Raw genomic sequence first — 61,308 nt, 5'->3', positions numbered from 1 at the left:
CTAAAAGACTTTGGTTGCCTGAATAGACAAAAATAAAGAGAGAGAGAATATCAATTTTCATGTGTTCCAAAAACAAACTAGATTTTTATGGGTCTGTAACAACATAGTAAATGATGGCAAAATTTTCATTTTGGCTGAACTAATGCTCTAAGAAGTTTTTACAAAAGAGAATGAAATATGAATCTAATGAGTTATTATTATTATTATTTTTTTTAAATGTAATTTATTTATTTTATTTTTATTTATTTATTTATTTATTTTTTTGTGAAGGTTCATTGTGAAGATAAATCCTGACACTCTTGAAGTGCTCTGCAAAATTCCAGATCAGCAAAAGAAGTGGGAAGACCCTCATGTGTCTAAAGAGTCTGTGAATTTCAGCAGGAAAAACTATTAATCCACTACAGGCAAATGCATTTTACTCAGGAGAGTTTTTGTGAATTTGTATGTTTTTAAGATTGTTCTTATGATTTAATTTGTTCCTGATTTTTTTTTTTTTTTTTTTTTACATATTTTTTAATTGCTGTAATATACAAATATTTATGTAAACATTCTTGAAAAATGCTTCTTGTGTGTAACAAAAGTTTGAGTTTTATTTGAACCTTCACTGTCATTGCTGTTCACTGTTATCATATGTTGTGTTTTGGATAAATGTTAAGAATTTTTCTAGCTATAACAGTTAAAATGGTATGTGCTGTAATATATATATATATATATATATATATATATATAGTATATATAGTATAAATAGTTTGTAATAGTGTTTTGTTTGAGTCTTAAATGAATCTGTGAAAATTGTAATGTTATTGCAACATTTGAACAATTAAAAACATTACAAGTTACACAGTTGTCATTGCTCATTTGCATTTTTTTCTTGTACTGCAATAACTGGAGAAAAGACCATAAAATTACTGTATATTTTACAAGTAAAATACAGCAAAAATACAGTAAAAACTGTACAAGTGCAGTATAATTCTGTAAATACATTTACAGCAAGTTGAATGGTACTGTAAATATAAATACAGCATTGCTGCTGTAAGTAAATTTACAGTAAGTTACTGTAAACTGCTGCCAGTAAGTTACTGTAATTTATACAGGAATTTTTTTAGTGTACATAAATCTTTTTGTTGGGAAGGAATGACCAATCAGAGCGCAGATTACTGCGTGCGTCAATACCTTTAAGTTCCGGTTGAGCTGATCGCACGGGTACCACATAGGTCTCTTCAGAATACGGACTGAATTTAACTTCGCTTGGTTGATGATATGTGTTCAAGTTGTGCGTTAATGACAAAATGTAAGTTAATTTATGATTGTCCTTTACCGAATATGTCATATGATTAATAATAATAAGATACTGTGAGTTCGTTTGTGAAGATAAGTGACGACGCTAAACTCAGCATCTTGCCTAAGCCGTTTATTTCACTTATATTTACTACACTTGGATTCAGTGCAATAATGGTATTACTAATTGATGTTTCAGTGTGTGTATAGATGTGGATTTGAAAGTCGTATATCTCTGTTCTTCTGTTATTATTCTTAGTTATACGTTGAGTTATCGGATTGTATGATGACGCAGCAAATAATTCCATTTATCCCTCTAACGGTAGAAAATGGTACTACTGCAGAGAATTTCATGTTCATAATGGACAGATAATAGTATAAATGCTATTTGCTATATTGAGTGAAGTTGTTGACAATTTCTAATCATTTACTGTTAATTGTTTCAGACCACACCTGCTTAATCCTGTATAGTTACCTCACATATCATTATTGTGAAGATTATGCCAAGCAATGCCCTGTGGTCTGGCTGTGCATCATGCTGATTATTTGCAGAACTTTAATTAAAGACTGTTGATTCGGATTCATGCATCCTGTGTTCTGACCGACACACCAGGGCGAACACAACTACCCTAAACCAGTCCAATACAGTCCTATGCGAACTCAGAAACACTTTTAGTGCTTGTTAAATAAGTGACAAGAATGCTACCATAATAAAGCACCATTAAAACCTGAAAGAAAATGGCTTCATTTAAAGAAAGGCAATCATATCCATCAAAATGTTTTGATATTCTACAATACAAATACATCAGCAAAATATAATAATTAAAAAAAGAAAGAAACACAGTCACCCTTGACGATCACAACAGAACTGAAAGACATAAGGCACATGCAAACCAAACAATTATAAAAATAATTAATTAGCACCTCATAAAATGCCACAGATATTTGTTTGATGAATATAAAGAAATGTCTACCAAATATACAAAGACTTGAATTTTTTATTGGCATTGGTGTCTCAATTGCAAACGCTGAGGAAAACATAATGACCAAAACAACAACAACAAAAAAATATATCATGGGTTTGTATAGTATAGTATAGTATAGTATAGTAGTATAGTAAAAAAAAAAAAAAAAAAAAAAGCACAATGACAAGGTAAATATCTTTGATAATCATAATGATTATTATAATGCATAAAAATTGGGAAATTGGTACTTTTTTTTATTTATAACCCTGAGGGATGGAACTAGAGTTAAATTTAACAAGAAAGAGAGAGAGAGAGAGTGATTTAAACCACTGTTGCTTCAATCCACTTTTGCACATAAAGAAATAAACAAAATATTCAAGAGTTGATGATTTGTGGTTTTTGTAATAAAAAATAATATCTGGTTATATATCTAAAACTGTGTAGTAAATATACACACATATAAACCGAAGTAACATTTCAGTAAAAACAATTTTCAAGGCTTAATATATGATTTAATATAAGATTATTGTGCATAGTAATAAAGTAATAAAGTGCAGTCTTAAGGTCTTCTGCATTTTTTAACCATTCTGCCAGTGTTAACTGTAATTACAAACATTTTGGCAGAAGTGTATAATTTTATTAATTACATTTTTTTAATGGATCTATTTTACATGAGGTACACAAACTAGTTACATGTAGTAACAGAAATGTCCTTGTCGATACCCATTAAAACTAATATATATATTGTTTTTAAAATCACATGGCCATTTATCTATAAAATAATGCAGTCTTTGGTAATTGCTTTTAAGGCTTCAAAATGAAAATTTGTACTATTTTTCACAACATGGAGGCATCTTTAGGTTTGGCCTCTTTTTTTGAAACATCTATCTCAAATTTGGAGCACAGCTGACAGATTATATGTAATTTTAGACAGATGCATTACATTGTGACTGTGCCCCAAATGCAATCAACAGGAACTGTCTCTGTAAAGGTGTGAACCAAATGGTCCATACTTTTAGAATAACAAAGTAACAGTATTTCTCAGGAACTTCTTGAAGACTGCAGAATCCACATTTGTGAGGTCCCCATGAGGAAACAGGCTTATAAATCATGCAGATTTATAAGGGGGGTGTTAAGTCTAAACATGCATATATACACACATCATTTTCATAAATTAAAACCACATTCAGTCCAATCTTAATTACAGGCACCTGAACCAGGAGCTGAACTCTGCAAGACAATGCAGAACTCTGAACGCAGAACGCTGAACTCTGCAAGACCATTTACAGCCAACACAGTTGTAACACGTTTTAGTGCTTTTTAACAGTTTTTGAGGTTGAGCCAATAATCTAGCACTAGTTCACAAAATGTGGCTTTTGAACCAACATGTCTGACGAACAATTAGCTTGACAACAGCGGTCAAAGTTCCACAGAATAAGGAGTTCTACCATGTGATATGAATGTCCAAGACAAGAATAGGTACTGTTTTTGGTTTTAGGGGTGTAACGATACATGTATTCGTACCAAACCATCACGGTACAGGCATCTCAGTTCAGTGCACAAGGCCTCAAACAAACATGGAAAAATATATGAATGGCTATAACTATCCAACCCTTAGTCTCAAAGAAGTCATGTGGTATTTTGTCTAAGGTGCCAAGACTACCTTTGAGAAATCTCATGTACCTTGAAAACCACAGCTGCCATCAGCCAGTGTTCTGAGCAGCTGTCAGAGAAGGAGGCAGATTGCAGCCTTTAAGAAATTAAAAAAAGAAAAGAAAACTGCCATCAGGGGGTGCCTCTTGCATGCTCTCACATGCATTTTTTCAGCACATGCCCACAACATTCATACCACATGGTAAAACTCGTCATTCTAAACAACTCAGCCTCTAAGATCGCTGCTGTCAGGTCACTTTCAGTCAAGCTTGTATCTTCTGACTCCCAGCTGGTAAAGTTGTTTTCTTTTTCTTTTTAATGCAGTATTTGTGGAAGTGCAGTGAGGACTAAAAGAACAAGATCAGAGCATTAAAGCTTCTTGTTGTGGAAAAGACATGAAACGGATGTTTTACTGTTCTGTTTCTGTCTAAATTAAGTATTATAGGCAAAGTATAAAAGGCAATAAAATATCTCTAACTCTAACTACACATCAAGCACTCACTGTTCTGTTGCCAATACTATGTTGCTTACAATATTTCTCATATACTGTGAAAGGCCAAATGTTACCTTTTAATCTATTTAAATAATAATAATAATAATAATAAGTTTTATATCATTTAAATTGGTATGCTATATAAAAGATGTGACAAATTTTGGGATCACTTTGTGTGTGAACAGAGTTTCAGGACATCCCATGTACCTCAGATAAATGTCTTTTGGATCAGGCGAGTTATCATCATCCTAATCCTGTAAGAAAACACATTCACAAAAGGGTAAAATTAATGAGGAGGTCTGATGTTTTAGTTAAAATAAACTCAATGATCAAAAACCATTATTTTATGCATTTGTGACACAGTTCTTAACACAGTTTACAGATGCACTTAGGACACGAAAGAGACATTTCTATTGACTGTGAAAAACACCAGTGTGAAGATGCTCTGGGTTTCTGATCATATGTCAAGAAGTCATAAACCTGCTGCAGGAGTCATGAGAACTGCAGATGTGAACAGAGCAATAAACTGCAGCATCTGTAATGTAAAACACCTAAGACAGAGCTACAGCAAGACAGAAGGACAGTTGATCATCATCCTTACAGTGCCAAACCACATGTGACCATATGAACCCTCATGTGTTCGAGAAATTGTCTTCAGCTGCTGGACACACAAGAAACATTTGATATCGACTCACTTCCCTTAAAGGAGAAGTCCACTTCCAGAACAAAAATTGAAAGATAATGTAACTCACCCCCTTGTCATCCAAGATGCTCATGTCTTTTTCATCCAAGATTATGTCTTTTGAGGAAACATTTCAGCATTTTTCTCCATATAATGGACTGATATGGTGCCCTGATTTTGAACTTCCAAAATGCAGTTTAAATGCGGCTTCAAACGATCCCAAATGCGGTCCCAATCGAGGTCTTATCTAGTGAAGCGATTGGTTATTTTCATTAAAAAAAATAATAATAATAAATACATGTTAAATACTTTTTAATCTCAAACGCTTGTCTTGTCTTACTCTACCTGAACTCTGTGTATTCTTCCTCAAGACACTTAGGGTATGTCGAAAAACTCCAATCGTATTTTCTCCCTCAACTTCAAAAATCATTTCAAAATTATCCTGCATCACTGCAGAAGTACCAACACAGTCTTTGCAAGTGAACATGGAAAGAAGATCAAACACCCTTATCAAAAAAGGTAAAACAGCGATATAGGACGATTTTTGAAGTTAAGGGAGAACATGAGATGGGAATTTTTCGATATACCCTAACTGTCATGAACCAAAAAAAAAAAAAAAAAAAAAAAAAAAAAAAGTTCAGGCAGAGCGAGACAAGACAAACATCTGACATTAAGTAGTATATAAATTGTATCTTTTTTTTTTTTTTTAAATAATCATTTCTGGGATTGTTTACAACCACATTTGGGATCGTTTGTAGCCGCATTTAAACTGCATTTTGGAAGTTCAAACTCAGGGCCACTATATGGAGAAAAATCTTGAAATGTTTTCCTCAAAAAACAATTTCTTTATGACTGAAGAAAGAAAGACATGGTCATCTTGGATGACAAGGGGGTGAGTACATTATCTGTCAATTTTTGTTGTGGAAGTGGACTTCTCCTTTAAAATGTTCAACATTTAATCTTAAACCTGCAAATATCATCCTATAATGCTTTGCGTAAGTGAACGTGCAAAAAAAATGTCAACTGCCCTTAACAACAACAACAAAAACAAAATGTAGGTTATGTAGGTTAACTTTAAAGTTGGAGGAGATAATGAAATGGGAGTTTTTTGACATACCCTAACTGTATTAATCCGGATTACACACAGTACGCATGTGCGTGGCAGAGCTAGACAAGACGTGCATTTGAAGTTTTAAAAAAAAAAAAAAAAAATTTCCAATCGCTTTGCTAGATAAGACCCTTATTCCTTTGCTGGGATTTTGGGTTTAGAGCCCTTTGAAGCTGCATTTAAACTGCATTTTGAACGTTCAAACTCGTGGACGCCATAGAAGTCCACTATATGGAGATAATTCCTGAAATGTTTTCCCCAAAAATCAGTTTCTTTATGACTGCAGAAAGAAAGGCATGAACATTTTGGATGACAATGGGGTGAGTACATTATCTGTATTTTTTTGTTCTGGAAGTGAACTACTCTTTTAACACAATGTCTTAAACTGCATCAAATGGACATCTTCATTATTATAAACTTGAACTATTGTTATTTAAATATCACATCTAGAATTCTTTAAACTGATCTATTTGTGTTTTCTAACAATTGCTCTGTGACAAAAGTTGCACTTTGTGTTGTCATATTAACTGTTATTTAGTTCATTTGGGAGTAGGTATATAAATTACAGGAATCAGGGAGCCGCTGTTAGGCTAATATGGGTGGCATAGAAAATAATTTTGAATACACAATCGATTTTTACTTTCACTTTCGAGATTTGCATATCGCAGTTGCTCTGTAGAGCGGCAGTACTTATCACATGTTTTACAAGATTAGATGCTTGTCAGTGGTGCAATTTTATATACTGTAACGAAACAGGCTACCACTAGCAAGCAGCTAACCATGTCCCTTTAGTGGCTCACATTTTGTGGACATCGCTCAACTCTATTTGGGAGTTCTGTGTGTTTTTGATTGTTTTGACACTGCCTCACTGGTAAATATCTGCTTCGGTTTGTTACAAATTCATCATATCATCATACTGAAATCATAAAATCATATTTTGTTTAATCAGCTGTATGTAATACTTACATTCTGTTATAATACTGTACGTCTCCTGCATTTACAGTAAACCACACCAGCAGCAACAGCAGCAACCAGCAGAAGAGCAACAACTATTCCTGCTACAGCAGCTGCAGACAAACCTGAATCTGGAACAGTTAAAGACAGACAGTCATTATTACTAGAGAGTGAATGATAATAAATCCAATATTTACCAATATCTTTAAATGATATTTAGTGCTCTGGCTGTGTTCATGGTGTGTGTGGTGTGTGTGTGTGTGTGTGTGCACCTGGTATTTATCACGTTATGGGGACCAAATGTCCCCACAAGGATAGTAATACCAGTAAATTTTGACCTTGTGGGCACATTTGTGAGGTCCCCATGAGGAAACAGGCTTATAAATCATGCAGAATTAGTTTTTTTGAGAAAGTAAAGGTGTGCACAGTCTCCTGTGAGGGCTAGGTTTAGGTATAGGGCGATAGAAAATACAGTTTGTACAGTATAAAAACCATTACGCCTATGGAATGTCCCCATAAAACATGTAAACACAACAGTGTGTGTTTGTGTGTGTGTGTGTGTGCGCACTTGGATGTTTTAACCACAAAGCACAAATCACGAGTATGGAGCACCATACTTTCTCATGCATCGTGAGAAAGTATCACCTTCACTTTATACTTTAGTCATCAGTTTTACGATACTGATTTAACTGCAACCGCAAAAACACAACACAGCACAGCATCACAGCACATTTAGATCAACAGGATGCAGCATTGCTCAGGGAAACTGGCCAATGTTACAAATTTTGCATGTTAACAACATCAAAGTGTTACTGACTCAAACATGCTTTTTAAACAGTTCACAGCTCAACACACACTGGGTTGTAATGTTTCTTTTTTTTCTTTTCATTAAATACCACGTCATCACATTATTTGGGGATTTTGTTACACCAGCATCTAAAGTGACAGATTCTCCCTCCTTTATTTCATATAGTTCAGCAGCAGGAACATCTGAAACACAAACCAACAGCTGCTGGAGGGTCTTGTATTTTAACCCTTTAACTGTCACCGTCCGCTCTGTGGGACGCATAAGTTTACTTCACCATATTACAAATAAATCCTAATCTAATCATTACAAACTATACATCGTTGGAAAGGTCTAAGAACTCATAAATAGATATTTTACCATATTTTTGTGTTACATATTATGTAGTAAAAGTAATAGATTATTAAATGTCAAGAGTGCAACTAAAAAAAATCTACATCATAACATGAGTTCTGACCTTTGTCACAAAAGACTTTCTTCGTTTCCTTTTTCCCATCACACTTTAGATATCTTAAGAAACTAGATAAAAAAGTTTGTCAGGACAAATTTTAAAGCTGGCTTTAAGCAGGAAGTTCAAAAAGTTTAAAAGCTAGAAGGTTTTCAGTTTGAAGTTGTTTTAAAAAATAGATAGGTAGATAGATGATGTTGTTAGCATGATTAGCCAGTTACTGGCATGTTTCTAGCATGATTAACAAGTTACTAGCCTGTTGTTAGCATGATTAGCCAGTTACTGGCATGTTTCTAGCATGATTAACAAGTTACTAGCCTGTTGTTAGCATGATTTTAACATAATTAGCAAGTTACTAGCATGTTACCATAATTAGCAAGTTACTAACACATTGCTAGCATGATTCCAGCATGATTAGCATGTTATTAGCATGTTCTTAGCATGATTCTAGCATGATTATCAAGTTACTAGCATGTTTCTAGCGTGATTAGCATGCTTCTAGCATGCTGTTAACATTATTACCAAGTTACTAGCATGTTGTTAGCATGATTCTAGCATGATTAGAAACTTACTAACATGTTACTAGCATGTTACTAACGTGTTACTTGCATGTTGTTAGCATGATTAGCATGTTACTAGCATGTTGTTAACATGATTCTAGTATGATTAGCAAGTTATTAGCATGATTAGCAAAGTTAGTTTGAATGAGTGTAAATGGATTATAAATACAGAACATAGAAGGGAAGCTTGATTGAGTCTCAAGGGATTCTGGGAGTTTTGACATTTGGAATTTTAATAGTCTTGATTCATTTGAACATTCCGTCAATGTAAGTCTATGGGATTTTTGGTGGTTTTGATAGTCTAGTTTATGAAAACCGTAAGCCGGATCAGTCTGAAGAGATATATGGCTTTGCCAAACCAACATAATAATAATAATAATAATAATAATAATGTTTAAATAGAATAACAATATGTTGACTTTGCCAAGCCAACATAACTAGATAGTAAAGTTTGTAGGCAAACCTTAAGTTGGTTTTAAAATGCCTAGCCAGAAAATTTTAAAAGTTTTAAAAGTTTCAAGTTTGACTGTTTTCAGTTTGAAATAGTTTCCAGTTTAAAATAGTTTGAAAGATTAAAGTCTGAATGTTTTGAAGGCAATGCAGTCTATTAGAAAAAAACAGAGAGGGTGTTGCTATGTGGTTGGTAGGTTACTCAGGGTGGTTGCTAGGACGGTTGCTAGGGTACCTGGGGTGGTTGCCAGGGTGTTTCTATGTGGTAGCTAGGGTATCCAGGGTGGTTGCTAGGGCGGTTGCTATGCTACCTGGGGTGGTTGCTAAGGTGTTGCTAGGCGGTTGCTAGGGTACTCAGGGTGGTTGCTATGGTGTTGCTATGTGGTTGCTATGCTTCCTGGGGTGGTTCCTAAGATGTTGCTAGGGTACTCGGGGTGGTTGCTAAGGTGTTGCTAGGCGGTTGCTAGGGTACTCAGGGTGATTGCTATGGTGTTACTATGATCTTGTTACTATGATTAACAAGCTACTAGCATGATTCTAGCATGATTAGCAAGTTATTAACATGTATCTAGCATGAATGTGTTTGCCTTTGGCAAGCACCACTAATAATAATAATAATAATAATAAGTTTAAATAGCAATGTTTTAAACTTCTTCATCCTTTCTTAAGCCAAATTAATCAGTTAAAAACTTAATCTCAAAATTCATCCTATGAAAGGCATTTTAAAATTAGACATTGCATTACCACGGAAAATGTACATCAAAATCATATTACAAAATGTTTTCATTCATGAATTGTAAAAATTTAAGTCTGGGTACTGCATTTTTTTTATGTCTGCATTAATAAATGGAAGTGACAGTTAAAAGGTTAAACATATTTTAAACTGCATTCAAACACTCATTAAATGACTCACCAGTGATGGAAACACTGAAGATCTTTTCACTCTCACTGTCACTGCTGAAGATTCTTAGTTTATATTCCCCAGAGTCTGTGGTTCTGGTGTTTGTGATGGTCAGAGATCCAGTCTGATTATCCAGCTTCAGTCTGTCTCTGAATCTCTCAGTTCCTTCATTACACTGAACATCTGTACAGATAAAACTGAGATCTCCACTTATTTGAGCGATGCGAACGCTGCTGACATACCACTTAATATTCTCTTGGTGTTGTCTTTCAACCTCAGTGTGTAGAGTGACTGAATCTCCCTCCGTCACTGACACTGACACTCTCTCTGTATAAACACCAGACACACCTGAAGAAACAAACACAAACACATATATATACACACACATATATATATATATATAAACAAACGGTGGATGAACATCATTGATTTACACATTTGCATACGTAAGTCTCATGAATGATCTTACACAACACAAAATCTACTTCCTCATTCATATTCATAAATATTTTTTAGTCCTAAATCTCCCACGGAAAATAACGACACTGGCAGAAAAGAAATTGTAAGATCTCACCATGGTCGAATAAAAACCAAACCACTGCAAGTACATTAAAGAAAAGCTTCATTATCACAATTTTCGGCCCTCAGAAAACGAATAGAAATCTTAAATCGTAAGTGGCGTTGTTCTTTAATGGCGTGAAAGTAAAGTGAAAAGTAAAACTTTGAGTCTCACATCTATATACAGACCACACCTCTGCCTACTGGGCATGCGCACATGCCCACACAATCTAACATTATCTTTGTCCCAGTGTGCAACAATAAAACAGATTTTGTTTTGTAGTAAGGTCTAAGTTTAGGGTTGGCATAGGTGTACACATTAATAAAACACAGTCTAATAGGTAGAACAATTAATTACATTGTTAACTTCCGGTCGGGGCTGTCTAGCCACAAGCTTTCTAGTCTGTCGCAACTCGATTCATAGAATAACCACATCCCACATCCGAGACCAGAGCAGTTTCGTAAAGTCCTTGGCCATCTTTAAGAATCGGCTAAAACACAACTCTTCCATCTTTATTTGACCCTCTAACTGTAGCATTCTTTATTCTAATTCTATTCTTATTAATAATTAACTAAGACTTGTCATAGCACTTACATATTTCTCTTTCGTTGATTTTGGAGTGCTGCAGAGATGGTTGTTCTTCTGGAAGGTTCTTCTCTCTCCACAGAGAAATGCTGGATCTCTTTCAGAGTGACCATTGGGTTCTTGTGTGTCTCTCTGACTGAGGTCCTTCTCCCCCGATCGCTCAGTTTGGCTGGGCAGCCCGCTCTAGGAAGAGTCCTGGTGGTTCCAAACTTCTTTCATTTATGGATGATGGAGGCCACTGTGCTCAATGGGACCTTCAATGCTGCAGAAATTGTTCTGTACAATTTGGAGGAAAATAATTAATTGAATCCATTTTGGAATAAAGCTTGTTCCATGAATTGAACTAACTAGCTGATGATCTCAATCAGGTGTGAGAGACATGCAAAATGTGCAGACCAGAACCACTGCAGTATTTGATTTAACTGTAAAGCAGACATAAACAATTTTTTCACCTGCATGTTTATCCAGATCAAACCACATCCCTGAAGAAAACCAACCACAGCAGGTTTCAGTTTGACTCAAAAGATGAGCTGTATGATTTCATAAAGATCAGGGTTGCCAACACTCACGCATGTGGTGAGACACGCTTTCAGGCTCTGTCTCACGCTCTCACTCTGCCCATGTAAATCTCACGCTAGTTTCAGCTTTCAAATGTTGTGAGTTTTAATACTAAATTCAAACGATTTATACTGTTTTGGCGCACTGAATGTGGCGTAAATCGTAAAATGTAGTGCTTCGGTTAACACCATTAAAAAAACAGAACTGCGACCACTGATCTATACAATGATTTCTCTATTATAGGTCAGTGGCTGCGACAAGCTTTGATCTTGCCGGCGTCTCTGCCACACGGTCACGTGATTCAAGGAGCTCTACAAACAAACCAAAGTTGACAGTACATTTGAATGTGTTTAAGTAGGATAGACACAGCAGCTTCACTATACAGGTGTTTGCAGCAATTTTTGGTAAACATTACAGCATATTATGCGTTGATTTTTACATCTATGACATTTACAGTATAATTTTTCTATGATGGAGATCAGGGCAACCCTTACAAAAGCTAAATATGGTTTTACTACAAAAAAAAACAAAACAAACATGGTTACCACAAATTAACCATGGTCTTGCTACACTAACCATAGTCTAACCATGGTATTTGTAGTAAAACTATGGTTATACAAATGTTAATTAATGAACTTTTCAATACACTTTTGCTATAATAAAACCATGGTTAATTTTCGTAAAGGTTAATGTGGTTTTCTTGTATTTAACCCTCAGGTACTGCTTACTTATAATGTGACCATACAGCTTAAGTTAAGTAAATGTGCTATATTTAAGTTAAGTATTTTTTATATTTTAAGGAGATCATTTAGTACTAAATACTATTTGTCCAATAATTATGGTCCATTATTGACTTAAAATATATTATTTTATATTTTTATTACTTACATTACAATTAGTTTAGTATTTAAGGTTAAAAGGAGAAAAGGGTTTTAAATGCTAATGCAAAGAGGCAAATTAGAGTCATTTTGTGGTCGAAAAAAATCTAATTTTTCATTTGTAATGCCATGGTTTACCCACTAGGTACCTGTATGGATCTTTACTAAATATACATCTAGAATACTGCAGGTCATACCTGCTTACTTACTGAAATTTAAAAAGTTATTAACTTACATCCTTTTTTTTAAATGATACTTGTATTAGTACACAAAATGAATGCAAGCAAATACTGAATTTAAACCAAGTTTAAAATAGTGCTAAAAAAAAAAAAAAAAAAAGCATTCAGCTGCATTTTTATCCCCTTATATGTACAGTATATACATATAAATAGATATGGAATCGAGATCGCCTGTTGGCAACCCTGAAATATTACGGTTTTTGTGTTATGTAATGTAGTTTTAAGAGGTTTTCAGGTGAGAATGTACTTGTTTATAGTTTAAATATTCAGTTTGTTAATAAAGATAACGTCTATTTGAAAAGACTGGAGGACTGGAGTAATGATGATAAATGTTTTTAAAATTAAAAACATTATTCTAAATTGTAATTTATTTATTTTTTTTCTGTATTTTAGATCAAATAAATAAAGGTTTGTTGAGCAAAAATATTACATTACGAACTGGTACAAATTAGCAAATTACCTGGTACAAATTAATTTACATATTCAAATGTTTATTCATTTTGTATTATGATGGAAACACTCACTGACCGTCATCCTTTTTATTCTCTGATGTTTTACAGCTCGTCTGACTGTTCCAGTCATCATCAGTATCTCTTCACACTGTTCATCATCACAGACGTCGCAGGTAGCTGAGAGTGCAAGTGGCGATTGCGAGTGATATTGTAATTTAGTTTCTTTTTTCTTGTTTTCGCCACCTGGCTACTGTTGTAAAATGTTGAGAGATTCAATAAAAAAATATAAACAAATAAATAAAATAAAGTAAAAATAAAATAGACTGCAAGTGATGTCACTTCCGGAAGTGCAGTTGTCTGAGAATGCAGGTCTGAGAGGCAGGTGCGTGTCTACAGCCAGACCCTTCTCTATGAGTCAGGGGTGTACACGTTGCTAATTAGGAAGCACACAGTTTTTGACCGCACGGCAGAGAAGTGTGTAAGAGGGACTGTGTTTGTATGCTGTGTCTACAAGGTATGGACTTTAATTGTAAAGATTAGTGAACAAGGAACACTCACAGCAAGTTGTTTTGAGACATTTTCCTATTGGAGCACAAATAAAGAAAGACATTTGTTTGCATCTATTTCCGCTTGCACAGACTCTGTTTGTATGCGTTCGAAAACTTGCTTACTCTTATTATCAATGGCAGCGACTTAACCCTTTCACGCGTACGATCACACCAGTGTGATCATTCTCGGCTGGTCCCTGGAGCGTACGATCACACCGGTGTGATTCGAACGTTCAGCGCGTCACGTGATAAACCGCTGAATTCAAATCTGCTTTGGCGCTTTGGCTGGCGCTGAGCCAGATCGGACGCGCTGAGCGCTTGTCATATTATCGCAACTATTCCGTGTTTTCAACCATATAATGCTTATTTTAGCTTCCAGACATTTACATACAGATAAGTCCTAGTAAAACGATGCATTTATAGTTTGCAAAATACACGCCGATGTCTATGGAAGCGGCAATAATGATACTTACAAATGTTATCTGACGACATGTTTTATTGATATCATATACACATTGTGTAGGTAACTATACAGTTTACTCTGCTCTTCTCCAAGCTCACCAGAGACTTGCTTTAATGCTTTTCGGGAGGAGAGGATGAATTTGCGTTTTGTAAATCCCACAGCTTGGATTCAGCGCGAACTAACATGGCGGCGCCCATCACTCGGCATAGATCAACTAACACGCTCATTATAACAGTGTTTAAACCTCCAAATACATTTACTTGCACATATTTCAGAATCGGAATATCAGATATTTCATAATACAGTGAGTACGTTTGTGAATATTAATAATAAAAAGGGGAAAACGATATAAAAGTGATACATGTGTACTACAGCGCTATTGTGGCTGCGTTGTATCACGTGACAAACACGACGCGTCGCCATGGAAACAATAAGGCCATACATTCTAAATAACGGTCGCCTAAAAAAAACTCACTCTGGGGGCTCAGCTAGAATATTTTAAACTCACGTGTGAAAGGGTTAACCCTTTCACTGGTGAGTTTAAAATATTCTATCTGACCCACCAGAGTGAGTTTTTTTTAGGCGACCGTTATTTTATAACGTTCACTTTATTGTTTCCATGGTGACGCGTCATGATTGTCACGTGACACAACGCAGCCACTATAGCGCTGTATGACAGACATATCGCATTTATTTCGTTTTTCCTTTTTTTATTTAAAATATTCCCACACTTGCTTACCATGTATTCACCTATCTGATATTCCGATTCACGAATACGTGTAAGTGAGTGTATTTTGTTATTTAAAAACCTTTATAAATGATCTGGATCGTGATCTATAACGTGAGATGGGCGCCGGCATGTTTGTTCGCGCTGCCGTTCAGAGAGTCTTGTCAGCCGGATTTACAGCACATAAATTCACCAGTTTCTCCCGAAATACACGCAAGTAGGTGGCTGGTGAACTGGGAAAGAAATGGAGTGAATTATATGGTTAGTTACACTGTGTGTATCTGATATGAATCAAACACGTCGGCAAACTATACTTGAATGGATTGTTGTTGCTGCTTCCATAGACATCCGTGTGTATTTTACAAACTCTAAATGTATTGTTTTACTAGTACTTATGTATATTTAAATGTCTGAAACCTAAAATAAATGTTATGTGGTTGAAAACACTGCACAATTGTGATTATATGACAAGCGCAGCGCGCTTCTCTCTCTGGCTCAGCGCCAGCCAACGCGCAAAAACGCAGTTTGAATTTGGCAGTTGCGAACGTTCTTAATCCCATATGTGGGACCGTACTGACTTCCTGCCCTTCATATTGTCTTGGCAGCTCACTCTCTTCCGCGCCTTTTGCGGTCATAAATTTCCGCCATGTTTTACAATCTTTTTTCACTTCTCTATATCTAGCTCTCCAATTTTAAATACTCAGATTTCTCAACCTGAACTCCATCTGAATCATGTTGTTACTGGGGTGATTCAAATCATCATGCATTTTTTCAAAGAGCTCTTGGACTTCCTGCACTTTCACTCTGTCTATCAGCTGATCAACTTCTCTATTTTCAATGGCTGACTCACTATCTTGCTTTGTGTGACTCACTTGGTGATACATCTCTGATTCATTCACTATTTGTTTTATTTCCTTATTTTGATCTACCAATCCTTACTTCCCTATTTTAATTAAATCCTCAGAAGACATTAAATTATCATTTTCAAAAATGACTTCTAATTTCTGTTTTTTTCCATACACGCTTATCTTTGACATTACCTTCAATATCTTCTACTGTAATGGTTTTTAATAATTCTCCATGTGGCTCGGTCGGTTTTACCACACTTATATCAGTTCCTATGTCAATACGGAAGTTGGTTTGATTATAAGTTTTGTACAGTTTTTTTTATCCCTTTCCTCAGTACTTTAATAATGCTTACTTCAGGGGAGCCGACTCATCCTATGCGTACTATTTCTGTTTCTGTAGTAGCAATGACCCTTTCACTTTTAACCATTCCTACTTTCACTTCTGGTTTGTTTCTCTCTCTTTCTGCCATGATCCGAGTTCTCTCCTCTGGACTAAGTTAGTTCCATTTCTCTGGACTAATGTAACCTCAAATTTGATCTGGATCTAGACTTTTCCCTATATTTTTTTCCTCCACTTGTTGTCTGTCTAGGGCTGCTTCTGTTTACCCTCTCTTCTGTTCGCTGTGGTTTCCGCTCTGCTTTACGCTCAGGATGCGCTGAGGGTCTGCTTCCTATTTCGTAATGGCTTTTAGGTTTTTTCTCAGGGCGCGACCTCCTATGCTGACTGTCTTTAGGCTTGTGCTGCTTGCTATTAATAGCTTTCTCTTTGTCTGCCTGAATTATTTCAGTCTTCCTGTCATAACGAAGCAGAGCTCACTCTAATTTTTCAGGGGATGTTGCAGGACCATATAGAAGGAATTCCCTAGCTCCTACTAAAGCATTTCTCTTCACACCCCTAAAGATATGTTTAAGTAATCCTTCTACACCTTTCTTTGCCATTTACTGACAGCGCTCCAACGGTGGTCCACCAACGGTGGTCCTCCGTTACTCAAACTGCTGCTGCTCAGTTTTTTTCCTTATCTGTAGGGACTAACCTTTCTAGAGTATTAGCTAATTTTCTCCCTCCATGCAATCCAAATTCAGCTAGTATATGAGAGTCAGTGGACTCGCCTGATATTTTCATCTGTTCTCCATAGCGAACTAGTTCTCTGACTTTTGCTTTCACTGTGGTATTTTTTTTAGTTTTGCCCTTTTCAGAATTCTCATTTCCTGATCTTTCCTCATTAGGTCCTCGAGGGTCGCTCTGGGTCTTTCTGCTTCAACCTCAACTTGTCTTGGGGTTTGTATCTGTCTATTTGGGGTTACAGGACGCCTCTGTCTTGGTGTCCCTAAGTGCAAGGCCTCTAAATGCTGGCTTAATTCACTTATCTCAGGTTCAGGAGTTCCCTCTCTAAATCACAATTTTCGAGGTGGAGGTGGCGGCCGGACCGGAGTGGAGGCCCTCACAGGCCTCCTCTCAACCACCAATGGCTCACCATCGGCTTCCTTCTGCTCCTCATCATCTGACTTACTAGATGAACTATCACTTTTAGCTGCAGCATCTGAATAATATTCTTCATACACCTTACTTCCTACGCCATTTTGAATTATTCTTTCTAAAGCTGCTTTATTGGTCAGGTCTTTCTGTGCTAAAATGGGTGAGGGTCGCGGTAGCACCCCCTCCGTTAAGCAAACACGTACTTGACCACAAGTTATACCCAGAGCATATTCTTTCTCCCACATTTCTGTTCGCTCTAATAAAGTTTCCTTTTTCCTACTCTTAGCATGTGTAGGCCAGTATATTCCCTTTCCTAACCTAAATGTATCATAACTCCTACCGTGCTTCAGTCTAGGGAAGGGGTTTTCTACCTGATCCTTCCTGCCTCGTGATGTCTTTGTGCGCTTTACTTCTGGCCACTCAGGATCTGATTCTTCTTATACAGTTTCTATTCTAGGTTCAGATCTCCCCTGTCTAGGACTTGCTTCCTGATTTGATCCGCTTTCTCCTGCCTGCTCATCCTCATTTACTTTTTCTGTGATTCTTTCCAACACTGAGGGATCCGGATGACAGACTATCCACGTTTTCGGCCGGTCTGTGCGATTGTTTTTTTCTCAACAATGATGCTACGAGGGCTGCTCCCACTTTAACTGCATTAAATCCAAAATTCCCTCCGGATATTATTGGCATAGCCACTGTATGATATTTATTATCTCTAGCCGACACGCATATTTTATCAGTCAAGGTGTCCTATCGCATGTATTACGGGTTTTCCATTTGGTCCTGCCTTCTTTTGCAGTATTATATCTCCAGTTCTAATGTGAGTCTTTCTACAGTCTATTAATTTCTTCGACTCTTCCTGAAATTTTCGTCCTGCTGTTTTCCTAAGAGCTGCAGCCACTCCGCTTCCATGACTGAGCAATTTATTAGCTGCATTAATTAAAACACAGGCTTCCTCTTCATACTCTGAACGTCCTTCTTAGAATAATCTGATTTTTTTTCCTCTTCAAAAATAAATTCTAAGAGGTGGTTCTTCTGCTGCCGAAAATTCCTCACTAAAGCTATTGGGGTTATCAGTGATTGGAGCATTCGGCATCGGAGCATGTACTTCTTCCTCTCTGCAAGGTACAAAGCTAGGAATTACCGATCCCCAATCGGACCCTGCTTCATTATCTTCGACTTCATCAATAGTGGCCCAATTGTTGGGATACCTCGTATTTCTCCACCTGCTTCGTCGAAAATTCTAACTTCAGGGAATCTATCCCTACCTCCCTTACTGGAGTAAATAAAGGTTGGAACCTCTGCTCCTTCCCTCATTCTGAGATTCACTATGGAAGCAATCATCCTGATTTCTCCCCATGGAATCTGATGAGACCTGCATCTAGATTGCGTGGCACTGACCTATTCCAACTTCCCTGCAGTGTCCGTTGGAATGAGATCTACCGTCGCCATTTGTCCCATCATGATCCTGTCTTTACTATTCTTTCAAAACTGGTTTTGCTTTACAACAACTCACTCTTTCTCTTAGGATCTCTGAGTTTTTGTTGTCTCTTATCTTACACAAACTCAACCCTCTCTTCTAGGGTCTTTAAGTTTTGGTTGTCTTTTTCTTAGAGGTCATTACAAGCCTGCGCGTGCTTATATACATACACATATGCAGTTTCTCTAAACTGCTACTGTGTCTGCAGGCACTTGGGGACTTTTCTACTTCTCGCTTTGTCTATTATCCCTGAATTCTCTTCTTTAAACATTCAAGCCCTACACGTTTGGGCGCCATGCAATATTTTCAGCGAATATTCCACCTAGTGTTGTTTTTGGCAGCCTGTTTTAATTTTAGTTTTAGTCTAGTCTTTGTATGAAGCTATTGTAAGGTCCCACCCACTGGTCCAGAGTCCAGCAGCCTGGGTGAAGGTGTTCTGCGTGTATGCGTTTCCGACGCTTCTGTAAAAGTAACTTGGTTTATTAAAACTTTGATTTATATTTTTAACTCTGACTCCTTCCTCGTTTAAATCTGACTCCAATTTTAAGTGTTTACAAATGGCGATAGTAGTTTTTGGTGCTGATTTTAATATTAGTTGTGTTAGAATTTAGATATCTGATTATTTCGGACTCGCTATACTTTCAATTATTCGTTCATTGGGGACCCGGTGCCGCTTAGAGCCTGACGTCGGCCGAATTACGCCGGTCTCACGATCACAAAAACGCCAGTCTGATTGTTGAGTCAGAGGTATGTAGGTGACTAAATACCCTTTTTGACAGCCGCCTACTGCTTGCCTTCACAAAAAGTGTAGTTTACTTTTAGTCTTCGCCGGTACAACTTGCTAACATCAGTGATAGACAGAAATCAGGGGGTCTCAGATGATGTGCCTACTGCTCCATTCAATCCTGAGCCTGCTGTTTGCTCTATCCTGGTCGTAACTTGCGGTAGCACCAGCCTCCTCGCAATCTACTGGAAATAATGATTTCAGAAGAGTCTAAAATTAATCAAGAAATAACATTTTATTTTGCCAGGCTTCGAAAAATACCAGTTACAAATAGGAAATTCAATCAGTCAATGGAGCAAATACCTCAATCAGAGAAATGGATTAACATTTAGTTACACAACTGATCAGCACAAAACATAAAATAAGAGATAATTTCAAAGAGTCAGCATACCTGGCAAATAGAGAGACACACAGCAATTGTGTGGGAAGTTCTGCTTACAGATGCTTCCCTGACTGTTTCGCCAATCCTCTTTAAATACCCAAATCATAACAAAACACTCATAAATTTAACATAATAAAGACTTCACAGGACTTTTGTTGGGATAGGAGGTGACCTAAAAGCCATATCTAACCTGGGGTAAAAGAGCAACATCTGGCAAAGACCTTATCAGAGGCACAACCCACACCAGTGGAACAGGGTTCTCCTCAGTTTTGAGATCTTTATTTTTGGTCTGTTCTACTGATGTGGGACTGAGATCCTATTTCCAACCACAATGAGGCAATAAAAATGATACCAAACATGAAAAGGTTATGATCATGGATTTTTAAGAAAGAGTAACTGCATTATGCAAGTGTCTCCCAACACTTCTAAGTCACCTTTTAGCGACCTGGGCCATATGCCCAGGGGGCAAGGAGGGGGCTTACGGATGGGTGAAGGGGCAGATGAGCAAATGGTCTTTCTTCCAGATCTTCCTGCCAGATTAGAAAGTTTATTGTTTTGTTGCATGCGAGAACTCCTTGAGTTTTAGCTTCACGAGGAGATCAAGGCACCCTTTCACTGTCATTTTAGTTTTTATTAGTTTTAGTCACGTTTATACTCTTTTTAGTCTAGTCAAGTTTTAGTCAACTAAAAGTCTAAGCATTTTAGTCTTATTTTAGTCATAATTATCCATGACTATTTTCGTCTGGTTTTAGTCGACGGAAACTGATGACATTTTAGTCTAGTTTTAGTCAATGAAAATTGTATTTTAGTCTCTTTTTAGTAATGCAATTCTATTTAACCCAGTCAGTATAGTATAAGTACCTAGTAGTATAGTCAAGATACAAATATGCACACGTGATTGGTGTGTGTGAAACGGTGAACACAAAACTTTCCCTGGAGTCTGCCATTGGACCGGCAAATGGAAGCATTGGCTCTGATCTGTCATATAGCCTATTGGGGCTTAAACGGATCGCAGTCGATCCGTGATACGTACGGACCAGGTCAAACCCCCACCGTTCGCATGTGATTTCGCAGGTTAATTTGCCAACACGTTAAAGTTATTTAAAACCACAAGAAGAAGAAACGAAACAGAACTCTATTCGTTACTTACGCGCTGTTCTCGCATACACCCAAAGCGCGCACAAACACAAAGACGCGTTTCAGACAGAGCGGCATACCGAGTTGATTCACCTCTCCCTGCGTTTAAGATTCATATACGCATGGGGGTTTGCGGTTACGTCGCAATAGTTAGGCCGTTGAACGTCTTAACTTCAGTTTTAACTTTACAATTCACTATATAGAAAGTGAAAGTAAAAAATAACTGACAGAGTTTTCTAACGCTGCAATATGGCGCATATTCTCTCAGACACGAATCTACTTCAACATGTGCTGGTAGGGCTCAACCTGTGCAGAGCACATGCCCTTTTTGTAATTACACTCGGAAGTGCCCTTTTTTGGGGGGAGTTTTTTTTTTTTTTTTTTTTTTTTATAAATAAATCAATGCTATTGGTAACCCTTTACGTCTGTTTGTCTTTTTAACAAATATTTAACCAATTAAAGGCACTAAAAAGCGTATCTCTTAGAACCGCTCAAACTGTCAGTCAAACTTCACAACTCCGCCCCCCTGAGCGCCGCGAACTTACGTTTCAGCACATCAGTCAGAGTCATAGAGCAGAAGCAGAAGAACGTCTTCGTCTTGTAACGGTAAAAAATCTTGTTTGAATAAGTGCAACGTTGTCTTTATGAAATAAACACTAGTATGTCTATAAAGGTTCATATAATGCATCACCACACCGGTGTGATGTTGATGTAATGTGATGTCGTCGTTTTAATGATGGACAAATTGCACGCATTCGCTGGTCAAAAACCCGCGGTGTAACTGTATTTGAGTTTGACACAAAGCAACCGAGTGATCCTTGTCAGCTAGATAAAATATATTATAAGAAAATTATATTTTGATTGTATGGCTATCTGCTGAATGTGCTGATGCATGTAAATTACATGATGTAATTTATTAACATTTCATCATATTATATAGCCTATGGCCATACAGCTTGGTAGGTTAAAGTTTACGATGCTATTATATTATTGTGTTTGCTGGCTAGATTTTATATCTAGTATATCTAGTATATCTAGTAATATCTAGTATTGTATACTCCCCGCTCGTCTTCACATGTATAAACATAGAAAATGATGGTTTTACTACTGTAATAATGTTGTATTAAAAAAAAAAAAAAAAAACTTTACACAATGAGAATGAGAATCATCAGGTCACTGTGCATTCTATATATTTTAGCATGCAGAATGTAATCTGCATGTATGCAAACAAAGAAAAAAAGAAAATGAACATCTTACACAACTAAATAAGAGAGAGTGCACAACCAGTTCACAAACACAGGACAAATAATACACAGACAACCACCCAGGAGGCAAATTGGTAAAGCTAACTTTACTAGAAGGCCAGGTGTGTTGTTGTAATTAGTTGTAAAGATACCCTCTATATGTATATATTATCTGTATAAAAGTTATTAATACTAATTAAATCTAAGAATATTATTGTGTGTTATTTTTTTGGTGGTGGAGGGGTTCGTGGAGGGGTTGGGGGGGGGTGCCCTTTTTCAGTTTCAGCACATGCCCCTCAAAAGGTCTGTGCACGGCCCTGATGTGCTGATAACCTTATATAACTGTCTAATAATCTTAATAATTATAATTTCAGGCCTGGTCCGCGAGTTGGGCTTAAGGAAGTGACGTCGCCTGCGTCTGTGCAGTGCGACCTGATGCAGCCCACTTCAGAAATACTGCAAAATAATAGTAATAACGCGACTAAACTAAACGAAATAACGTTATAACATTTCGTTTTGTCTCGTTTTGGTCAACGAAAATTAAGAGACATTTTAGCATAGTTTTTATTTTGTAAACCACATTTAGTCTCGTTTTTATTCGTCAACAATATTGCATTATACATTTAATTATAGTCATCGTCACACGACCAGCATTTACGTTGCGCCTCGTCTCGTTTTCGTCACGTGATGAAGGTTCGTTGACGACGATGTTTAGTCATAATTTTCGTTGACGAAAGCAACACTAATTCCACCTCGAGCTGTCTAAACCACATGTTAACCATCACAGAAAGCCAAATCCATTGTTAATGAAATAGCTCTCACCAGACGAATTGTGTGAGTCAGCTGTTCAGTATCCTCTGAAGTTGTCCTAACTAACTCAGCCAGGTCCGGTCACTTAGAGCTTGATAAGAATTCTTTCAGGTTTAGATAATAGGTTATAAGAAATAAATCACTCTGAGTCTTGTTATAAGAGAGGTTTAAGCGAATCACCATTTGAAATGGCTTCGGTTTAATAAAACAAAAACTCCTAAACAATAAATTCAAAATGACAGCGAGTAAGTCTTCACATGAGGTGTGGCAAGGAGAAAGATCAAATACTGGCATTTCATAGTCTGCCATAAGCATCACAATGTCTCCTCCTTGCACTTCCTTATGAGTGAAACATTTGACACATACACACTCACACATACATAATATTTTCTGTATGGGGGGCCCTCATATTGCCATGGCAATTTCTAAGTACATGATACGTGTGGCTTCACACTTGTTCAGATGTTGCAAGTGTCATAAGTTCAACGTGGAAAACTCCAACATCAATCTAAGTGTCACAAGTTCAATTACATTATCTCTGAGTCTTGCATATTGCAATCAAGCACAGCCAATCTTACCTTAGTTTAACACTTTTAGTAGCTTAAGCAAAAATATACTTCCCTTTATTGCAGTATCATACTTCTGTGCTTAAATGTAGCATATCTTTCATAGTTAAGAAAAATAAAATAAAAAAAAATCCGAAAAATAAAGAAAAATAAATTCAGAAAAATAAGAAAAATAAATTCAGTCTCCGTACCATTTTTACAAACAGGTCGTCTAGGTAAATTTCAAGTTTTTCTGGTTCATTATAAATATTTCCCCTATGAGGTTGTTTGGAAAATGGCACATTAACATCGCCAGCTGATACAACAATATATATATATATATGATTCTATAGTTTCTATTTTTAAGGTATTTTTGATTTTTTGAAAAACAAACTAACAAACAAAAACTACATAATTGATAGAAAAGACCATTTACAGCCAACACAGGCAGTTAACAAAGGCAATTTATGCGTTTTTAGTGCTTTTTAACAGTTATTGAGGTTGAGCCAATAATCTAGCACTATTCAGCTTGACAACAGCGGTCTTAGAGGCAAAGTTCCACAGAGGAGTTCTACACAAGGAGTTGTAACATGTGGTATAAATGTCCAAGACAAGGCTGGGTACTGTTTTTGGTTTTAAGACAACATTCATACCACATGGTAGAATTCCTCATTCTAAGCAACTCAGCCTCTAAGACCGCTGCTGTCAGGTCACTTTCAGTCAAGCTTGCATCTTCTGACTCTCAGCTGGTAAAGTTGTTTTCTTTTTCACTTAATGCAGTATTTGTGGAAATGCCATCAGTTCTATCAGTGAGGAATAATAGAACAAGATCAGAGCATTAATGCTTCTTGTTGTGGAAAAGATATGAAACAGATGTTTCACTGTTCTGTTTCTGTCTGAATAAAGTATAATAGGCAAAGTATAAAAGGCAATAAAATCTCTCTAACTCCAACTACACATCAAGCACTCATTGTTCTGTTGCAAATACCATGTTGCTTACAATAATTCTCATATACTGTTAAAGGCCAAATGTTACATTTTAATCTATTTAGATAGTAATAATAATAATAATTTTGGGATCGCTTTGTGCGTGAACATAGTTTAAGGACATCCCATCTACCTCAAACGAATGTCTTCTGGATCAGGCTAGATTCACCTCTGTAAGAAAACACATTCACAAAAGGGTAAAATTAATGAGGAGGTCTGATGTTTTAGTTAAACAAAAATAAACACACACTCAACCAAAAACAATTGTTGTATGCATTTGTGACACAGCTCTTAAGACAGTTTACAGATGCACTTAGGACACTAAAGAGACATTTCTATTGACTGTGAAAAACACCAGTTTGAAGATGCTCTGTGTTTCTGATCAACTGTGTGAAGATGACATAAACCTGCTGCAGGAGTCATGAGAACTGCAGATGTGAACAGAGCAATAAACTGCAGCATCTGTAATGTAAGACACCTAAGACAGAGCTACAGCAAGACAGAAGGACAGCTGATCATCCTTACAGTGTCAAACCACATGTGACCATATGAACCCTCATGTGTTCGAAAAATTGTCTTCAGTTGCTGGACACATAAGAAACATTTGATATCGACAACACAAAGTGACAAAAGTTGCACTCTGTGTTGTCATATGAACTGTTATTTAGTTTATTTGGGAGTAGGTATATAAATTGCAGGAATCAGGGAGCCGCTGTTAGGCTAATATGGGTGGAATTGAAATTAATTTTGATTGAATTTTTGAATTAATTTTTTCAAATACAAACTGTGTGTTGTTTTGCCTCGAGAGCAACCATACATTTGTGTTGTGTTTTGCTTTCTTTTTTTTTATATATTCTTCATTTATTCTTCATTCATTTATTCATTTATAATCATTAATCATTTAATTATTCCATTTAATCATATAATCATTTATAATCATTATAGTCATTTATATATTCATTTTATTGATTAGTCATTTATATTTTAGTTGTTTTTTATATATTTTTTTTTCCATTATTGTTTAGTCTTATGACTGTGTAGCTTCAAGGGCTGTTTGTCTTGAATAAGAGATACAAGGGGATGTTTATAGAAACTCAAGGTTTATGGGATGTTGTTGTGAATCAGTTTGGTATAACAATACTTGTTGGATTTGTGTTCTTCAGACAAAGTCTGAGCATTGAGACATACGCAACTAAGACTATTCAATAAACTCTGCTCCTTTTTACCATCATACTTCGTCTCCTGCTTCTGCTCTTCACTTTCACTGGCTTTTTCCTCAGTGTTTTGGATATTATTGGGTACCAGACAAGACCTCCTGTTAACAGGGTTTGGGTATTAGACTACTCCGGTGACGAGTTGTTCTGTTACCGGACAAACTGATCTTTTCTGACAGGATCTGGCGTCTGGGGCTGGATTTTAATTGTCTAGGCATGGAGACAGCGATCTAACACAATCGATTTTTACTTTCGCTTTCGAGATTTGCGATTGCATGTGCTCACAAGTTTTACAAGATTAGATGCTTGTCAGTGGTGCACAGGATCTGTAAATCAATCACCATCGCCCTCAGTCATCTCTCCTTACTCTGTTTATGGGGTAAGTGCAATTTTATATACTGTAACGTGACAGGCTACCACTAGCAAGCAGCTAACCATGTCTCTTTAGTGGCTCACATTTAGTGGACATCACCCAATCCTATTTGGGAGTTGTTTGTGTTTTTGATTGTTTTGACACTGCCTCACTGGTAAATATCTGCTTATGTGTTAATGCTATTGAAATCATAAAATTATATCTTGTTAAATCAGCTGTATGTAATACTTACATTACAAGACATCTTGTTGTAAACCACACCAGCAGCAACCAGCAGAAGAGCAACAACAACTCCTCCTGCCAAAGCAGCTGCAGGCACACCTGAATGTGGAACAGATTCAGACAGTCAGACAGACAGTCATTAATACTAGAGAGTTAATGATAATAAATCCAATATTTACCAACATCTTTAAATTATATTTACTGCTCTGGCTGTGTTCATGGTGTGTGTGTGTGTGCGCTTGGATGTTTTAACCACAAAGCACAAATTACAAGCATGGAACACCATACTTTCTCACGCATCGTGCCACCTTCACGTTCTACTTTAGTCATCAGTTTGCACGATACTGATTTAACTGCAACCACAAAAACACAACATAGCACAGCATCACAGCACATTTAGCTCAGCAGGAAGCAGCACTGCTCATGGGAAACTGGCCGATGTTACAAATTTTGCATGTCAGCAACATCAAAGTGTTACTGACTCAAAACATGCTTTTTAAATAGTTCACAACCCAACACATACTGGGTTGTAATGTTTTTTTTTTGTTTTGTTTTGTTTTGTTTTGTTTTGTTTTTTTTTTCCTGTAAGGAAAATGCTTTGAATGCCTGTTTCTGTTATTTACTCACCATTGATAGAAACACTGAATCTCTTCACTCTGGTGATACTGAATTCGCTGCTGATGATGATGATCTTGAGTTTATATTCTCCAGAGTCTGTGATTCTGATGTTTGTGTTGGTCAGAGATTCAGTCTGATGATCCAGTTTCAGTCTGTCTCTGAATCTTTCTTTACACTGATCCTCTGTACAGATCTTACTCTGATCTCCAGTTATTTCAGCGATGAGAGTGTCATTTAAATACCACATCATCACATCATTTGGGTTTTTTATTTCACCAAGATCTAAAGTGACAGATTCTCCCTCCTTTATTTCATATGGTTCAGTAGCAGGAACATCTGAAACACAAACCAACAGCTGCTGGAGAATCTTGTATTTTAAACATATATTTAAAACTGCATTCAAACACTCATTAACCATTTCACACGTGAGTTTAAAACATTCTAGCTGAGCCCCCAGGGTGAGTTTTTTTTTTTTTTTTTTTTTTTGGCGACCGTTATTTTAGAATATATCGCCTTATTGTTTCCATGGCGACGCGTCGTGTTTGTCACATGACACAAGGCAGCCACAGTAGCGCTGTATGAGACATGTATCACTTTTATATCGTTATTCCCTTTTTATAATTAATATTCACAAACGTGCTCACTGTATTCTGAAATATGTGATATCCCGATTCTGAAATATGTTTAAGTAAATGTATTTGGAGGTTTAAACACTTTCATAATGAGCGTGTTAGTTGATCTATGCCGAGTGATGGGCGCCGCCATGTTAGTTCGCGCTGAATCCGAGCTGTGGGACGCAAATTCATCCTCTCCTCCCGCAAAACATTAAAGTAAGTCTCTGCTGAGCTGGGAGAAGAGCAGAGTAAACTTTATAGTTACCTACACAATGTGTATATGATATAAATAAAACATGTCGTCAGATAACATTTGTCAGGACCATTATTGCCGCTTCCAAAGACATCGGTGTGTATTTTGCGAACTATAAATGCATCGTTTTACCAGTACTTATGTGTATTTAAATGTCTGTAACCTAAAATAAGCATTATATGGTTGAAAACACTGAATAATTGCGATAATATGACAAGCGCTCAGCGCGTCCGATCTGGCTCTGCGCCAGTCAAAGCGCCAAAGCAGATTTGAATTCAGCAGTTGTTCACGTGACGCGCTGAACGTTCGAATCACACCGGTGTGATCTTTAGGGACCAGCACGGGACGCGTGAAAGGGTTAAATGACTTACCACTGGAAACACTGAAGATCTTTTCACTGTCACTGCTGCTGCTGATTTTTAGTTTATATTCCCCAGAGTCTGTGTTTGTGATGTTTGTGATGGTCAGAGATCCAGTCCGATGATCCAACTTCAGTCTGTCTCTGAATCTCTCAGTTCCTTCATTACACTGAATATCTGTACAGTTAAAATGGAGATCTCCATCGATTTGAGCGATGCGAATGCTGCTGACATACCACTTAATACTCTCTTGGTGATTTGTTTCAACCTTAGTGTGTAGAGTGACTGAATCTCCCTCCATCACTGACACTGACACTTTCTCTGTATAAACACCAGACACACCTGAAGAAACAAACACACACACACACATATATATAAAATATCACATTTAATAATATCACTGATGCAAACAAACAGTAGATGAACATCATTGATTTACACATTCACATACGTAAGTCTCATGAATGATCTTACACAACACAAAATCTACTTCCTCATTCATATTTTCACCCCCTTTCTCGATTTTAACATTCAATTATCACACATTTTCATTATAAATAAAATATAAATATAAATAGATAAATAGATGACTAGTACCCACAAAAATACATAAGATAATAAGATATTATGGTAACACATTACAATAAGGTGCCATTTGTTAACATTAGTTTATGTATTAACTAACATGAACAAACTATGAACGATACATTTATTACACTATTTATCAATCTTTGTTAATGTTAGTTAATAAAAATACAGTTGTTCATTAATAATTCATGTTAGTTCACAGTCCATTAACTAATGTTAAACACAACTTGTGATTTTTATTATTATTTTTATTTATTATTATTATTATTATTATTATTTTATGCATTAGTAAATGCTGAAATTCACATTAACTAAGATTAGTAAATGGTGTAGAAGTATTGTTCATTCTTAGTTCATGTTAACTAATCTAGTTAAGTAATGTTAACTAAGGAACCTTATTGTAAAGTGTTACCAATTATTTTACACCGCATAAAGACATTACAGTGCAGTGTTTTAATTCATAAATATTTTTTAGTCATAATAACGTGTAGGCAACATTTAGGCCTCCATTTTATGAATTTGCTAGAAGCTTTTAACCAATGAGACTCGTTACATCCAAACAGATCCAATCTCGTTTCAACTGCGATAGCAACGTTTTTTTTGGTTAAAAGGTATTTGTCTGACCATCGATTTCCATGAACAGTGTTATACTTTGTTACATATAGTCAAGACACTGGCGGAAAAGAAATTGTAAGATCTCACCATGGTTGAGTAAAAACCAAACCACTCCAAGTACATTAAAGAAAAGCTTCATCATCACAATTTTTGTCCCCTCAGAAAACGAATAGAAATCCTGAATCGTAAGTGGTGTTGTCCTTTAACGACGTAAGTAGTAAAGTGAAAAGAAAAACTTTGAGTCTCACATCTACCTACAGACCACAGCTCTGGCTACTGAGCATGCGCACATCAATCTAACGTTATTTTTGTCATACTGTACAACAATAAAACTGATTTTGTATTATAGTAAGGTCTAAGTTTAGGGTTGGGGTAGGTGTACACATTAATAAAACACTAACACATCTAATAGGTAGAACATTTAATTTCATTGTTAGCTTCCGGTCGGGGCTGTCTAGCCACAAGCCTTCTAGTCTGTCACAACTCCATTCGCATAACCACATCCCACATCCGAGACCAAAGCAGTTTCGCAGCCAGAATTTGCTTTTATTTTCACAAGAAGCATCATATCATGTGTATGCATATTATACATTATGATACATTACAATAAGTATTCTAAAACAATCTCAATCTGAGCAGCTGAGTCCTTGGCCATCTTTAAGAATCGGCTAAAACACAAATCTTCCATCTTTATTTGAGCCTCTAACTGTAGCATTCTTTATTCTAATTCTATTCTTATTACTAATGAACTGAGACTTGTCATAGCACTTACATATTTCTCTTTTGTTGATTTTGGAGTGCTGCAGAGATGGTTGTTCTTCTGGAAGGTTCTTCTCTCTCCACAGAGAAATGCTGGATCTCTTTCAGAGTGACCATTGGGTTCTTGTGGGTCTCTCTGACTGAGGTCCTTCTCCCCCGATCGCTCAGTTTGGCTGGGCAGCCCGCTCTAGGAAGAGTCCTGGTGGTTCCAAGCTTCTTCCATTTATGGATGATGGAGGCCACTGTGCTCAATGGGACCTTCAATGCTGCAGAAATTGTTCTGTACAATTTGGAAGAAAATAAATAATTTAATCCATTTTGGAATAAAGCTTGTTCAGAGAGAGATCCATGAACTGGACTAACTAGCTGATGATCTCAATCAGGTGTGAGAGACATGCAAAATGTGCAGACCAGGGGGCTCCCGAGGACCAGAATTGAGAACCACTGCAGTATTTTATTTAACTGTAAAGCAGACATAAACAAATTTTTCACTTGCAAGTTTATCCAGATCAAACCACAGAAAACCAACCACAGCCAGTTTCAGTTTGACACAAAAGATGAGCTGCAAGACTGAGATGGAAGATAGTATTAACTTTTTGTTTTGTTTTTACCATATACAATAACACAGTAAAGCAACTAATTTTGACAAATGCTCAGTAATTTAAAAAAAAATAAGAAAAAGAAAAATGCTCTCTACTTTTAAGTCTTAAGTGCTAGAAGAGCGCTTATATGCAAGTATAAATCATTTGTAAAGTGCCTGTAAAGAGCCCACAAGGATGGTTAAAATGTCGTAGGAGGATTCACACCAACTCAAGTGCTTTCTGCAGGTAGTTTCATAAGATGAGACTTTTCATGTTTCATGTGTTTGCTTTATGTTTGTGCTGGTGGCATCTGACTGGTAAGTCGCAAATGTGTGTGTGTGTGTATACATATATGTATATATATACAGGTCCTTCTCAAAAAATTAGCATATTGTGATAAAGTTCATTATTTTCTGTAATGTACTGATAAACATTAGACTTTCATTTATTTTAGATTCGTTACACACAACTGAAGTAGTTCAAGCCTTTTATTGTTTTAATATTGATGATTTTGGCATACAGCTCATGAAAACCCAAAATTCCTATCTCAAAAAATTAGCATATTTCATCCGACCAATAAAAGAAAAGTGTTTTTAATACAAAAAAAGTCAACCTTCAAATAATTATATGTTCAGTTATGCACTCAATACTTGGTCGGGAATCCTTTTGCAGAAATGACTGCTTCAATGCAGCGTGGCATGGAGGTAATCAGCCTGTGGCACTGCTGAGGTGTTATGGAGGCCCAGGATGCTTCGATAGCGGCCTTAAGCTCATCCAGAGTGTTGGGTCTTGCGTCTCTCAACTTTCTCTTCACAATATCCCACAGATTCTCTATGGGGTTCAGGTCAGGAGAGTTGGCAGGCCAATTGAGCACAGTAATACCATGGTCAGTAAACCATTTACCAGTGGTTTTGGCACTGTGAGCAGGTGCCAGGTCGTGCTGAAAAATGAAATCATCTCCATAAAGCTTTTCAGCAGATGGAAGCATGAAGTGCTCCAAAATCTCCTGATAGCTAGCTGCATTGACCCTGCCCTTGATAAAACACAGTGGACCAACACCAGCAGCTGACATGGCACCCCAGACCATCACTGACTGTGGGTACTTGACACTGGACTTCAGGCATTTTGGCATTTCCCTCTCCCCAGTCTTCCTCCAGACTCTGGCACCTTGATTTCCGAATGAGATGCAAAATTTGCTTTCATCCGAAAAAAGTACTTTGGACCACTGAGCAACAGTCCAGTGCTGCTTCTCTGTAGCCCAGGTCAGGCGCTTCTGCCGCTGTTTCTGGTTCAAAAGTGGCTTGACCTGGGGAATGCGGCACCTGTAGCCCATTTCCTGCACACGCCTGTACACGGTGGCTCTGGATGTTTCTACTCCAGACTCAGTCCACTGCTTCCGCAGGTCCCCCAAGGTCTGGAATCGTTCCTTCTCCACAATCTTCCTCAGGGTCCGGTCACCTCTTCTCGTTGTGCAGCGTTTTCTGCCAAACTTTTTCCTTCCCACAGACTTCCCACTGAGGTGCCTTGATACAGCACTCTGGGAACAGCCTATTCGTTCAGAAATTGCTTTCTGTGTCTTACCCTCTTGCTTGAGGGTGTCAATGATGGCCTTCTGGACAGCAGTCAGGTCGGCAGTCTTACCCATGATTGCGGTTTTGAGTAACGAACCAGGCTGGGAGTTTTTAAAAGCCTCAGGAATCTTTTGCAGGTGTTTAGAGTTAATTAGTTGATTCAGATGATTAGGTTAATAGCTCGTTTAGAGAACCTTTTCATGATATGCTAATTTTTTGAGATAGGAATTTTGGGTTTTCATGAGCTGTATGCCAAAATCATCAATATTAAAACAATAAAAGGCTTGAACTACTTCAGTTGTGTGTAATGAATCTAAAATATATGAAAGTCTAATGTTTATCAGTACATTACAGAAAATAATGAACTTTATCACAATATGCAATTTTTTTTAGAAAGACCTGTGTATATATATATATATATATGTATGTATGTGTGTATATACATACATATACACACACACACACACAAGCTGTGTCTCATTACGAAGGATGCACCCTCTAGAGGCTGCATTCAAAGGCTACATACATCATAGAGGCTGTCTCGTTTCAGAAAAAAAAGTAGGACACTCCAAATGCGACCTTCGAATGTGTCCTTCTTACACAGGAATTCGGAGGATGCATGCTGTGTATCCTTCGCTGCTACAGTTAACCCACAATTCTTTGCTTCGCCGTAACCAACGGTCATTTATTTGAACAACAATTGCGACGCCGGCAGATGTAAACACAAGCGGCGATGTGGTGTTTAAATATCAAAAAGTAAAACTAATAATTTTTTTATATATACAACAGTTTGTTCTGTTTCTTAAATCTGATTGGTTGAGAACCATGAGATTGTACTGGTATCGCTACAGGAACGCCCTTTCACAAGTTTGTATCACTCCGCTTATTCTAGCCGGGCCTGTTTTTTTTTTTCAGAGTGTCATCAGACGCCCAAATCCTGTATAATTTTATAAATATTACTGTTTTTGTGTCACGGAATGTAATTTTAAGAGGTTTGCAGGTTTTCACACATGAAAGGATATTAACGCTTTCTTCAGTGGACATACTAATCCCAGTATACAGACCACTTCTCAAACTTGCCAAACCGGTTCAAAAACAGATCACAGTAGGCCAGATGATGTCACCTCAACACTACAGGACTGCTTTCAGTGCACAGACTGGAACATGTTCAGAGAGGCGGCCACCTACAACAACCACACAGACCTGCATGAGTACACTGAAACTGTGACTGCCCCTGCCAAAGTTTGAAATGCAGAATGACACACCTGCACAAAAACTACCCACACCTCCCAACAACCAGGCACTCTGTCTGTCTCCAGCCGATGTAAGGAAGACTCTATCCAGGGTTAACCCACGCAATCCTGACAACATACCTGGCCATGTACTGAGAGACTGTGCTGCACAGCTAACAGATGTCCTAACAGATATCTTCAACACCTCGCTGAGCCAGGCAGTCGTCTCCACATGTCTCAAATCCACCTCCATAATTCCAGTACCTTGTCTGAATGACTACCGTCTCCAGTTTGCATACAGTCCAAACCGCTCCATGGACGATGCCATTTCCTCCACCCTCCACCTGGCTCTTACTCACTTAGAAAACAAAGACTCTTATGTTAGAATGCTGTTCATTGACTTCAGCTCAGCATTCAATACAATAATCCCACAACAGCTCATCAACAAACTAAATCTTCTAGGCCTTAACACCTCTCTTTGCAATTGGATCTTGGACTTTTTAACTGGAAGACCTCAGTCAGTCCGTGTTGGCCACAACACCTCAAGCACTACCACACTGAGCACAGGTGCCCCACAGGGCTGTGCAGGCTGTGCCCACTGCTCTTCACGCTGCTGACCCACGACTGCACTGCCAAGTTCAGCTCCAACAACATCGTCAAGTTTGCTGATGACACAACGGTGGTAGGTCTCATCAGCAACAACGATGAAACACCCTACAGAGAGGAAGTGGCACAACTGGTTAATTAGTGTGGTGCAAACAACCTGTCCCTCAATGTGAGTAAGACAAAGGTTGTGATGGACTTCAGGAGGAACTCTGTTGACCACCCCCCACTGACCATCGACAGCTCGGCTGTGGAGAGAGTCAGCAGCACTAAATTCCTGGGGGTGCACATCACGGAGGATCTCACCTGGACCACCAACACCATGTCACTCTCCAAGAAGGCACAACAGCGCCTACACTTTCTCCGCCGGCTGAAAAGGGCAAGTCTCCCTCCACCCATCCTCACCACACTCTACAGGGAAACGATTGACAGTGTGCTGACCAGCTGCATCACTGTCTGGTACGGGAACTGCAGTGCTGCTGACCGCAAGACCCTACAACGGACAGTGAACACAGCCGCAAAGATCATCGGTACCCCTCTCCCCTCCCTTCTGGACATTTTCCTTGCACGACGCTCAGGTAAAGCCACCAGTATCGTGAAGGACCCCACCCACCCCTCCCATCATCTCTTCCAGCACCTGCCATCAGGAAGACGCTACAGGAGCATCAGAGCCCGCTCTGCAAGACTGCTCAACAGCTTTTTCCCCCAGGCTGTGAGAGCCCTCAATTCCAACCACCTCACCCCCCTCTGAAACCCTTATCCACAATGTAAAAAAACTCAAAACACAATTTTTTTTCAATTCTGAGTGTGCTACACACAGGTGAGTGGGCTGGACAAACCACCTGTAGTAACGCATTCTGCACCAGACACTTTCCTATAAACACTACATGTACACAGAAAACATTGTGCACCTCTGAGTGTGCTACCTACAGGTGAGTGGGCTACAAACCACCTGTAGAAACACTCTTTTCTCTCTATGCACCAGATACGTTCTTATTAACACTTATTAACATGTTACAAGGACTTAACAAATGTTAAATGACCAGTTTAACAAATGTTTACTTGTCAACGCACCACAAATCATTTTGCACTATTTGCTACTTAACCTTTAAATACTTCTTCTGCACATTATCATGCACAGTTATTATGTAAACTACTTGTATAGTCTGTCTTAGGTTATGTGTATAGTCAATTATTTATAGTATATGTATAGTTACATGTATAGGGTAAAAAAAGTCATTGTTGTGTTCAGCGTTGAATGTGAGTCATGTGACTCTCTCCTGGTACAAAGGAAACGGTTTATTGTCTAGCAACAACGTTGAGTAATGTGTCACAGACATATCTGACAAATCATTTTATAAAGTGTAGTGAGAGAGTATGGAACTTTGTGAGATCACGATGAACTAAGATGAGTGACAGCTTTTAATGATTTTTAAGGGAGTTTGTAAATGAGATACTGATTTAATACAACAGTTAAATAAACAAGAAGTTAATATTAAGTGACTTACATTGTTTGACTATAACACCATTGCCTGATTTTGCTCTACTTTGTCGAAACAAAGTCACAACTCAACCGCTGCGCATCTCCGTTCAAACACACCGGTGTTTCCTTTATAAATGAACACACGTTTTTAAATAGATCTAGTGAGATATGATTCAGTAGGGCAGAGCGGGGATTGTAGGAGCCGATTTAATACAGTTATATACTTGGCCACTCTGTGGCAGTGTGACAGAGTATAACTGCAGCACTGGTGTATGAGTCAGGGGTGTACACGTTGCTAATTAGGAAGCACACAGTTTTTGACCGCACGGCAGAGAAGCGTATAAGAGGGACTGTGTTTGCTGTGTCTGCAAGGTTGATTGTAAAGATTAGTGAACAAGGAACACTCACAGCAAGTTGTTTTGAGACATTTTCCTATTGGAGCACAAATAAAGACAGACATTTGCATCTATTTCCGCTTGCACGGACTCTGCTTGTACACGTTCGAAAACTTGCTCACTCTTATTATCAACGGCAGCGGCTTAATGGAAAGCCGTTACAGGGATAAAAGTACCATTTTTCAGAATAACAATTTAAAAACATAAAGTCGTAGAAAGAGATATATTTTTACCGTGGCCTGTAACTCAGAAGTGTGGTTTATTAATATCAGGTGGTATTTTGTAAAAATGTAGAAAGACTTCAGTATAATTTCAGTTTGAACATAAGTTGCACATGGTTACTTTCGACCCCATTGGTTGGGACGAAAGTAACACATAGGTGGGTCAAAAGTAACACAACAATACAAGCTAGATTTTTTTGTATTACTCTTTTTATTATTATTATTATTATTAAAATATACATTACTAGGATCTTGTTAATGTAACTGCAAACATATTTTGTCCTTAATCTTTGCAACAACAACAACAAAAAATTACCTTTACCTTGTAAATTTAAGTTTCATCAAATGTTTCAAAACCTGAGTGTACTTGAATGTGTTTAAAGTATTTATTTATTTTTTCAACTTATTTTTATAAAACTTTTTTTAACAGAATGAACAATATGAAAATTAAATTAAATGATCATCATGTAAATTCTCAACATAATTTAACAGTAGGCCTATTCATGTTTGTATGCAGAAATTCAAAACGTGGAAAAAAAAAAAAAAAAGGAAAAAAAAAGGCAAATCATGGTGGAAAAGCTAAAGTATGGCTAAAACCTAAATATGACTTAGGTAAATGCTACGTAGCAACAGCCCTGAGACTGATATACCTGACAGACAGGCTTATATCCAGAAATGCCCTCATGAACATCTGGCTGAATCAGACCTCTGTCTTTCTGACACTCACTTTTGGCATATTCATTTAGTATAATACAACATAAACATTTATAATAAACGTTTTAATAAATGATGCAAGACACAGAAAGTCAGCAAATTAGCATGCTGGGGGACAAAAGAAACACTTGCTGTCATTGTTGGGGGACAAAAGTAGCAAGTGTTACTTTCGTCCAAACAGGAACACCTGACATTTAAATCCGATTTACTTATGTACTAAAAAAAATATTACCGCTTCCATAATTTACTTATTGTATTCGAAAACTGCTTTCCGGACCTAACTGCAGGAAACAATGACGAAATCACGTGATATTTCTCAGCTCCATCAAGGGTTGCGTGCTGAATGTGCTGTCATAGCTTGGAAAGCAAATATAGAGCGCAAAAGCAGTCATAACTTTCCATATGCGATAGTCAGTGCAAATACTGTAATGCAAATCAGCCGAAGGTACCAAGGATGGAGAATATAATTTTTACTGTACTGTATGATAGCCACAGGAACATTTCATTTTGCCAGGATTTAAGTTATAAAGTGTGCACAGCCTAGACCCGCAAGTAAGATGTTGATAAGTAGCTATAACGCTTAGGTTTTTGAAAAGTCCATGTTTCACCGTTCGGCCATCCACCGATTGGTTACCTACTGAAAAATGAATAATGCTTAAACAAAACAAAACAAAACAAAACAAAACAAAACAAAAAAAAACAAAAAAACACTGCCATTTTATGCTGTATTTTACACTGGATCACCCACTAAGTACAGTTTGTAATCTACAGTAAAATAATAAATAAATACAATTTTTCTTGACTAGACTACCCAAACAAATGTAATGGAAGAAGCCAATAACATTATTATTTGCCCAACACGTAACCTGTAACACTGTGTATTGTTTTGATCATTATTTTGATGTTTAATCTTTACATCTTCCCCTATTGTTTGATCGAAACTTATTATTCGTTATTAACAAAACGAAAAAGACGACATGTAACACACATCGCCTGAATGAAAAACCTATGGATTTTCCCCTTTAAAACGAGCACACAGTTTATGGTTCATTACTACTTTAATGTACAACATTAATGTACAATTTTTACAACAACAATAGAACATAGACAAACTCACTTATATTAAACAATACAATATAGGCTATATGAATATTTTTATTAACAAACGTTCTCTTGGGCTTCTGCCTCCGCTATCGTTCTGTCAATCATTTAACTGGAGCACTCGTTCCGTCCGTTGTTGCTCTTGCTGTATGAAGCGGATGACTGTCTGCTGTCCAGCTAAACTACAGTGATATTATTTCTATAAAAATGCAAAACGACGGTGGGGCAGTGGGCAAGTAATTCAGTGGGTGGATGGCCGAACACCGTAAAACACCGATTTTTCACAAGCCTAAGCCTTATTTAGCTTTTTATCAACATTTTACTTAAGCGGCTGTGCACACTTACAACTTAAATTCTGGCAAAATCAAACGTTCCCGTGGCTATGATATACAGTACAGTAAAAATTAAATTCCATCCTCGGTACCTTCAGCCGATTTGAATTACAGTATTTGCACTGACTATCGCTTGACCAAAACTGAGCATAACGTCTAAAAAGTTATGACTGCTGTGTATTTACACGTGACTGAACATTGATCTGTGCTTATTTGCGCTGTCTAGTGGGTAGCGCAGCTTCACCACTCGGATTTAAATCCATACAGCAAAATAAAACAGGTTGAGTGCAGATTAATATTTCTGAAATAAATATTTCTGTGAAACGTGTTAGGTTGCACAAAAGAAAGCTCAGTCAGATGACTAGGCTTATCATTTTTGGGGGGAAAAAAAAAAAAAAAGCTAATTGTAAAACAGAAATAGGCTAATAGAAACTAAATATTAAATAAAATAAAATTATATAAATTATTTTAAAGCCTTAAATCTATTGTTTGAATAATTTCTAACTATTTTTACTTGTTATGGACATGTGATTTCTTTATTGCTTTTACTATTTCATTTTACTTTATTCTTAGTCTTTGTTTATTAGGCTATATTTTATTGTAATTTATGTTACTGCCCTTGTTTGTTGTTCTAAAGAGTGCAATAAATAAATAAATAAATAAATGACTTTTATTTTGTTGAAGGGAACAGAGAAACAACGAATGAGTCACTAGATTTGGTTGACCAATCGGCGGAAAGGGGCGTCTCGTGACCGCCCATGTGGAAAACGAATTTTGAAGTGGTTTGTCCGTTTTCTACCAGTGAACCAAAAAAAACGAAATATTGAGCCTGAACAAACGAAAAAACAAAATGTATGAGCCGTTTTCTAGTTTCTGCTTATTCTATTTCAAATTGAAAAACAAGTGATCAAAACGTACAGGGACCGAGCTGAAATGCGGCTCGCATCTCTCACCACGAGCTGGCGCAAAAGTGACGTCGGCCAAATCATCCATTAACTTAACATAACATCGATAACTTGTAACATTTTTTTTACAAAACCAGTGCACAAACATGTTTAATAATTCTACTAACATAACAGAAACAGTTTACGTTTGTCCTTTTTTTTTTTGCACTTTGTCCGATTCACGAACAGAATTAATCATCCACAGTATCTTACATTAACAAAAGAATATACAGAATACATATACGGAAAATAAGAATGCTTGTGACTTACCTTATGCTATGAAACAGTTCAGGCATATATTTAAAGAAGGAATCGCAAGGATGGATAAGATTAAGTGAAAGCTGAAATGCGGCTCGCATCTCTCACCACGAGCTGGCGCAAAAGTGACGTCAGCAACCATCGACGCACTTCTCTAATACTAAATTATATTTAACAACAGGATTAAATAAAATACATTTGTTTTACATGGCTGAACATACTATGTATTAGGTTGGAAAATACATACACAATAATGTGAATAAAGGAACAATTATTCTCAAAGATAGAAGAGAAATATTGAAGAAGTCTTCCATCAATTCATAAAGTCAATTGAGTGGGTTACATCGTCATTCTTTAATCGTGCTGTTTTATTTGCTTCAGAGAACAGATTTCTCAACTTAGAAATGTGAATAGAATCACGCAGGAACAACGTTAGTTGACATTAGACCTTCCGGTATTTGTTTATAGCAGGCATTAGCCTATATTTATCTGATGACGGTGTTAATCTGTGATCGCATCGCAGACACATCCATATATAGCCTATATATGTTGTTAAAAGTATTAAATTTGTTAAACTGCTGCATCAAACGGTCTGTTTATTTATTTATTTATTTATTTATTTATTTTCCTAAAAATCAAAGAAAGAGCCTGTTTATGCAAATGTCACCAAAAAACGATGATTACAGAACCCACTGCGGTCCCTGACGTACACCTTTTAGTTCATATTTATCATTTCTTCTATGCCAGGATCGCTATTCATTTAATTCTACTAGTTTAAATAAACAAAGGATGTATTTCTATCAAATACCACCGGTCTAGTTTAATTTAGTGGTTCACAAATAATAGGCCTACTTGAAATATAGAACATTTAGAAATGTAAATGTATGTTTTATTTTTAAATGTACTAACTCTATTAAATATTGATTCCACCCTTCACTGCTCTCTGTACTCCTGTTTAATGAGAAAATTGCCAGATTCAGCGCAGGGACATCGCTCTCTAGCGTTCAAAGCAGAAAAATCACCTTTATCCAAGGACTGCTTACTTTTACATGATAGGGTGCGCTATGCTGCTGTTCTCACAGTCGTATACGGAGCTGGGTAGTAAATGATTAAGGGTGTATTCCAGAAAGCAAGGTTAATTTACCATCTGCTAAATCCCAAACTCTCTGTTGATTGACCCAAACCTTGCTTACTCGAGGTATCCTGGTTCCAAAAACGAATACGAGAGTAACTTCATTCAACTCAGAGTATGTTCCGATTTTGAGGGGGGACTCCAAGATGGCAGCATGTTAAGATAACTTTTAGTAGCTCTGCTGACAAAAAAATAAATAAATAAATAATATAACTTGCATAAATTTTCTGCTTTTAACTGGCTACATTACGCATCCTTTGTGTGCTTTATTAAGGATATAACTGTGGCATAAATATGTCAAAAAGTGTTGAAAAAAGAAAAGTCTGATGGATGTATCTGTAGATATGCACACACTTTCTGCTGTTACTGATCCCGGCTTTGGTAATACCCTGGCTCTTTGCTCAGCTCATCTTCCTGACACTCCAACTAGGCCTGCCTCTAAGAAAGGGAAAATGGAAACCTTGGAAGATGTGGTCGTGATGTTATCAACTATTTCATCACTGACCAATGAGTGCTCTGATTCTTTTGAAATTTGGTAAATTGAGGGCTTGAAAAAGACGGTGGACTTTGTCTCTTCTAAAGTCAAAGATGTAAAAGTGAAAGTTGACCACCTAACTTCTCGGTTACAACTCGGGGAGCAGCGAAATGAGACGTATGAAACTCGTTTAGCTGACCTGGAGAGATACTCGAGGCGCTGGAACCTTCGGCTGAGAGGAGTTCCAGAAAAGGAGGATGAATGGATGAAGGGATTAAGTCATCCGCATATGTGAACAGCGCCCCTCCGCGTCATTATATCGACGAACTGGGACCTACAATGATTTCAATGGGAAACTTTAGGCTAGATTAGATACTCTAACCTATTAAATAGATACTAGTTCTTAATTATTACGTACTAGTATTTGTTCATTATCAGTGGCGCCTCCAGAAATTTTTCATAGGGGTGGCCAGATGGGGCCACTTAAAATCTTGGGGTGGCACACCAAAACTATAAACCATAATTTCAGAATTTTATTCTACTGTTGTAGTAAACCGATGAAACTGTGGAAAACTATCAGAAAGACAAGGAAACTCCTACTGATATACTTTGGTTTATTGTGTTATATTTAATGTTACTAATGATATAATGTGCATAGACTAATACAGTAACAGTACAGTTAACATTTTGAGTTGCACAACAATTCTTTTTATTTTGCAATTATATTTGGCATAAGGTGTACATTTATTGCAAACAAAACAGTTACTGGGGAAAAGCAGATACTGGCAGATACAAAATTGACATAACATATACATGCACCAGCTAACGACGTTAGCTAGGTAAGACTTGTCAAAATTTGTCAAAAACACATCAAAAGCTGCTGTAACAGTATACTGTAAAACATTTGCCCTTTAAAAAGCACATGTCACGACACATATTTTTATTTATTTAATTTTACTAAAGAATATTTTTGACTTATTTACTTTACCGGTAGTCTTCTTTGTCTTCTTTTTTAACTTCTTTTGAAATTGTTGACCGACGGGCACGCGCTGAGCTGTTGCTGTCTGAGCGCGCAACAGTGGCATGGACGGAGGGGCGGGGCGGGGGAGAGGGCTGACTACTGTGTGCGATCGAAGGTCTAGAGCGGCTTGCCTGCCTGGCTGTGCATTAGGGATGATGCATAACTGATGCTACTAAAATTTATACTGGCCAGTGGGGTTTATTAGATACTAGTACTTAATCATTACATACTAGGGGTTATTTATTAGATACTCTAACCTATTAAATAGATTATTACGCCATTGTTCATTATATACTAGTTCTTCTTTATTTGATACTAGTACTTATTTAATAGGTACTAGTACCTTGTAATTAAATACTAGTTCTTATTTGTTAAATACTAATACTTATTGATTAGCAACAAGTATTTATTCAAAAAATACTAGTACAGATTTATAAGATACTAGTACTTATTTGAAATGTTACTAGTAAGATTTTTTATTTTACTAGTAAAATGTTTAATTGAACTCTACTGTGGCCATTCAGACTAGTCATAACTTAAGACGAGTAAAAAAGCAGATCTGACTAGTAAGATAAAAATTGTTTCTAGTAATAATTATGAAAGATACTAGTGTTTAATAAGTACGTACTAGTACCTAATGAATAACTACTAGTATCTATTAAATAGTTACTAATATCTAATGAATTAGTACCAGTATCTATTAAATAAGTACTAGTATCTAATGAATGCTTACTAGTAATATTTAAATAGATACTAGTCACTATTGCAATAATTACTAATCAGAAATGAAACGATGATATCAAAAACAGATTAACTACCCTTCCCTGTTCATTTGGAGATATCTTTAACCTCATAAAGTACTAGTAAGAATGTATTTGGAGATATCTTCTTTTAAAAAGATCATTACATAAACATGAGTACCTCTCCACCGTCCAATCAGAGTCCACATGGTAATACAAACATTAATATGCTGAATTAATTTGATTGGTAAGTAGAGCTGCTGTGTGTTAGCCTACCTTGGTAATTGTTTACCATGAAAACAAGAAAAGATTACAAACATGTTGTCCAATGATATGTTATAATGATATGTTTAGTCCAAATACACGTCACAACATCAGCCGAGACTTTGAAATAACCTATTTTTTGTGATCTGACATGGTTTTATTAAACAGAATGAGGCAGAAATCATGCCACTTTATATTATTCTAAACAGTGATAAAGGTTATGTTGGTTAGCATTGCATTTTAAATTTACTTTATTCTTATAAAAATAACCGAGATGGCTTGAAGAACACAGAAAGCCATATATTGTTGCAGTAATTGTTTATTTTATTCATGTTTTATAAGTAAAACCTCTATATGCATGTTATTCAGCTACTAGGCTACATCTACAGCAAAAGCTGAATGAATGCTTTTGTCCATTTAAGGGATTTCCTGGAATGTCATCAGTGAGTCTCATTTGTGGAGGGCGCCCTCCGTGACCAGTATGAATGGAAAAGAAATTACATTATTGAGTACTCACTATTGCTCACAAAACCCTGGCTTGGGTAAAAATAGCAAAGATAATTAAGAACTTTGAGGTAAACACAAATCCTTTCTCCACTGTAGAGAATTGTACATTTTTTTTTTCTTGCAGCTACATTTATTATTGTATTTATTCTTAAATGCTTAAATGTTATAGTGAAAAAGTGTTATTGCAAAAGTAATATTCCTTATTTTGTTTAATGTTTCTATATAGGAATATTAAACATAATCATTATTAGTTATATTGCTTTATAAAAACAATGTTTTTGGCCAAATTGTGAAGCCCTACAAATACAGCACACCTGGTGTTTTAATTAATATATTTTGGCCTTTTTTTTTTTTTTTTTTTTTTTTTCAAATAAAGAAAATTTATGTCTGAAAATGATAAAGGTTTGGATTTTGTATGCCCTGTACAGAATATTTATGTAAAAAACATTCAATGTATTTACCACCAGTGCTATATGCAAATAAGTTAACGTACAGCCCTAATATGATATTTATTGTTTTTACTGGAGGAAAAAGAGGAAATTAATAGATGATAAAAATTGGTGTCTTTTCTCCATTCAGCCACCAAAGGGCACCCGATGACCAAACAAACAAACACCTTAGTACTATGTTTACAAAATCTACAAAACTGCCAAAAATGTTTTCTATGTGCTTGAGTACAAATTATTGTTTTTTCTATGTTGTTTCCTCAAAAAAGTACATCCGTTTCCTTGCTAATCTCTCTCCTATATTTTGCTGGTTCATTAATATTCAACATACGATTACCATACTGCCAGACATGCAAATTCAAAAGTACTATTATCTAGTAAGTTCAGGATATCTTTGGTCTAAATAGTTACTAGTAACTAAAAAATAAGTACTAGTTCTATCTTTTCTTAACAGGAAGATTGTAATTAAATACTAGTCACTATTGGAATAAGTACTAGTAACTAAAACATAAGAACTAGTAGCTAATGAATAAGTACTAGTAACTTTACAAAAGACACTAGTAGCTAAAGAATAAGCACTAGTAGCTAATGAATAAGTACTAGTACTTAATGGAAAAGATACTAGTAACTAAAAAATAAGTACTAGTAGCATGAAAATAGATACTAGTACGGGTTTTAGATTAAATGTTAAAACGGCTTGCCATCACGTTCAGGAAGTCTCATTCAGCACACATTGCGATATTTGCCATCAGTTTAGGTGTGCCGCAGGTTTGGTGAGTAGTGGTAAATACGCTGTCTTAATGTTTGTTTTAAAATGTATCCTGTCTTCTGTATTAATCAGATTAGCGGCGTATGTCTGTCTTTGCGTTTCCTTGTGTTTAACTAAACGAACACACCTGCTAACTGGAGCGATTAAACTCTGTTACGTGACATGCCAGACCTTCTATCAGTTTTATATTCATATCAGGTTCAAAGATGTAAGTTGTATTTGTAGTAAAATCATGGTAACCACAACACTTACAACAGTTGTTGTAAGTTGTACTGTGATATTTTAAGTTAAAACACAGTAAACGGGACACTTACCATGTTTTTACCACAGTACCTGTAGTTGTACTGTGATAGCTGAAGTTCACAGTAAACATGACACTTACCATGTTTTTACCACAGTGCCTGTTGTTGTACTGTGATAATTGAAGTTAAAACACAGTAAACATGATATTTACCATGTTTTTACTACAGTAACTGTAGTTGTACTGTGATATTTGAAGTTAAAACACAGTAAACATGACACTTACCATGTTTTTGCCAAAGTAACTGCCACAGTGGCAGTTGATGTGCTTTTACGACAGATACCACAGTAAAAGCATAATAAGTGTTGTGGTTATTGTGCTTTTTTACTGAAACTGCCACAGCAAAACTACAGTTACTGTGGCAAAAACATGGTACGTGTCAAGTTTACTGTGTTTTAACTTAAGATATCACAGTACAACTTACAACAACTGTTGTATGTGTTGTGGTTACCATGATTTTACTACAAATACAACTTATATCTTTGAACCTGATATGAATATAAAACTGATAGAAGGTCTGGCATGTCACGTGACAGAGTTTAATTGCTCCAGTTAGCAGGTGTGTTCGTTTAGTTAAACACAATGAAACGCAAAGATAGATATAATTAAGCGAATAAACATACGCCGCTAATCTGATTAATAAAGAAGACAGGATACATTTTAAAACAAACATTAAGACAGCGTATTTACGACTACTCACCCAACCTGTGGCACACCTAAACTGATGGCAAATATCGTGATGTGTGCTGAATGAGACTTCCTGAACGTGATTTCATAGCGATCATCTCGCGTCCTTCGCGTCTGTGTTCTGACGCCTAAAGTTTCCCATTGAAATCAATGTAGGTCCCAGTTCATCGATATAATGACGTGGAGGGGCCCCGTTGACGTCTTCATAGTGACGCTAGAGGCGCTTGACCGTTCTGCAGTTTTTGACGCCTCGGGAGTGAGAATGGATTGCTGTTTCTGGATCAGTCAACTTTTACATGTTGTTTGAACATTAATGTGTGTTGGCAGTGTGTGTACACATCTGCCCTGTAATGATAAAAATCCATGCAGTGTTTTTTAATTAATCAGTAAAAATAATATCCCCTTTTTCAAATCGAGCCGTTCTCAGATGCCTGTCGTGTGCCGTCACACCCACAGAGGCCGCTCCCACGATAGTTGATTGACATGAGCGATTTACCTTGAATCAGCTGTTACAGTCCAACCTCCATTGTTTCGATGCTGGAGCTGGGATGTAAGTTTGACAAGAATATCTCAGATTGAAGTGTTGTGTTGCTGGATGTAATAATGAACATAGTGGTTGTCATTTACTCCGGACATCTGAGCCGCTGAAAATGCAGTAGATTACGTTTGTTTGTGAAGGGAATGCGCCTCCCGATCTACATAAATGCATTTATGAGTTAGCAACTTTTGCGGCTAAAGTAAACAATCTCTCCGAGCACAGCTCATCACTCCACAGAGAGAAGAGAGAGCTGGGGCGAGCAGAGCTCATTTGCATTTAAAGGAACAATCCCTCAGAATGGGTTGATTTTTGCAGAGCTAATTTTGACAAAGTTAAAGGAGTGTTGTTTTACACAACCATTGAGAATTTTTAACCAAAGTATATTAGAGACTTTTCATTAAGACCCTCAAGAATCATATCAACTTGTGGAAAATGGGCATCCGATGACCCCTTTAAGGGTTAATTGTGCAGCTCTAATGTAAACACGGGACTTGAATTTCATGGTTTTCTGTATCGGGACATAATAAAAAATTATCTGGTCCTTGGCAGGTCTTAAAATTTAGAAAATAAATCCTCAGGTAAACATCATCACATGTCATATCACACTGTGTCATTATTTATTTAACAATAATAAAGCCAATATGGAAAGGCCATGTGTGACAAAGTTAGGACACCCTATGAGTCAGTTGCCTGTAGATCCACTTTTAGCAGCAATAACTTGAAGCATTCATTTTCTGTGTGACTTTATCAGTCTCTAACATCGTTCTGGAGGAATTTGGACCACTCTTATTTTCAACGTTGCTCCAGTTTATTGAGGTTTGTGGCCATTTGTTTATGCACAGCTCTCACCACAGCATTTGAGTCAGGATGAGCTCTGGACTTGGACTGGGCTATTGCAACACCTTGATTCTTTTCTTTTCATCCATTCCGTTGTAGATTTGCGGGTGTGCTTGGGATCATTATCCTGTTGCATGACCCAAATTTGGCCCAACGTTAGATGTCGGACAGATGCCTTTGCATTTGACTCTAGAATACTTTGATATACAGAGGAGTTCATGGCCAACTCAATGACTGTGAGGTGCCCAGGTCCTGTGGCTACAAAACAAGCCCAAAATGATCAGTCCTCCTCCAGCATGCTTGTCTTTTGGCATGAGTTGTTTGTGCTGATATGCTCTTTAGGTTTTCACCAAACTTGGCGCTGTGCGTTATGGCCAAACATCTCCACTTCAGTCTCGTCTGTTCAAAGGACATTAATCTAGAAGACTTGTGTTTTGTTCAGATGCAACTTTGCAGACCTAAACTGTGCTGCAATGCTGCAATGAAGCTTTCTTCTGCCAAGCCTTCCAAACATGACATTTTCGTCCCATATTTTTCTAATGGTATTGTCATGAACTTTATCATTTAACATGTTAACTGAGGGCTGTAGAGTCTGAGGTGTAGTTCTTGAGTTTTACGCGGTCTGATCTTGGGGTGAATTTTCTGTGACGTCCACTCCTGGAAGGAGAGGTGTCTGTTTTAAATGTCTTCCACTTGTGAATAAACTTCAAATTGTTTGGAAATGGCCATATTACTCTTCTCAGATTGATGGCAGCAACAATTGCTTCTCTAAGATGATTGCTGATGTCTTACCTCCTTGGCATTGTGTTAAAACACACCTGAAGGCTCCAGACCAGTACACTGACAAAGCTTATGCTTTTATAGAGGCGCTCAGACTGATGATGATCAGTTAATCAAAGGTATTTGATTATCAGTGCTTGACTGTTATTTACCCTCTTGATTCCAGTGTTAACAGTAAGGGTGTCCTAACTTTGTCACACATGGCTTTTCTATTTTGGCTTTATTTTTGTTCAGTGAATAATGACACGGTGCAATTTGTCATGTGTTGTTGTTCATCTGAGGTTTTATTTTCAAAATAAGACCAGCCAAGCACCTTTTTTGTTTTTTTTTTGTTTTTTACAGAAATACAGAAAACCATGGAATTCAATAGGGTGTCCTAACTTTTTCACATGACTGTATATATATATATATAATAACTTTTAAAAACAAGATTATTGTGATGTGTAAAGAAAACCTTTGATTTCATCATCAAAAAACATGCAACACTTCAATTGATCAATTTTTGCATTTTATTCATGTAGTCAGAAGCAAACAAAGCAAGATTCATGTTTTAAATCATAAATGAAAAGGAAACTGTGATGTAATTCCTTTTTTTAAATTTTACAGACAGTTATCTTCTAAGTGCTAAGTATAAGCAAGTGCTAAGTATAAGCAATTTTATTTTTACTAATACAAGATGCAAAATTCAATATAAGAAACAAAATCCCTTGTTCTTGTAGCTTTACTTGAAAATGCTTTTTGTTTTAGTGCTAAAAGAATGAAAATTCTGAATGCCATTATTTTATTTTTTTTTTTTTTTTGTGATCAAGATATTTAACTGTGCCATTAATAATTAGTATGCAGCGTAGTCTAGGTTGGGTCCAAAAACTGTTGAGATTCCTCTTTATCCAAATAAGCACACATCGCTCGACCATTGGAAATTATTTTCCAACAGCAGCATAATCACACTTAACGCTGGGGTCTTTTGGATGAAACACTTTAAATTTGCATGTGTTGTAATTATACTTCACAATGCAGCCTTTAGTTATGGAAGTCGGTCGTCCCATCCTATAACACAAAAGTACATTCCTTCAGAGGAAATGTCTTGACATATAAAGCCTACAACTTACTGTTCATAATCACAGAAATACAACTAGGGATGCATCAATACCACTTTTTCCAGTACTCGCCCGATACCGATGTTTTTATTTTTGGTACTTGCTGATTCCGAGTACCGATACCGATATTTGTACATTTACCAGTCAATTTATAAAATATTGGGCACAGAAACTAAAAGAATATGTAAAATATTAGTTAACTTATCAATTTATTCAGATAACTTTTCTCGATTATCAGACATTTCTCACATTATCAAAGTTTATTTGCTATAGTTTAGAAAATGATAATTAAGATGTGGCGGAACAAATTAATCTCGATAATATCAGATAACTTTGACAGAAAAGTATGTAATAAATTACAATTAACCAAAAATTATTCAAACAACTGTTAGTATGATAATATGTACACAACTTTTAATACTTTGTCAGGCCACCCTTGCCTGGGCATGCAGTCAACCAGGTTCATGCAAAGCTGAACTTACCATTTTTGGTCCCAAATTAACAATTTTACTGGTAGTCCATGCAGAATTTTTGGGAATAACATGTCACAGTTTACTTTATTTTGCTATTCTCACTTACATAAATAAACTGTCCTGCACCCACTAGTAAAAAAAATATATATATCATATAAAATATGTTATGATAAAAAATATATAATATGAATCTCCTAACTCTTAACTGCGCGCGTATTTGTATTGTAGCAGAATCAACCTATAGCGCATTCCACACAGGCTGCTAGTTTCACTTTCGCCGTAAAGTCGTGTAAGTATGCTTAAGGTTGAAAATAAATGATGTTTATACTGAATGCTTCTATAAATTGTGTTTTATATTTACGAATTAGTTTTAATCCAAATGATGCGTGTGCTACGTGAGCGAACATCAATATAGATCAGGCAACAGAAGTGCTCTCTCTCTCTCTCTCTCTCTCTCTCTCTCTCTCATTCTCTGGCTCTCTCTCTCCCCCTTCCTCCCTATCGTCAAACAACTTTGCTTTACTTGCTTCTTTTTGACATTTCCTACTGAACTACAAATTTGAAGGGATCAAAATGCGGGATCTTAACTCGACAAGTCCGCACATCTATCTTCGCTGCCGCGCGCTTAATCCATTCTGCCTGCTTTGTTTATGAACTCGCGCGCACCAGCTATACAGGTGTTAATACTGAATGTTTAACATTATATTAATTACATACATAAACTTCATAGACATCCTTAATGTTTAATGACTCCATTCTGCTATCAGTTGTTCCGTTGTCTGTGTTTAGTAGCCTGAATACGCACTTGTCACACGCTGTGTAGTATCAGCGTTTGGTATCAGGACATTTTAAAGGGGTCACCGGATGCCCATTTTCCACAAGTTGATATGATCCTTTAGGGTCTTAATGAAAAGTCTATAATATACTTTGGTTACAAATTCTCAATGGTTTTTTAAAACAACACCCTTTTTACCTTGTCAAAATGCAAACAACATGTAAAAGTGAAGTTTGTAACCGATGACCCCTTTAACAAGTAGGAGTACGAGCTCAGTATCGGGCCTGGTGCATCCCTAATTTTAACTCATCCCTCAGTTTGTAAACATGAATGTTTATGAAAAATGTGTTTGAAATACAGCACGCGAACAGGCCAGCATGACCCCAGGTTTAAAAGAGATATGTGAAGCTGTTTTCAAAGTTAATGGAGCTAATGTGAACTAACAATCAACAACCCTTGTGAAAAAGATGTACACATTAGCATACATTTAAAATGTACTTATTACAGAAGCAACTTTAAAAGAATATACTTATTTGAGAATTAAGTAATAATGTATTATCTGCAATACTGTATTAACTCCAACTGTTTTTTTATTATTATTAAAAAAATTAAGTACAACATAAAATTAATAAAACAATTAAAAAACTATATATAGATTTTCTAAAGTTTCAACAGCTGTCAGGATGTAAAATGTCTTACACATCACAGCACTGCATTGAGCCGGGAGAGCAGGTACATCTGACACATCTGCGGTTTATCCAAGTACTTCCCATTGGATGCTTGGTTTTATCAAGGTTATCCACACAGTATTTTGCTCCTATTTAAATTCAATCACATTAAGAGTTGTTAAGAAGTAATGCTGTGTTCATTTACCTAATAGTGTTCATACACCATCTTTTAAATATGTAGTATGATGACTGGATGTATCTTATTGTTATAATTGAAACTTTTCTGTTCTTGGATATTTGACATGAAATATACTTCATTTAAACACATTTTTTTCTGTTAAAAAAAAATATAGTGTTATAGCTAGGACATTAAATGTACAGTTTTACGTGTTTGTGTTTTTATTTACCTGCTTCTATAAGTCCCAAGTAGCAGGCAGAATCGCTTAAAGACACAAAGGCACAAAATACCAAAACCAGAGCCAGAAGTTTCTGTGAAGAGAAACTAGGAACTTATTACAGAAATAGACACAGTGTACACCAGTAAATGTTTATATATAAATTTTACATTAATCAGTAGAAGTAATTCACTTACCATTTTTGCACGTTTAGCACAGATGCTGGTCTGATGAAATGCAGTCACTGGCACAATGGGTCTTTTTAAAGAAAACTGAAAAGGGGCGGAACATCTCTCTGGCCAAATATCAACCCAATCTCACTCCCGAGGCATCAAAAACTGTAGAATGGTCAAGCGCCTCTAGCGTCACTATGAAGATGTCAATGGGGCCCCTCCGCGTCATTATATCGACGAACTGGGACCTACATTGATTTCAATGGGAAACTTTAGGCGTCAGAACACAGACGCAAAGGACGTGAGATGATCGCTATGAAATCACGTTCAGGAAGTCTCATTCAGCACACATCGCGATATTTGCCATCAGTTTAGGTGTGCCACAGGTTGGGTGAGTAGTCGTAAATACGCCGTCTTGATGTTTGTTTTAAAATGTATCCTGTCTTCTTTATTAATCAGATTAGCGCCGTATGTTTATTCGCTTAATTATATCTGTCTTTGCATTTCATTGTGTTTAACTAAACGAACACACCTGCTAACTGGAGCAATTAAACTCTGTCACGTGACATGCCAGACCTTCTATCAGTTTTATATTCATATCAGGTTCAAAGATGTAAGTTGTATTTGTAGTAAAATCATGGTAACCACAACACTTACAACAGTTGTTGTAAGTTGTACTGTGATATTTTAAGTTAAAACACAGTAAACATGACACTTACCATGTTTTTGCCACAGTAACTGTAGTTTTGCTGTGGCAGTTTCAGTAAAAAAGCACAATAACCACAACACTTATTATGCTTTTACTGTGGTATCTGTCGTAAAAGCACATCAAATGCCACTGTGGCAGTTACTGTGGCAAAAACATGGTAAGTGTCATGTTTACTGTGTTTTAACTTCAAATATCACAGTACAACTACAGTTACTGTAGTAAAAACATGGTAAATATCATGTTTACTGTGTTTTAACTTCAATTATCACAGTACAACAACAGGCACTGTGGTAAAAACATGGTAAGTGTCATGTTTACTGTGAACTTCAGCTATCACAGTACAACTACAGGTACTGTGGTAAAAACATGGTAAGTGTCCCGTTTACTGTGTTTTAACTTAAAATATCACAGTACAACTTACAACAACTGTTGTAAGTGTTGTGGTTACCATGATTTTACTACAAATACAACTTACATCTTTGAACCTGATATGAATATAAAACTGATAGAAGGTCTGGCATGTCACGTGACAGAGTTTAATCGCTCCAGTTAGCAGGTGTGTTCGTTTAGTTAAACACAAGGAAACGCAAAGACAGACATACGCCGCTAATCTGATTAATACAGAAGACAGGATACATTTTAAAACAAACATTAAGACAGCGTATTTACGACTACTCACCCAACCTGTGGCACACCTAAACTGATGGCAAATATCGCATTGTGTGCTGAATGAGACTTCCTGAACGTGATGGCAAGCCGTTTTAACATTTAATCTAAAACCCGTACTAGTATCTATTTTCATGCTACTAGTACTTATTTTTTAGTTACTAGTATCTTTTCCATTAAGTACTAGTACTTATTCATTAGCTACTAGTGCTTATTCTTTAGCTACTAGTGTCTTTTGTAAAGTTACTAGTACTTATTCATTAGCTACTAGCTCTTATGTTTTAGTTACTAGTACTTATTCCAATAGTGACTAGTATTTAATTACAATCTTCCTGTTAAGAAAAGATAGAACTAGTACTTATTTTTTAGTTACTAGTAACTATTTAGACCAAAGATATCCTGAACTTACTAGATAATAGTACTTTTGAATTTGCATGTCTGGCAGTATGGTAATCATATGTTGAATATTAATGAACCAGCAAAATATAGGAGAGAGATTAGCAAGGAAACGGATGTACTTTTTTGAGGAAACAACATAGAAAAAACAATAATTTGTACTCAAGCACATAGAAAACATTTTTGGCAGTTTTGTAGATTTTGTAAACATAGTACTAAGGTGTTTGTTTGTTTGGTCATCGGGTGCCCTTTGGTGGCTGAATGGAGAAAAGACACCAATTTTTATCATCTATTAATTTCCTCTTTTTCCTCCAGTAAAAACAATAAATATCATATTAGGGCTGTACGTTAACTTATTTGCATATAGCACTGGTGGTAAATACATTGAATGTTTTTTACATAAATATTCTGTACAGGGCATACAAAATCCAAACCTTTATCATTTTCAGACATAAATTTTCTTTATTTGAAAAAAAAAAAAAAAAAAAAAAAAAAATAAAATATATTAATTAAAACACCAGGTGTGCTGTATTTGTAGGGCTTCACAATTTGGCCAAAAACATTGTTTTTATAAAGCAATATAACTAATAATGATTATGTTTAATATTTCTATATAGAAACATTAAACAAAATAAGGAATATTACTTTTGCAATAACACTTTTTCACTATAGTATATATATATATATATATATAATATAAACATTTAAGCATTTAAGAATAAATACAATAATAAATGTAGCTGCAAGAAAAAAAAAAAAAAAATAACAATTCTCTACAGTGGAGAAAGGATTTGCGTTTACCTCAAAGTTCTTAATTATCTTTGCTATTTTTACCCAAGCCAGGGTTTTGTGAGCAATAGTGAGTACTCAATAATGTAATTTCTTTTCCATTCATACTGGTCACCGGAGGGCGCCCTCCACAAATGAGACTCACTGATGACATTCCAGGAAATCCCTTAAATGGACAAAGGCATTCATTCAGCTTTTGCTGTAGATGTAGCCTAGTAGCTGAATAACATGCATATAGAGGTTTTACTTATAAAACATGAATAAAATAAACAATTACTGCAACAATATATGGCTTTCTGTGTTCTTCAAGCCATCTCGGGTATTTTTATAAGAATAAAGTAAATTTAAAATGCAATGCTAACCGACATAGCCTTTATCACTGTTTAGAATAATATAAAGTGGCATGATTTCTGCCTCATTCTGTTTAATAAAACCATGTCAGATCACAAAAAATAGGTTATTTCAAAGTCTCGGCTGATGTTGTGACGTGTATTTGGACTAAACATATTATTATAACATATCATTGGACATGTTTGTAATCTTTTCTTGTTTTCATGGTAAACAATTACCAAGGTAGGCTAACATACAGCAGCTCTACTTACCAATCAAATTAATTCAGCATATTAATGTATTGTATTACCATGTGGACTCTGATTGGACGGTGGAGAGGTACTCATGTTTATGTAATGATCTTTTTAAAAGAAGATATCTCCAAATACATTCTTACTAGTACTTTATGAGGTTAAAGATATCTCTAAATGAACAGGGAAGGGTAGTTAATCTGTTTTTGATATCATCGTTTCATTTCTGACTAGTAATTATTGCAATAGTAACTAGTATCTATTTCAATATTACTAGTAAGCATTCATTAGATACTAGTACTTATTTAATAGATACTGGTACTAATTCATTAGATATTAGTAACTATTTAAGAGATAGTAGTAGTTATTCATTAGGTACTAGTACGTACTTATTAAACACTAGTATCTTTCATAATTATTACTAGAAACAATTTTTATCTTACTAGTCAGATCTGCTTTTTTACTCATCTTAAGTTATGACTAGTCTGAATGGCCACAGTAGAGTTCAATTAAACATTTTACTAGTAAAATAAAAAATCTTACTAGTAACATTTCAAATAAGTACTAGTATCTAATAAATCTGTACTAGTATTTTTTGAATAAATACTTGTTGCTAATCAATAAGTATTAGTATTTAACAAATAAGAACTAGTATTTAATTACAAGGTACTAGTACCTATTAAATAAGTACTAGTATCAAATAAAGAAGAACTAGTATATAATGAATAAATACTAGTACGTAATAATTAAGAACTAGTATCTATTTAATAGGTTAGAGTATTTAATAAATAAATACTAGTATGTAATGATTAAGTACTAGTATCTAATAAAAGGTACTAGTATCTAAAAAATAAGTACTAGTACCTAATGTTTAACTATATGATATTTAGACGCCTAAAGTTTCCCATTGAAATCAATGTAGGTCCCAGTTCGTCGATATAATGACGCGGAGGGGCCCCGTTGACGTCTTCATAGTGACGCTAGAGGCGCTTGACCGTTCTGCAGTTTTTGACGCCTCGGGAGTGAGAATGGGTTGTTATATTTTAACAGATGCATTTCAAGCAAGTGAGCTATGTCTGTAACATGTTTCTCTGCATATTTGTAATCTGTATGGATTTGTTGTGTACTATTAATAAAAAAAAAATTAAAAAAAAAAAAAAAAGTTTTTTTTTTTTTTTTCAAAAAATATTTTTGCTTATTGCCTTGCTTAAAAATCTACAATATTAAGGTTGCTATTATTTATTTAAAAATGTAATACTTATAGTTTACCAAAGTTTTTTTTTTTTTTTTTTTATTTTTTATTTTTTTTTAATATTCTGTTATTAGTTTTATCTGGATTTATCGTACATTTTATCATAGTTTTATGTATTTTATTGAAGCACCACTGCATATGGTGGATAAAGCTTTATTTATTTATTTATTTATTTTTTTAAAAAGTAAAATCAACAATGTAACATGGCATAAAAAGCATAAAAACAACAAAAAAAATCATGTTCATTTGACAAACACAAGTTACGTGTCACGCTTCAGGCAGGAACAGACGAACTACGACGTAGTGAAACGAACAATCTTTAATAATCCACAAGGAACACGGAAAACACAGGTAGGTAACGATAAGGTCTGACACGGCAGGAGGGTAAACACACACCTTAAATAGACAGACTGATACACACACACAGGTGCAGACAATGAGGGAGAGACCAAAACACACAGAGCTGCAGGGGGAATTGATGGGAGAAACCAACTAAAACGTCCAGGGGTGTGACATTACGTAACAAACAGATATAAATTATGTTGAAAGAACATCATAAAAATACGTGCAACCGATGTACATATATATATTTTTTTATGTTAATCCAACAGATTTTTTCCAGTGTGACTATGGAACAAAACAATAACCATGGCAATAACAAAACAAGGCAATGAAAACGGAAAACGCTTGGTAGAGTCCACACAAGCAAAACAATACTTCACAACCTCCTGTTTGGCTCCCTCTGCTGGCGTGGTGTTACAACCATAGACACACAATTTGTGTATTTACAGCCTCAGTCCTGTAAAAAGGTGAAAAATATGATAAACGTAACATTTCTTATCATTTAATTATTAATATTTAATAACAATTTAATACTTAATTTAAAGGGACACATGAGCAGTAAGTAGATGTTTGTATTATTAAAGGTCTGTGTAAAATCCTTTTTAAACCTTGTTTTGTCTATTATGATTTTTTTGGAGGTTTGATGTGTGCCTAATTATGTGGGGTATTTAGAAAATGAATCATATGTAGTTCAAAAATATATATATATATTCCAAGTTGAAATGTTAACAAATCCCAGGAATGACCCCTAAATATATTTAGATCACTTAACTTAGTGATTTCTGTCCAGGCTGTGAAGAGACTTTCAACCAGCATGACAAAAATGTTTCTGGATAAGGGGCCGTATGTATAAAGCCAGTCAGAGTCGAATTTCAGTCTTAAGTGTGTCAAAATTCTAGGAATGGAGCAGTTGTAGTCTTATTCCTAGACTTAAAGATGAGTGTGATTCATACAAGTTCCTAAATGTTTAGACTAGGTCTAAGCTCCTAAATTATTTAAGAGTGCTGGAGAGGTCTCCTAACCTAGAGTAACAAGATGGCAGCAAAGAGGAGGAAACACACACGAGTTGATAAAATGATACAAACTTGATCGTCAAGGTATTCAATTATTTTTGGAAATTTGTAAGTAAGAAATTTACTACAAATCAGTGCTCTAACTGCTGAAATAATTATATATATATTGTTGTTTTTCTTGGAAAAACAGCAAATTGCAGCAAAGCTCCAGTAATGACACAGTAAGCAGGGTCTTTAAAAGCACTATTATGGCATTAACCCCACCAAACACAACCGTGGCCAAAAGTAATGTTTTAAAAATTTTTAATGACTCTACATTTTGCTTAAACCATAGAGGAAAGGAAAAAAAACACTGAGCAGACTTGCCAACTGCTTTTAATTAAAAGTAGCTAAAATGGGTCTTTGTTGTTGTTGCTAGATTATGTCATAATGGAAAGTTCATTGATCAATATAAATGTAAATACAGATCAGTAGGAGAGTCTCAGAATCTAGATTAGATTTGTCCAAGAAATGTATTTGCTGCTAGGCTTTAAAAAAAAAAAAAAAGCGAGGAAGTTTAAATCTAGTGACAAAATCGCTAAATTGACAACACTGATATTGACTACAACATATCAAGCCACCTTTATGAGGATTGTGGGCTTTCCTGGAGTTGTTGGAGCCACTGATGTTACTTATGTTCACATCATTGCTCTAACAGTAAACAAGGATTTCAAAGCATCAGTACTAATTTGTGATAATTTTGCAAAAAATTTTTAAGTACAATTAAATATTACAGTATTTAAGTTTACATACACCTGATTCTTAATACTGTGTTGTTACCTGAATGATCCACACCTGTTTTTTTTTTTTTGGTTTTTTTTTTTGTTGTTGTTGTTGTTTAGTGATAGTTGTTCACAAGTCCCTTGTTTGTCCTGAACAGTTAAACTGCCTGCAGTTCTTCAGAAAAATCCTTCAGCTCCCACAAATTCTTTTGGTTTTTTTCAGCATTTTTGTGCATTTTAACCATTTTCAACAATGACTGTATGATTTTGAGATCCATCTTCTCACACTGATGACAACTGAGGGACTCATATGCAACTAGCGCAAAACGCTCACTGATGCTCCAGAAGGAAAAAAAATATGCATCTGTAGCAATAGCCAAAAATACACTGTATGGGTCAAAATTACAGATTTTTCTTTTATGCTTTTTCTTTTATTTTTCTGTTCCATGAAGATATTTTGTAAATTTCCTACCATAAATATATTACATTTAAATATTTTGCATTTAAATACTGATATTATTTAAAGATCATACAATCCTCATCAGTAGTGACATTAAAACATATTTTAGGCTTCTGTAGCTTCTGAAGGGCAGTATTAAATTAAAGAAATATGCTATTTAGGCAAAAAAAGAAAAATGTACTCATTTTCATTCTGTTCAAAAGTTTTCACCCCCTAGCCCCTAATCCATAATTTTTCCTTCTGGAGCATCAGTGAGCATTTTGCGCTAGTTGCATATGAGTCCCTCAGTTGTCATCAGTGTGAAAAGATGGATCTCAAAATCATACAGTCATTGTTGGAAAGGGTTAAAAAACACAAAAATGCAGAAAAAAAAAACCAAAACCAAAAAAACAAAAACAACGAATTTGTGGGACCTCAAGGATTTTTCTGAAAAACAGCAGACAGTTTAACTGTTCAGGACTAAGAAGGGACTCATGAACAACTATCATTAAGCAAAAATAAATAAATAAATAAATTCAACTATTATTCTCAGCTGTACGCTGTTACCTCAGCCCGAGGACGGCTCTATAGTCTTCCAACACTATCACTGTCTTTGCGGTGGTCTTTTGAGCGTAGAGTCTTTAGTCATATGACTTAGTTCTACTGTTTAAGCACTTTTTGGGCAAGTATAGATTATTTAATCATGGAGACATGGTCTTTGATCTGAGCATCACCTAGACTGCACTTTTCTAAACAAGTCTATGTTGAACACACCCTTTTGACATATTCTAAGGCCATTAAATAAAAATTTCCATCACATTGCCCCCTCTGATCGTTTTTACACAATCACATTATCACGTTTTCTACTGTAGTAATCTCTTAAAATGAATAAATGATCCTTCTTCTTCCTCTACTTGCAGTTTCTTTCTAAAATCATCTGACATCATCTTCAGTTCTTCTTCTTTCCAAGTATCTAAGATATTTCCATCAAACTCAATCACTTGTTCTTTTGTAGTAGGCCTATTCTTTCTGGTTGATTGGAAGTAAATCAGCACAGCTATCAGAATTAGCACTGGAGTAGATAACATGATTGTCAAACTCAATTTGAAAACTTTGCTGGCCCACAGTCAATCTCAGACCCAATGTTCATCCAGCCGGCCCTACAGATGTCTTAACAGCTCCATTTTTCAGCAGGGGAAGTTCCTTGGCTCTGCTTATGTGGCATGAAGTTGATGAGATTTACAATGTGACACATGAATCTAGGTGTCATGCTCAGCAACCTTGATGGCAATGTTGGTTGTTAGGATGATCTCATATGTCTGGAACCACCTTGGACAGTACCATGTCTTCCTCCAGAAGTCTCTAACCCAGATCCCAAAGCAGCTTTCACCTGTGAGTGGATAGAGCTGATAGCTTTAGTCAAAGACATCATATAATTTCTCAACTGTCCATCGATGCCTGCAAAGCCCTCTTGGGGAGAAGGCTTGATCATCACTCGACCTGTAAGACAATCTGTAAGAATTTCATGTGGGCCGAGGGCTATCTTGGTGCCTTTATGGGCTCTCATGACCATCAAGACTATTGGGAGGGTTTGAAACAAATGTCATTCCTGTTTCTGCCATGATTTTCCATAATTTGGTTTTTAAAATCTGATTTGCCCTTTTCACTGTTTGGGTGATATGCGCAGTGGGTTTTCAAATGTATTCTCAATCTGTTTGCCAATTCTGTGTTTACTTTATTTACAAAATGTGTCCCATTTTCACTGGGCAATCTTTCTGATAGCCCCCACCTTGGGATAACTTCTAAAACCTTTTGCAACAACTGTAACATCAGCTTTTAAATGAAGTGAAACATTCAACCCACATGTCAACAATTGCAGGACAGTACTCATAACTTTAGCATTGTGTAAACTGTATGAGGTCCATCATGATGTGCTGAAAAAGAAGTTATGGTGTGGGGTGGGCGGAGTAAGTTTGTGGCTTACTTCATCTTCCCATGTTATTTGTTGTGCAAATGTAACAGTTCTGGCAGAGTTTCTCTGCCACAACTGTAAATCCTGGGGCCTCCCAGGAAGTTAAAATTTGATCATTCATTGCCAGTCTAGAGGCATGGTCTGCCCTGTAAGATCATTTTACAAAATTTGGATATAACTGTTTTGGAAGTAAAGGATTTTGTTGTTTTTGCATCTTTCCATACTCCAATTTGACCCCCAATACTCCCCCTCTGACCATT

General features: G+C 36.2%; 2 protein-coding genes across 2 annotated transcripts; both read right to left on the bottom strand.

Moving 5' to 3' along the window:
- Window positions 1–24,789: 24,789 nt before the first annotated feature.
- Window positions 24,790–40,164, bottom strand: LOC127158960 (uncharacterized). Its single transcript, XM_051101903.1, has 7 exons — window positions 40,063–40,164; window positions 30,629–30,895; window positions 28,666–28,995; window positions 27,437–27,763; window positions 26,820–26,908; window positions 25,134–25,171; window positions 24,790–24,816 (listed from the first exon to the last, which is right to left on the bottom strand). The coding sequence occupies exons 3-6, from the start codon at window positions 28,952–28,954 to the stop codon at window positions 25,166–25,168; spliced, it is 711 nt and encodes a 236-aa protein (XP_050957860.1). The 5' UTR covers window positions 28,955–28,995; window positions 30,629–30,895; window positions 40,063–40,164; the 3' UTR covers window positions 24,790–24,816; window positions 25,134–25,165.
- A 9,159-nt stretch (window positions 40,165–49,323) lies between these two features.
- LOC127158964 (beta-microseminoprotein-like) lies at window positions 49,324–52,537 on the bottom strand. The gene is made up of 4 exons (XM_051101904.1): window positions 52,153–52,537; window positions 51,968–52,049; window positions 51,592–51,709; window positions 49,324–49,594 (listed from the first exon to the last, which is right to left on the bottom strand). Exons 1-4 carry the CDS (start codon window positions 52,153–52,155, stop codon window positions 49,468–49,470), a joined length of 330 nt encoding a protein of 109 aa, XP_050957861.1. The 5' UTR covers window positions 52,156–52,537; the 3' UTR covers window positions 49,324–49,467.
- Window positions 52,538–61,308: the final 8,771 nt, after the last annotated feature.

The sequence above is a fragment of the Labeo rohita genome, unplaced genomic scaffold (genome assembly GCF_022985175.1).
Source record: "Labeo rohita strain BAU-BD-2019 unplaced genomic scaffold, IGBB_LRoh.1.0 scaffold_181, whole genome shotgun sequence".
Lineage (NCBI taxonomy): Eukaryota > Metazoa > Chordata > Actinopteri > Cypriniformes > Cyprinidae > Labeo > Labeo rohita.
The sequence above is the reverse complement of the archived record's forward strand: the minus strand, read 5'-3'. Positions and strand labels throughout refer to the sequence as shown.

Coding starts and splice junctions, on each gene's coding strand:
- LOC127158960 (XM_051101903.1), bottom strand. CDS start 28,954: ATGGAGGGAGATTCAGTCACTCTACACACTAAGGTTGAAACAAATCAC. Junction 27,764..28,665: donor GATCTTCAGTGTTTCCAGTG/GTAAGTCATTTA, acceptor TTTGTGTTTCAG/ATGTTCCTGCTACTGAACCA. Junction 26,909..27,436: donor ATTCAGTGTTTCTATCAATG/GTGAGTAAATAA, acceptor TTCCACATTCAG/GTGTGCCTGCAGCTGCTTTG.
- LOC127158964 (XM_051101904.1), bottom strand. Junction 51,710..51,967: donor CTTGGGACTTATAGAAGCAG/GTAAATAAAAAC, acceptor GAATTTAAATAG/GAGCAAAATACTGTGTGGAT. Junction 49,595..51,591: donor TCAATGCAGTGCTGTGATGT/GTAAGACATTTT, acceptor TTTGTGTTATAG/GATGGGACGACCGACTTCCA.